Here is a 54,126-nt window from a genome sequence, read left to right on the forward strand (position 1 = left end):
ACTGGTTCCTTGTTCAGAAAGAGTGCTAGCAGAACTGCGTCGTGAATTTTGGATACTTCGGGGCAGAGCAGTCATCCGTAAGCATCAGCGCAAATGTCAAGAATGTCAGTTCTGGCGAGCTTAGCCTGAAGTCCCCCAAATGGCCGATCTTCCATCCTGCAGGCTGTAACTTCACCAACCGCCATTCTATTCTACTGGGGTAGATTGTTTCGGCCCCTTTTCAACCAAAGTTGGTCGTCGCCACGAAAAAAGATGGGGCATCCTCTATAAATGTATGACAACTCGATGTGTGCACCTTGACCTGTTGGAACACCTTAACACTGATGCATTCCTGCTCTCTCTGCGTCGGTTTATAGCACGACGAGGTAAGCCCATGAAATTGCTCTGCGACAATGGTACCAACTACATAGGAGGAGATCTAGAACTACGTGAGACCTTCAATGTCATGGCCCCCAAGCTTCAAGAGCTGCTTGCTCCACAGAAGATCAGATTCCGCTACATTCCACCTAATGCTCCTCATTTCGGAGGAACCTGGGAGCATGAAGTCAAGTCTGTAAAGACTGCACTACGTGTCATTCTGCGAGAGCAAACAGTGCCAGAGCCAGTGCTGCAGACCTTGTTAGTGGAAGTCGAGGGCATTCTAAATGCCAAGCCTCTTGGCTACGTATCTTCTGATGTCGCAGACGTGGACCCAGTGACTCTGAACCTACTCCTTATGGGCCGTCGCGATGCCTCCTTACATCAAGTCTTATTTGACTCTACCAACCTGCTCGGAAGATGTAGATGGAGACACAGCCAGGTGTTGGCGGATCATTTCTGGACTGCCTTCATCCGAGATTACCTCCCAAGTTTGCAGTATCGGCATAAGTGGAGAAAGGATGGCCAAGAGCTGACTTTGGGCCAAGTGGTCCTCATTGTTGACCCGCAACTTCCTCGTGCCCTCTAGCCTGTAGGCACAGTGACTGAGACGTTGGCTGGACCTGATGGAAAAATTTGCACTGCTTGGGTCAGAGTTCATGAGAAATCCTACACTCACCCAGTTGTTAGGTTGATTCCACTTCCTCACTTTGAGGAAGAGCCTTAGGCACTGTAGACAGACTTTCATGATGTTTACAATTATCCAGTCAGATAATTGGGGGCGGCTGTGTACGAAAGCCTGTCCTAGGAACCAGAGTTTGTTATTAACACGGACTGATTTACTGTGTGACACACAAAGGACGGTTTGGTGAACGCTCATCTCTGCACGATTGTTTTGTTCTGTATAATGCGTTTATGCCTTGATGTAAGTACATCTGCATATGTATGTCTATATAATGTATCTTATTGATGTCCCGCGATTGTTCTGCGGTTACCATGGCTGACTTTGAGCGCCGTAGCGGCCGTAATTTGCCGCAAGAGAAATGCCACACTTCTCTCTTCATTATATCTAATGTGACCACGCCCATGCACTGAGCGCGTTATATATTATAATGTTTCACGTGAAGCTCGCAGTGTGTAAACACCCTCACAGTAAACAAAAGCAGCAAGACTGCACCTTCTTTTTGGAGTTACTGTTCTCTTCGTGCTGAGAGGAATAGGACAGAATTCACCTCGCAAAAGACTCACTGTGAAGAATGAAGAAAAAAGAATGAAGAGCCTTGATCCTGCAAAGATCATAAACACGATTAAGTCTTTATTTTATTAATCTACTTCTGTTTTTTCACATACATTTTTTCTATATGACTTTTTCCAGACTATAATCCCTAACTAAATGTGTAATCAAGTAAAACATTATGAAGTTTCATTCACATCATCTAAATGTTTCACAATGCCAGGATGTTTGTTTTTTAAAATGTTCTGTAACATAGACAGCAATACGATATAAAAGTAATAAGAGTTATAATGGTGCTAGTCTAATGTCAGAAAGGATGATTAGACAAAACTTTACAGTGATACTTTACGGCTATTCTCTGTTCACGAATATAGCCAGAAAAGTGTACAGCTAGTTTTTGGGTTGTACAGGCCTACATACAAAGCATGCTTGTGTTTATGCATAGCTGCCAACTCTCACACATTCCGCGTGAGACTCACGCAATTGACCCAATTCTCACGCTCTCACGCCACACCCCCATATTCTCATGCAGACTCGTGCAGCAGTGAGGAAAAAAAAGCGAGGGGGGACCAGTGGGGAACGGTGGTGTGTAGTAGAAATGGAGTCAACACAAGAAGTTGAGAAGAAAATTTAAGCTGCTGTTTACTTGACAAAATCAAAGTAAGGCAAGTCAAACATCTGGAAACAAACAAAATGTGTATTATTTTGAACATTGCCAGAGCATGTGAGAGGATCGGAGTGCTAAAATTTCCTGAAGGGCGCTGAGCGCTTTCTGGAGATTCCGCTCTGCTCGCTTAACCCAGTCAATAATCTATGCATTTTTAAAGTGCATTTTATCTCGTGTGTGCTTTTCACAGGCTTTATAATCTAGGTGTATTTTGTAAAGATCTACGCACATTTAATCTCGTGTGGGTGTGTTTGTTTTAATGAGCCTGTTTTGAATGTTCTTTTGCACAACAACAGCTGCTATTTTCACTGAAATAAACTTAAAGTGAACGAAAATCAAATACACTTCTTCAGCGTTTGCATTTCGGGTAGGCAGTTTGCTAAGGTTTGATTATTATTAGTAAAATACATTTTAATTAGCCTAATACAATTAATAAAATGTTTAAATTCGGTTATTCTGGATGTTAACTTGAACGAATATTTAGTCTGAGTAGCCTACCTATTTGTGTACATTTAAAGTCTGCGGGAAAAGGCGGACCGAAAAACATTGCGGGAGCGGGCGGGCCTGGTCATACATTCAGCGGGAGCGTGCGGGTGCGGGTTTAAGAAAACAGTCCCGCGCAGGGCTCTAAACGCAGGCAGGTCAGTGAGTTACAGGGTGCTCCGTGTCTCCGTCCAGTTTAGGCTAGTAACTAATAGGCATATGCTGTTATATAGTTCATATATGATTAAGTTAGCATTAGCAGAGTTGTTTGTTTTGCAGCACTGAGCAGTTATTTTACATAACTTTATCATAACAGTACAAAAGCATTTGATGAAAAATATCTGGACATGCCTAGTAGTTAATGTTAATTATTGTTTTCTTAAAACAGAATGTCAAGTCAACGGCTATTTATATCAATCACAACTCATCAATCATGTCCAGATATTTGACTGGTGGTGGTGTCAGTATGGGTTAATCCTATTTCTGTAAAATGTTTGAGAAAATTAAATGTAAATCTCCCAAAAAATTCTGTACATATACCAAATACTTTGACAATCAATATATACTTAATACACTTCTGCTAATGCAAGGATTTGGTGTTTGTATTTTTTTTCACACCAAGCCACGCCCCTACACAAGCCCCTCCCCCATAACAAAGCCCCACCCCAAAAATCTCACTCTAAGATGAACTCAAAAGTTGGCAGCCCTGGTTTATGAATGTGACTAAACTAAACCCTTCTGTTCATAAATATCTGCTCTGGTGTAAATATTTGAATGTTTCATTGGTGTTCGCGATCGTCTGAGGTGAAAATGTATCAAGCTGCAAATACCACTGATTATAAATGTGGTATTTGGTAATTATTATTTTTTCCTTCTATAAATTACTACTTATATGAAATAAATGATCAGTGACCATTACAGTAATGTTAACAAACGATGCTGTTCTTCTGATCTTCCCATTAATAAAAAATAAATAATATAATAATAATAATAATATTCTCAGCTCTTTTCAACACTAATGTATATATATATATATATATATATATATGGGTCGCTATGGGGAACACCTCATCGTGATCGAGCGACAACCTCCCGCTCTCTCTAGTGAAGCCAATAAGGAAGTGACTAAAACTGCAATTCATCAACTGGCCGCTTGAGGCTGGCTGCAAAAGAGAGTCAATCCCATAGACTCCCCATGTTAAAATGGCCAACTCTACAGTAGAAAAAAAATCATGTTTACAGCCTGGTTCAAAAATGATTTTGGTCTATATTGCTAATTTTGCCCTTCGTGACAACTGTGAGGGGGGTGAATTTTTTTATAACTCATCCGTTTAAATTATATAAAGCCTTAAAGTTCTGCATAATTAAGGGCATGGCCACTTGAGTTACAGGTGGATTGCCGATGCTGACAATACCGTCATGCTAGGTGGGCGTGGCTTCAGCAATCAGCTCCCGTCTTTTTGCCCATTTTCGATTATCCGGGAGAGTCGCGAGGTGACGCGCTGCCAAGATGGCGACGGCCCGCTCTGCACACTTTAGGCTTCAAAACCGCTATTGAGGAGTCTATGGGTGACGTCACGGACACTACGTCCATATTTTTTTACAGTCTATGGTCGTGACCCGTGTCTGAAACATACATTGAAAAAACAACAACAAGTTGGCCGTCGACAGCCTCTGACGTCACTACCGGCTAGATTATAAACTGGCACCGGGAGAACACACTATTCTCTTCTTCGTCTTCACTGACTGTTCTGTTTGAAGCGTGTATCTGAAAGAACCGGTAAGAGTGATCTTTCTCTGTCTATCATGGCGACTACTAGAAAGGATTTAGACAATGTGTGTATCCGTGATCTGAGGATCAAAGACTGGCACAGCATGCTAGTGTCGCGACTCGCGCCCCTCCCCCACCTGCAGGTAGGATTAAGAGGAATCGAGGGTCACAAGGAGGTAAGCAGAACCTAAGGGGTGTGATCCAAACAAGGCAGCATTCTTTGTCTGAATCAGAGCGATACATAGGTATCTACTTGTTCCCTTTAGGGATTTTTAACTTCTGCTTTTATCCTCCCCTTCCTAGTTCCCCTGTAACCACCAGCTCTCCACCTGATCGAGTTTAGGTGGAAACCTCTTGCATAACATTCTCCTATGCTGGACCTATAATGTTTTTGGCTGGTTCTATGTTCATAGCACCCACCTCACTGATGGTCCGGACTAAAAGGAGGCACCCCTTGAGCGGAGCTCCAGTGCAGGAGGGTGGATGACTATTTAACCCTTTCTGTATATACTTATGTGTATTAAATTGCTGGTGTTTATGTGTCTAATAAACGCTGTGAGTTTCTTTCGCAGTGCTCAGTTACAGTGTTTACTAAACACTCGTCAGCACCAGCCATCTGGCTTCATGTTACATAATTGGGCATCTGAGATCACAGGTTACTGCGGGAGCCTCCTTGATCATCAGGTCTGGTACAGCACCACAGGGAATTTCACGGATGTCTGGTCAGGTCACCCTGAGTGGTCTCCTGGCCGCTTAATTGTGCTGTCGCATCCAGTGGGAAGTGGAGGTGGCAGTTACAGAAGTCTTCTTGTATATGCTGCCTCAGGTGATGCTCCCCTCGCCAGAGGTTTGTAAAATTTGAGCTTGCCTCTCCCATGCGGTTCAGCACCTCTGCGATGCTTAGGAACCTTTAGGTACACACGCTAAGCTCTGACGCTAAGCGAAGTGACGTCAGAGGCTGTCGCCGACCAACTCATTGGTGTCTTTTCAATGTATGCTTCAGACATGGGTCACGACGAGGTGTTCCCCATAGCGACCGCTAGACGACACATTGTCTCGTTCCCTACTCAGGGAACCATGGTTACAGGGAAACAAGATGGTTTTCACATTTTTAAGCAAAAATTCTAGGCTACTAGATCCAGGTTTGACAGTTTTGTGAAGATTGTTCTGTATATTGTTCTGTATGTGTTTTATGACCTTATTCCAGTCACAATCTTTTTGTTTTTCTCTAAATAACACAAAATTTTCTCAAAAACCCAGTAATGTACATACATGCGATTGACATATTATTGTAGCCCAGTTCGTACTGAATACAGCGTTTTCAGATTTTAGCCACATATGTTTATAAGCAAAGGAAAAAAAGCCCAAAAGTCAGGACATGTCAAACTTTCCAGGCTCCCAAAACCCCTGTAGACCTCAAACGGTTAATAAAGACTTAAAGACAAGAAGAAGGGATTTAGGGGTATGATTCTCGCTTGGGGTGCGAGATATCCCGGGTTCAAATCTCAGATGAGCCCCCAAATATTAAGCTCCCAATTAAATGTCTAGGGGCAAAAGGGAAGTAACGTTTTAAAGTACCAGCACTCAGTACAAAGTAAGATGTCAGTAAATTTATTTACAATGAATGTGACATACAGTGTAAAAAGATCTAAGCAATCAATTTCAACATCAGAGAAGCATCTCTTCAGGAGTGGGTAAAACCAAAATAACAAAAAAAAAAGAAAAGAAAAAAGATTACTATCTGCAAGAAAGAACTCTAGCTAGCCTGAATGATGAAGATTAATACAAAATAAACACCACAATTCTTACGTGACTTCCTAACTAGCAAAAACATGTGAAAATGAGGACAAATGAAAATAGCCCCCAAGACTACTCCAGCACTTAAAAAAAGGAAAAGGACTCAACAACTGTGCACTACAGCCAAATCACATTTAAGTTTGGTTTTAAATGTAGGCTTGATACATAAGACTGCACACTACAGCCACAACACTCATTAAGCTTAAAACGCACCAAAAAGCAACACACTGGGACTGGCAACATCACAACACACTCATGCTCTTGGGAAAAGGAAAATCTCACTGGCTCACTCTCTTGATCTTCTTATATACTGGTTCTTTTGACATTGATGAAGAGCAGCTGGTGGTTACAATCTCCTAGATTAGGACAGGACGGAGCATAGAAAATAGGACAAAACATACAATAAAAAACTACAACTCCCATACACTTGAGATGCACAGAGATTTCCAGATACAGGATATTTCTGATTGCACACACTAGACGTGTTCAGAGATTTCCAGTACACCAACCCTCATAAAAAGGGTCTTCTAAAAGCTAAACAAAGTCTTCAGGATTACTAGAAGGATACAGGTGAGTTTGATCAGGGTTGTAGAAAAACTCTGCAGGGCAGTGGCCCTCCAGGACCGAGTCTGCTCATCTATGTGCTAGCGGTTTGTAAACTTATGAGCATAACAGTATTTTCTGTAGCTTTTGAGGCAGAATTAAATGACAAAACATGGCATGGTCCTGATAGTGCCATTAGAGTTGTAGAAGATGTGTGTGTGTGTGTCTGATTGAGAGAGCAGTAATCACTGTCCTGACTTTGCAGGGTCCATTGCAAGTGTTTTCATTATGGTGTTTGTCTTTTGGTTAGTATACATTTATTATTGTTTATTTTCAAATGTATTTTATTTTTAATCAGTTTAATGATTTACTTGAAGTGTCTGTGTTTGAAAATATTTAAGATATTTTCTCAATCTAAATGTTTCTCAATCTATGTTGTCATTTATTTACTGTCCTGTTAAATGTTTGCAAATATAAAAATTGAGTTTTGTTGATGCCTTGCTTTGGCTTTGTTGAGTTTTTTTAAGTACATGATGCATTTTTGTATAGAAGACACATAGCATTTAAAACATATGTGTACAGTAATTTATAGACATTTACAGAGACACGAGTGTCCATTTAACTGCCTGGATTTTGTGGAGAGTATTTTTATGCACAGGGATGTATGTGGATTTACTGGTGAGTGAGTAAACATTTCCATCTGTGTCTGGGAGTTTATCGCATTAATGAGCGACATTGGTATCAACACTTTTTTTTCACTTCACTAAGTACTCGTGTAACAGGAATTATATAACTACATTTTGTAACAACAATATGTATAAGAGTAATAGGGACCATTTGATCCAGGGGCTGGAGATGGGTAGGTTTAGGGGTGGAAATAGGATCCAGGGGGTGGAGAAGGGTATGTTTGGGGTGGGAATGGGATCCAGCGGGTGGAGATGGGTAGGTTTAGCGGTGTAAATGGGATCCAGGGGGTGGAGATGAGTATGTTTGGGGTGGGAATGGGATCCAGTGGGTGGAGATGGGTAGGTTTAGCGGTGTAAATGGGATCCAGGGGGTGGAGATGGGTAGGTTTAGGGCTATGTAAAGTGGAAGGAGTTGGATCTCGAATTGGAGTTGGTGCACCACTGTAATACCAGTGTACTTACATGGTATCTCCTCATGAACTGTCCACTTAATATAAAGTGTAACATTGTGGACACTATCCTCAATTTATGTGTAACATCTAACTTTCTGGCTGCTGTGTAACATCAAAGTAATTACATGATAAATCTAATATAAAAAGTGTAACAATTTTTATTTTTATTTTATTTCATTTTTTTAGTAAAAAGTGCCATTAGTCCAGTTACACATTTGTACTTTCTTTACCAAAAAAGTGTTGTTACATTTGAACTTACACATACCATTCAGTGGGTTGTTACATATGTGTAGTTACATAAACATTAGAGCTGTAGATACTATGTTCACATCTAGTTACTAGGTAAGTACACAGGTATTAGGGACCGTTAATATAAAGAGGGACCCACACGGAGAAGGTATGTCACCCAGTACTATTTCTGGAAATTTTTAAGTAGAAGGATCATAGTTTAAGTGATTGCATGTGTATGATGAAGAATGACAAGACCCTCCAGCATTTTATTTAAACATAAAAGTTGTTTTGGATGGTTGTGACAACCTTTAGACAAGGTAATTTGAGGCAGAAGGCTGCAGAAGTGTCTCCTGGCTAAGGATCTGTTCCTAATGAGGAACTAAGTTTCAGTGTGGTGACAGAAGGAGATGTCAACCTGAAATCCACTGGAGCTATGTGGACAACATCATGTTGAAGAAAATGGCCTTACTATCCTTTAATGCAGAAATCTCTGCAGGTAAAATAGGCTTGTGTTGTGTCAAAAAGCAGTTACAAACATTGACATTTTCTTTGCAAATGATTTCCTACAAAAGCAATTTATAATACAGTGCACATAACCATGTCATTTGTAAATTCCTTGAAAAGTTGCTGCCAAAACATTATGTTTGCTAAGTGGTACATGCTAATTGCCAGAAACTCAGAAAACAATGGCATATAGAAATGGAATTTTACATTTGTATAGCAATATACAAATGGTACCTGTGTGACCAATCACCTCCACAATTTGTGAGTTGTTGCTAGGGCATTTTTATGTGATTGATAAGGTCTTTTAGATTTTTTTTTGCCACTTTTCTGTTTATTTACTATTATTATTTTTAATATTCTGTTTTAAAATATTCTTTTTTTATATTCTGTATTATTTGGGTCTCGCTTTCAGAGTAAGTCTATGGAATAATACTCACCCCTGAAAATCACAAATCTGCACTAATGCACTAATAATCACAATCTACAAAATAAATAAATAAATAAATAAAAAAAAATAATTCATCCAAATTAAACTATATATATATATATATATATATATATATATATATATATATATATATATATATATATATATAAATACACATAATTTTTCAAAACTTTTTTCATTAATCCAAAAAATGTAAAATAAATAAATAAAAATAGGGTAATGCTTCACATTTATATTTATAACTTAAGCCAAATGACAAATAAATAACTTTCCCTAAACAATTTTTTTTTTCTGTCTATGAAAGCAATTTGTATTTTATAAAACCTGGCACAAAGTATATTGTTCTTGTTGAAGATAGTCAATTAATTTACATTGTATTTTTTTATATAAACAAAAATATATAGATGTTAATCAAAACAAAATCACATCATTACCTTATACATTACTTCCACACATGCATAATTTCAGTACTCATTTGATAGATTTTTAACTTCTAAGAGCTGGCAATCATTGATCATACACTGATAAAAAAAAAAAAAAAAAAAAAAAATATATATATATATATATATATACACAGAGGTGAGAGATGTCTCCACGAGAGTCGGCTTATCCTAACTATCTCTCTTGCTTACAGAATGCAGTGTGTGACTGCCAGCCCCACCACACACGGGAGAGCACAATGGACCCACCCCACCATTGCACACAGATCCAAGAGGAAACCGAGCATCCCGCACCAGACCACCTCACCTCACCGCCTTCTGGCTCACCTTTCATTAAAAAAATCCACCCTTCGGGGGAACTCACCTGTACTTACCCGTCGTGTCCTTCTTCACCCTGCCACACTGGTGGAGAATGCGGCCAGGACAGTGAAGAAAACACAGACGACCCTTCCCACGTGGTGTTTCCCCAGCTGGACTGGTTTGATTGTTTTAGTTTTGTTTTTCTTTTGCCACATGCCCTGTTGGCTCACGTGTCTTCTCTGGTTTTCCCAGGTGGCACTCCTCACCCGCCGATGGACGGAACGGGAGCTCGCCACGCTCCGTATGTCTGCCGGCACACGTACTCCGCTGCCTGACCCCCGTGTCCAGGCCACACACGCAGCTGCTGAGGATGACATCCCACAATGACGTTACCACGTACCTCCTGATGTTTGAGACCGTGGCCACCCGGGAGGCGTGGCCCAAGGTGGAGTGGGCCCAGATCATCACCCCAACGGGTTATTTCACGCTTCCCCCAGAGTTGAAAAAGGAAATCCTGGGCCGGATGGGTCTTTCACCGTGACGCGGTGGTTCCTGGTGCTCCAGGACTTCAACTTCACCGTGCAACACTGAGCGGGGACGGGCAACGCCGACGGACTCTCTCGCATTTGGGCAGCTTTCGCAGGTCTGTCAGGGTCCACTCCCCGCCCTCCCCCAGTTTCCCAGCTTCTCCACAGGACTAGGACGACGCTTGTGGGGGAGGGGGGGGGGATGTTGTGACACGTGTCCCGAGCTCTCATCAGCGTCGCCCTGGAAACCGAGCAATCACACCTGCTCCTGCTCATCACAGGCTGAGCGGCCACACCTGCGGATCATCAAGAGCGGCCTATTTAAGTAACGCAAACGAACACAGAGGTGAGAGATGTCTCCACGAGAGTCGGCTTATCCTAACTATCTGTCTTGCTTACAGAAAGCAGTGTGTGACCGCCAGCCCCACCGCACATGGGAGAGCACATCGGACCCACACCGCCACAGCACACAGATCCAAGAGGAAGCCGAGCACCCCACACCGGATCACCTCACCTCACCTTCTTCACACACACACACATATATATATATAAATATATATATAAAGTTAGATATATCGCCCAGCCCTATATATATATATATATATATATATATATATATATATATATATATATATATATATATATATATATATATATAGGGCTGGGCGATATATCTAACTTTAAACATTTGATATGTTATCTATGTTCTATTGTGAATAAAATATAAGTTTATGAAATTTGCTAATTATTCCATTCCTTTTTTACTCACAATTTGTACAGTGTCCCAAAATTTTTGGAACTGGGTTTGTAGAAGCATGTCTGAATCTTGCGAGAATTAGTACGTCACCCAGGTAATTCTTGCCTACAATTTTATGTTTTAAAACTTATATTTTAAAACTTATATTTTATTCACAATATAACATAGATAACATATCAAATGTTTAAAGTGAGACATTTTGAAATGTCATGCCAAATATTGGCACATTTTGGATTTCATGAGACCTACACATTAAAAAAAAATGTTGGGAGAAAAATTGCAAAGAGTTTAAAGTTATAATAATCTACAGTGCATAATATCATCCAAAGATTAAGATAATCGGCAACAATCTCTTTGTGTAAGGCTCAAGGCCAGAAAACCATACTGGCTGCCTGTGATCTTCTTACCCTTAGACAGCCCTGCATCACATACAGGAATCTACTGTAATGGAAAGCAAAACATGGGCTCAGGAATACTTCTAGAAAACAATGTCGGTGAACACAATCCACCGTGCCATTTGCCGTAGCCGGCTAAAACTCTATAGGTCAAAAATGAAGCCATATCTAAATATGATCCAGAGGTGCAGGTGTTTTCTCTGGGCCAAGGCTCATTTAAAATGGACTGTGGCAAAGTGTAAAACTGATCTGTGGTCAGACAAATCAAAATTTGAAGTTCTTTTTGGAAAACTGGGATGTCATGTCATCCAGAATAAAGAGGACAAGGACAACCCAAGTTGTTATCAGTGCTCATTTCAGAAGCCTGCATCTCTGATGGTATGGGGTTGCATGAGTGTGTGTGTGGTATGGGCAGCTTACACATCTGGAAAGGCACCATCAATGCTGAAAGGTATATACAAGTTCTAGAACATATGCTCCCATCCAGACTTCGTCTCTTTCAGGGAAGATCTTGCATTTCCAATATGACAATGCCAGACCACATACTGCATCAATTACAACATCATAGATGCGTAGAAGAAGGATCCGGGTATTGAAATGGCCAGACTGCAGTCCAGATCTTTCACCCATAGAAAACATTTGGCACATCATAAATAGGAAGATTTGTCAAAGAAGACCTAAAACAGTTAAGCAACTAGAAGCCTGTATTAGAGAAGAATGGGACTATGATGGGATAGAATGGGATGCTACACAGTGGTAAACATGGCCTTGTCCCAACTTTTTTGAGATGTGTTGATGCCATGACGTTTAAAATCAACTTATTTTTTTCTTAAAATAATACATTTTCTCGGTTTAAACATTTGATGTCATCTATAAACGAGATGACTCCCCTTTCAAATAAACAAAATGGTTAGCGATCGGACAGGTAGGATCTAAACCATCTTAGAGCCTACCCTTGAATACTCGTATAGGTTTGTAATCGATCTATGAGTATGTCATGATCTATGGTGCCGAACGCAGCACTAAGATCAAGTAAAACTAGCAATGAGATGCAGACTTGATCTGATGCAAGAAGCAGGTCATTTGTAATTTGTGCAGTTTCTGTGCTGTGGTAGGGCCTGAAACCTAACATCTAGTTAGTTACTCCAAGGTAAAGCACTTCAGTGGGCCTCTATTTGGACACAAAATAGCCCTGTTATCCAGTCTTATTCTAGCTTAATCGACCATTTCCGAGAAGTTTTTGGCAGACCTGCTTGGGATTCTTCTATTGGTGAGAAGCTTTATAACTGACTACTGTTTCCTGGGCTGTATTTCTGGATTCCCTGTTCCAGCGAACCCCCAACCCCCGGAACTTGTACCTGTCTGTACCACTTCCATCGAGAGCCCAGTAGAAAAGCAATATATTGCCACTGTGTTCACCAAATTGGACCTCCGCAGCGCTTACAACCTCATCCGGATACGTGAGGGGGACGAGTGGACGACAGCTTTTATCACCCCTACTGGCAATTATGAATACCTGGTGATGCAGTATGGACTAGTTAACGCCCCCTTCATATTCCAGGATTTAATACATGAGGTCCTCCAGGAGTTCCTCCACAAGTTCTTCCTTGTCTACATTGATGACATCCTCATTTACTCCCAGAGCTTAGCGGAACATTGTCGCCACATTGCGAAGGTCCTGCAATGCCTGAGGGCCTTTCATCTATGCCTCAAAGCAAATAGATTCTCTTTCCATCAGCCCTAAGTGCAGTTCCTTGGGTTTAACATCGACAACAGTGGCATCTGGATGGACGAGGGGAAGGTGAATACTGTCAGGAACTGGCCTACTCCTACCACCATCAAAGAACTCCAACTATTCTTTGGCTTTGCGAATTTTACCAGTGTTTCATCCAGGCCTTCAACTCTCTCAAAAAGGCTTTCACTACCGCTCCACTCCTGGTACATCCTGACCCCAATCGGCCCTTTGTCGTCGAAGTAAACGCCTCCACCACCAGAGTGGGAGTGGTCCTGTCCCAGCAGCAGGGGAGTCCCATCCGCCTCCATCCATGTGCCGCCTTCCCTCGGAAACTCAACCCGGCAGAGGTCAACTACGACATCGACAACCAAGAGCTACTGGCCATCAAGTTGGCTCTGGAGGAGTGGAGGCATTGGCTGGAGGGAGCCAAACACCCTTTCCTAGTTCTCATGGACCATAAGAACCTTGATTATCTATGCATGGCCAAAAGGTTTGATCCAAGGCAGGCCTGCTGAGCGCTATTCTTCACCTGCTTCAACTTCTCCATCTCTTACCGCCCAGGGGCCAAAAACCTCAAAGCAGACGCCCTGTCCAGGTGTCACGCCCCTGAGGAAAGCCAGGAAGAACTTTTAACTATACTTCGTGAGAAGGTAATCATCAGTCCGATCACCTGGTCAACCGAGACCCTACCCTCCTCCAATCCCTCCACCAACACTCCACCGGGTTGCCCACCAGGACGGCAATACATCCCCAGGACACGGCCCACTCCACTCATCCACTCTGCACACATGTCTCTTGGTACTGGTCACCCAGGGGTTCAATGAAACCCTCTCGCTGCTAAGGGAATGCTTCTGGTGGCCCAACAAGGCATCGGACATAAGAAGGTACATGCACAGATGTAAAGTCTGCACCATCTCCAAGAGTCCGAGGCCACCTACCATCAGGCAAGCTCCACCCTCTGCCCATCCCGAACCACCCGTGGTCACACCTAAGGGTAGACTTCATCACAGATCTGCATCCCTCTGACAACAACACTTGTATCCTTGTTATAGTTGACCGGTTCTCTAAATCATGTTGTCTTCTCCCCTTGAAATGTCTACTCACGGCCATGGAAATGGCAGAGTTAATGTTCAACCATGTCTTCAGATACTTTGGCATTCCCGAAGACATCGTCTCCGACAGAGGTCCCCAGTTCATCTCCCGGGTTTGGAGAGCCTTCAACTCACTCCTACGTGTGGCCATCAGTCTGTCCTCTGGTTACCATCCCCAGTTTAATGGGCAGACAGAGAGGAAGATTAGGAGATTGGCCGCTTCCTCCGTACCTTCTGCCATTGCCACCAGGACTCTTGGAACCAGTTCCTAGGGTGGACTGAGTACGCAAGAACTCCCTATGACAACCTACCACCGGACTCACTCAATGCCAGTGCGTGCTCAGCTACCAACCACCGCTCTTCCGGTGGTCAGGTGAGCCCTTGGACATCCCATCGATCGACTACTGGTTCTGAGTGAGCGAGAGGGTCTGGGATGCAGCCCACAACCAACTGCAACGAGCCTTGCGTAAGCGCAGGACGACAGACGACCTTCGCCGCTCTGATGCCCCGGAATACCAACCTGGACAGAAGGTCTCCCAGCGGCGTGGTGGACATTTTGAGTACCTAGTGGACTGGGAAGGATATGGTCCAGAGGAATGGTCATGGGTCCCACGCAACGACATCCTGTATCCGAACCTACTAGACACCTTCCACTCCAATCACCTCCGTCCGGTCTCATTTGCAACAAGGTATAACCTGCATACTTACTCTAAGGACTAACAATCTCTCTACTTACCTCTCTCCAGCGAACTCCAGTGTCTCCAATTCTCCATTGTGTGTGTGTCCACCACCTCCAGCGTCTAGTACTCTTCACCAATGGATCCCATCATCACTACCTCCAGCATGATTACCTCACCCTACACTACCTGCTCCTCTGCTTGTGCCTCAATAAACTGTGTTTACCATTCTTTCAGCCTCTTGTCCTGGTTATCTGTAATGCATATCTGAATAAAAGGCTAATTATGCAACTCATTATGCAGGCCTTTGTCTTATAAGGTGTGAGTCACACTATTATTCATGATCATTCATGCCTCTTCTCATACAGCTGTTCCATACAAAAAGTTACTTAGACAATGTAAATTATTATATTGTTTTCTGTGAATGAGTGAACTTATTCAATTGATTTAAAGGGTTCATATGATGCAATTAAATTTTTTTCTTTCTCTTTGGAGTGTTACAAGATCTTTGTGCATAATGAAGTTCTGTAAAGCTGCAAAGACTAAAGTCTAAAATCCAAATAGATATTATTTATCGAAGTCAAGACTCTGCCATGCCTCCATAAAATGGCTCATTCAAACACCTCCACGTCTACGTCACTTTGTGAAAACTTGCCGCCAAATTGTTCACACAAAGAAAGAAGGTGTGGTTTCAGTAACCACAGTTAGTGTTGAACTTGCCATGATAGGGAGATGCTGTGTGTATCTAGGTGAAAGCAAAAGCACTTTATTTGGTCTTCCAAAAGAAGATGCATTTAGGAATCTTTAAGATTACTTACAACAGAACAGCAACGCATTTTATGGACGACCGTTTCATAGGAGAGGTGGTAATTCTGACTTTGCTACGATGAGGTAGGGCATAGTGGACTTACAATAATGTACAGTATTTGAAAAATAATGAGATTTTTGAACATTAAAGCATGTCAACATTTTCTGTTACACCAAATACAAAAAAATAATGATCTTTAAAAAAAAAAAAACATCATATGACCCCTATGATTAAATATAAAACATTTATTTTTTCACTAACCATGCACAAACATTACTTTTTCAAAAACACAGTAATGTACATACATGCTGTTCACATATTACTGTAGCCCAGTTTGTTCTGATTACAGTGTTAACTAGGGGTGCTCCGATCACGATCGTTAATGAAGTGAAAGTGAAGTGAAGTGACATTCAGCCAAGTATGGTGACCCATACTCAGAATTTGTGCTCTGCATTTAACCCATCCGAAATGCACACACACAGAGCAGTGAACACACACACACACTGTGAGCACACACCTGGAGCAGTGGGCAGCCATTTATGCGGCGGCGCCCGGGGAGCAGTTGGGGGTTCGATGCCTTGCTCAAGGGCACCTAAGTCGTGGTATTGAAGGTGGAGAGAGAACTGTACATGCACTCCCCCCACCCACAATTCTGTCCGGCCCGAGACTAGAACCCACAACCCTTCGATTGGGAGTCCAACCCTCTAACCATTAGGCCACGACTTCCCCCAGCCAACATTTGTATGTGGGGCCCATATGGTTGTGAAATGGGCTGAAAAATGGGCCCCATGTAGGATTGTCCGCGGGTTACATAATGGCCCCATGTTAATTGCCCAGATGAATTTCATGTAGGATTGTACTTGGTACTAGTTGGGACCCAAGTGGGCAACATGCACAAATCCCATATTGGTCCCAGCTTTATCCAAGTCAACATTTGTATGTGGGGCCCATGTGGTTTTGAAATGGGCTGAAAAATGGGCTCTGTGTGGGATTGTCCGTGGGTTACATAATGGCCCCATGTTAATTGCCCAGATGGATTTCATGTAGGATTGCACTTGGTACTAGGTGGTACCCAAGTGGGCAACATGCACAAGACCCATCTCGATCCCAGCTTTAACCCAGTTGACATTTGTATGCGGGGCCCCTGTGGTTTTGAAATGGCCTGAAAAATGGGCTCTGTATGGGATTGTCCGTGGGTTCCATAATGGTCCTATGTTTATTTCCCAGGTGGATTTCATGTAGGATTGCACTTTGTACTAGACGGGACCCAAGTGGGCAACATGCACAAAACCCAGCTCGGTCCAAGCTGTCAATATTTGTATGTGGGGCCCATGTTGGTTTGAAATGGGCTGAAAAATGGGCTCTGTATGGGATTTTCTGCAGGTTCAATAATGGCCCCATGCCAACTGCCCACATGGGTTTCATATAGAATGGCACTTATAAACAGTTGGGCTCCTTACTGGGCAAAATGTAATAAGACCCATCGTGGTCCCAGCTTTAGTATTTTTTTTTTGTGGGTACTACAAGGTTACTGCATGGGCTGAAATATGGGCTGAAAGTGCGTTTGTTCACGGGTTCCATGTTGGCCCAAGCAACTTACTCATTTAGGTTTTATGCAGGATTTCACAGGGCTGTAGGTGGGGCCCAACTAGGAATCATATGCATGTGGCCCAACGAGGGGTCATCTGGGTTCCATCTAAATGAGAAGCAACACCACACATACAAGTTTTTAAGCAGTAGAGAACACAGTGAGACTGAAATATGTTCAAAATCCAGCTTTATTTAACTAACCATCATGTCATGTTTATGTCACAATGGCACAAAACTATTTTAGAACCAGCCATGAGTGTTTGGGAAAGCTGCCAACCCACCATATTTGAGAACACGATTGACAGAAAAAAACACAATAACTACAACAGCTAGATGCAGCTACTTATAACCTTATAACCTTTTCAGTCAAATTTAAACTGCAGCCATCTTTTGGTGCATTCTTGATGCCCTTTGTCCTCCTCTGTCTCTTGCTCCAGTAAACCATTTTGACAGTGCCCTCTCAGCTTCTTGCTGGTTGACCTTTGATGTCAGGGGGTTGTTCTTAAGAGCCTCTGCAAAAACAAATTAATTTTTAATACAAACAAATTAATTTTACAAATAGGGATGGTCTGATCAATTTGCCGCGGATCAGTAGCGGCAGATAATCACATTATGGATGACTCAATTCAGACTATTATTTTCATATGTCGGGCTTTACAGGATTAAGTAGGCATGTGGGGAGGAAACTGGAAGGTATGGAATTCAGTAAATAATTATACTGTAACAGCAGACATTCTGTCTGCAGATTTTAAAATGAAATTAGTAACACTTTACAATAACGTTCTATTTTTTGTTAGTTAATTACCTTTATAACAATGACAAATACTTCTAAAGCATTTATTAATCTTAGTTCATGTTAATGAACAACATTTACTAATACATAACCAAAATAAAACATTTTAGCTGTTAATACAGTATAGTTTAATGAACCTGAGTTAATATGAGTTAACAATTGTTAGTTGTGTTTTCATTAAATAATGAACAATACCCTAACAAAAGCATTGCTCACTGTTAGCTGATAGTAGTTAATGCATTAACCAATGTAAACTTATTGTAAATTGTCACCATCAAATTTAAGATCATTATTAACAACTGAAGTTTTTACTTCGTTAATTTACTTACCATACACAACGTTGAAAATACGCAAATCTTTAAACTTTTTTTTCCCATGACGGCCAAACAAATTGTACTCCAATGCCAGCTCATTTGAAAAGACGTATTTCATCATTCTTCTCGTTGCGTCATCTATACTTGTGCCGCCCACATCTGCCACCATGGCAACCTAAGGATGAGAGCCAAAGATAGAAAACAAAGGTTTACATAAACTGCAAAAACAATAAGCTAAGATTAATAAAAGAGATTCCTGAAAGTATACAGAAAATTAGTTGCAATAGATATTTTTATATCAAATGGTAATTTGCAATCTATGTACAAATACTTTAAATTAAACTTTATTTTAGACTTAAAAAGGTATAGCAATAAAAAAAGAAAAAGAAACCACAACAATTTATCAATTAAAATAAAACTGTGAGCCTGTCCTCCAACAAAAAACGACCATATAGGTTGTTTATGCAAGCAAACCAGACTGCAAATCCAAGACTGCAAATACAAGAGTACAAAACATTATTATGAAAACGATCTTTTGCCGATAGGGGTGCAATTGTAGTATACGCTCTGATGGGTCGTATTTCAAGGATTTGGACAAACAACCTATCCGAGCGTATTGGTTGAAGGACAGGTTGAAAATTGTAGGCCTTATAACATAATGTAAACTTACAACAGCAGACATGACACTACGATCCCCCAGCTTCTGATCAAGAGCCTCAAGGTCAGCCTGGGTTTTCAGAGGTAAGACAACTCCTTCAGGAACCTCTACCATTGATCCGTCTTGCTTTTTCAGCAGGGCATTCAACATCTTTCCATGAACACGTTGTGTCTCCTTCACTTCTTCTAAAACTGTTAGAATTTTAGTGAACATGGCTTCACAAGTTGGTCTGGCAACTCCTCGGGCCGTCGGGCTGGTAACTGTAGCTGGGGAGCTGGCAACTCCTTGGGCTGTGGGGCTGGACACTCCTCGGGCCGTCGGGCTGGTAACTGTAGCTGGGGAGCTGGCAACTCCTCGGGCCGTCGAGCTGGTAACCGTAGCTGGGGAGCTGGCAACTCCTCGGGCTGCGGGCCTGGACACTCCTCTGGCCGTCGGGCTGGTAACTGTAGCTGGGGAGCTGGCAACTCCTCGGGCTGTGGGGCTGGTAATTGTAGCTGTGGGGCTGGTGCCTCGTTGGGCAGTGGGGTTTTGGAAGTAATTGCTCACTTCTCTCACTGCTGGCCAAATGAGTTGGTTTGGTGGAGTGGGTGGAAGCTCCTCTGAAGAATCTGAATTCTCACTTGATTGCAGTTGGGTGCTCAGTTGACTCTGGAGGATTTTTGCACTTGGCCTAGAGAAGTTAACACAAACATATAAGACACACTTCACCTACTACCTTCATATTATTTCTAGAGTGCATGGAATTTGACCTGAATTGCTCCAAATAACACCTACCTTTTTTTTCTTGAGATATTTTCTGTGTCTGTCAAGTCTGATGAATACTCAGCTTGGTGGAGTTTAACCCTAGCTTCGGCATAAGATGCTATAAAACACAATGATACACAAAAGGAGTGAGGCAGATTTTGAAATTCACATTAGCGTTTAGTACCACGAATGCAACATTTGTTCCAGAATATATGCAAATAACTATAAATCAGATTTCACATCTTATTTGCAAAGTGCTATTGTGGTTGCAGGTTTTCTTTGCTATCTATCAAGAGCACATCTGATTTAATTAATAAACTGTATCAAGCCGGTGTGATCCTCTAGGAGTGAAAACCTATAGTTATATCAGCCCTTTATGTATTACTTTGGGAAACAAAGGGTGTACTCACACTAGGCACGGTTGCCATGAACCGGGCCCGAGTACGATTGTCCCCCCTCCCCACTCCCCCTCTGGCCTGCACTCACATATAGGGTTTCAGCATTCGTGCCGGAGCACGCTTACGTCATTATGATGCGACGGTTTCGGGATAAACAGGAAGAGCGGCGCTCTCTGAACACAATGGAGTGCATCGCTCTGTTTTCTTTGTGGATAATTTTGTGTTGTTTGGTCCACAGCGCTCTCACAGCCTGTTGTTAAACAGATGTGTTGCCTTAGTGGCGCGAACATTTTCACGTAATTGTGCTGTTCGTATGAGGATGTTTGCAAGGTACCAGCTGAAGTGCAGCAAGGACTTTGAAGTTTTTAGTTTTTATGCGTTTTGCACCTCTGCCGTAGACCAAAGCGACCCTTTCCCTGCCATGTTGGTTTTGGAGCGTCGCAAAACCGTGATGCAAAGCGTCCTTTTCCGTGCTCCGGCACGGTTAGCGCTCACACTGCATGCGAACCGCGCCCGAGTCCAACTGAACCATGCCCTGGCCCACCTCTTCCAAGCGGGCCAGGGCCGGCTAATCGAGCCGCGCCCGGGCACGGTTCGGAGCACTCACACTAGTCAAACGAACCGCGCTTTTCTGGTCAAACACACTCGGGCATGGTTCAAACTGGCTAGTGTGAGTACACCCAAAGATGTAAAGAAATTAACACAAACATAAAGAGTTCAAGGGTCAAATAACTAATTAATAGAAGCAAAGTATAGCAGTATTTATTCTACTATATTTAATAAAGGAGGAAAATCAGTTACCTGCGTTTCCCATTACACGAACGTTACACGCTATCCAGTTGCTGGCTGGTGGTGTGTGCTCTTTTACAGCCTTCGTTACATTGGATAGTGAGACTGGTGGCCACCAGCATACTTTTCTCTCTGTGCCCTTGAACCACTCGAATGGAATTATGTCCATTTTCTTGCAGCCATCGGAGTCAACCTCATCCACAAACTCCACAACACTGAACGAGGACACCCTGCAGAGTTCAATAAATCATGTACTGTGTAGCTGAGGCAAAGCCACAAACATATGATTAAGAGGCAATAAAAGCAGCGGTTTAGTGAAGTCTGTCACTGGAGCACTGGAAAGCTGACCAGATAGTTTTGATAGCAGACAGACTCCAAGTGATGTAGAATCAAGGGGGTAGTTGAAAAAACATGTCCCTGTCTGAAAAAGTTCATACACCACATGTGTTCCTCCAGTCACAGTGGAATGCACAATGTTCCGCACAATCCCAACTCTTCCCTCAAGTTCAAAACAATTGGTACCAATGGAGCTTGAAATCATTGTGTCTTTGTGTTTGAACATTTTGTATTGAACATACTGATGCAGTGGAAATTCTGTCAGCATTGGTCCAAATTCATGAGGCTGTGTCAGTTTAACATTTTCAGGCATTTCTTCGGACATGTGAGCAAATAATTGCCTTTCATAAACACGCCTGACAATTTGTTGCACAGGATTCTGTGGTCTTCTCACCATTTTTTTCAACTGTCCCAAATAATTTTCAAATGGAAAACATGAAACTGAATCCAGAGGGCCATACTTTTTAGCATCATCTGCTAAATGTAGAAGACTGTGTGTATTGTTTACCAGATATTTTGTCCCATATATCTTCTCAAAGTTGGTAACAAAACATCTTAATAATTTTTGGGCATACCCATAGAATTCTCTACACATAGGAGACAAAAGTATTCTCATAGCAGATGACAACAAAAGAAAGTTTTTGTACTGTTGATGTGGTAATCTTTGAAAAAGCACAACAGGCCCTGTATATAATAAAAACTGCCTGAATTCTGTAGCCTTCCATTGGCTGTACTCAGTCAAAGAACGTGGCTTTCTGGAGAAGCTTCGAGGTAAGCTTGGTCTACACAGTTTCAAGTGATCAGAGATAGCAGATAGAGTAGAAGATGAAACCCGACACTGCAATGGTCCCTTGAACCACAGAGCAATTAATTTACGGACAATGCCCAAGCAAACTAAATGCATATAGTCCAAAGGAAAACTGGAAACCATGCCAATGCCTAGGCCCTGGAGAGGTGATTTAGAGTGGTGGTGCTCTTCATCAAACATTTGATCAAACTGAGTGTCTGTTCTTAGGCTTGAATCCATGTCAGGAAACACAACTTTACCATCAAGATAAATGCCATACTGCGTGCAACGCTCACAAGAACTGTAGCCACCATGTCCTTTGACACATTTTAAAAAGGCTCTTGCTGGAGTGTCACAGATAAACGCATCTGGCAGTGGTACATTGTAGTGTTTACCATTAAAGGTTACACCAACTCTTGTGACAACTTTTAAATCTTCTATAAAATCATGCATGAAGTCGTTTACAGATTCAGGTTTACAGGGACCTGCATAGACACCAATTATAAACACATTTGCCTTTGGTAATTCAACTATTTGACCTAATATAGGCCACAACTGCATATTAGAGCTCCTAGAAAGAGGTAATCCATCAACATTCACACGAACAGTCAATGTATCTGTTGTCAGTTCACTCTCGCTTGTAATTTTCAATTCTGAAATTATTGCACTTGTAAGGCCAAAATGATAGTAGCTACCCTGACCCATCTTTTTCACATCACATTCTTTCACTGTACTGAGGAGAGTTCTGGGGTCCTTTGGTAAATCTAAACCTAGCTCCAAAAGAATACCTAATAGTTCTGAAAGTGCAGAATGAGATACATTTCGGTTAGCTGCCCATTCAGCCAGTTTCTTTTTTGCATCACTATGGGGTTCCTCTTCCGGATTATCAGAGCAAGAATCTTCATCAGGATCACTTGCCATGTACAAGTCATCAACGTCAGTATCAACATCAAAATCCAGATTTACAGTTTCATCAGCATTGTCCTCAATATTTTGCACTGCCTGGTCCACAGCCTGATCTGCCTGCTCCAAAGCCTCCATTGCAATATTCATTAAATGCTGCTGCACTCTGACTTTGATTCTTCTCCTCCTCGTCCGTGAATTGCCATTAAGGTAATCCATTTCACTACAACACACAGAGACCAGGGGCAGAAAGCGATATGTACTGTATGCTGCGTCTTCCAGAGGTCGCATTTGAAGGCTGATTATGTCATCAAGGATGTCTTATTTAAGAAAAGCAAACTTAATAAAAATGTAGTTATTTTTAGTGAGGTGTCAAATATTGTAACTTCTTAATTTGCAATCTAAGGGTTACTTTTCTTAAATGAGATCATCTCAATGACGTATGCATCCTTAAAATAAGACCCCCGAGGATGCAACTATTGGAGCAGTTAAGTCGAGTCATCATTTACCTATTATATTTAGTTTTGAGATCAAAAATATGCATAATGGAAGAGAGTTTAGAATTTCAGCATTTAATTCTTGATATTTATATGCGTAGGAGTTGGGGCTGTGTGATTAATCGGAATTGATTTCCAATTTTCCAACGATTATGAAAACAAGTTAATCGATGCAAAACGATTAATGTGCAGCTGCTGCATTCTGTCCCATGCACCTTCCTTTCATTCACAGCGGTGCACTTTCATTCCTCCCTAAAAGCCCAAACCAAATCAGCCAAATAAGTGAGTGTTGTTGTCACAATCCCTGTACTGTCTTGTGTTTGGTAGGACTTTTATGTAGAAATAAATTCTTAGTTCCCCATCGTTTCTGTGTTCACTTCCTGTGTTTGGTTCCGGTTTCTCCTTATGCCTTGTTTGTCACCATAGTTACCCTTATTAGTTCCCATGACATCAATCACCAACACCTGTCCCATGTCAGCCCCTTGTTAACCAGTCTATTTAAACCTCTGGGCTTCAGTTGTTCGTTGGTCGTTGTTGCTGTTTGGGTATCAACGTTGTTCCCCTGCCTCTGCTTTGTAGCTGTTACCCCTGTTTTTGGATTATCTTGCATTTATGTTCGTCTATTAAACTTGTGTTGCTTAGGGATCCTTATGGAGGCAGGGAACAATGACAGGAATACACAAACAGCAACAACAACTGAAGCCCAGAGGTTTTAATAGACTGGTTAACAAGGGGCTGACGAGGGACAGGTGTTGGTGATTGATGTCATGGGAACTAATAAGGGTAACTATGTGACAAACAAGGCATAAGGCAAAACACGAAATAAACACAAAAAACAATGGGGAAATAAGAATATACTTCAACATAAAAGTCCACCAAACACAAGACAGTACAGGGACCGTGACAGTTGTAGAATGCAGTCTGTTGTTGCTAAACTGCGGGACGTGCTTGATACTAAACAGTGTTATTAAAAGCGTATTATGCCAAGAAAGAGATACTGTTCTCTAGGTAGCCTCCAGTGATGCGCGGGTCAATGTATAAACAACCCGCACCTGACCGATGTTTTCAAATAACCCGCCCGCAACTCGGACTGCAAAAAAAGAAAAAGAAAATATTGTACCCGACCTGCTTCCTAACCTGCATTTTTTTAAAGTAGTAAATGTGTCGCCCCTTTATATTCATTTAATTACTTAAATAGACTATAGCCTACAGCATAATAAGCGTTATGACAGCACACATAAAGCTTGCCACAAAGAACCAGTTAAAGTAATGATTGTGAATGTGTTTAAATTAGCAAGGAATCATTTAATTGTTTAGTAATAAACTGGTGTTTACGGAAGTTCTAAGTGGCCATGCATTATAATATTTTTTCTTCTTGTTTTCTCGTTATAACGACTTAATTTTCTCGTTATCTTGATATAACGAAGTTCGTTTTCTCGTTATAACGACTTCATTTTCTCGTTTTCTCAACATAACGAAGTTCGTTTTCTCGTTATAACGAATTAATTTTCTCTAAGAAGTTACAAAACTGCGCCAGCAGGTGGCACTATAGACCTGAATATAACTGATGGGGAGTTGTACACTATCCACTTTACTGTAAGCGGACCTTCCTCGTGATCGCTATAATTTGTGCAGTCTTCATTACTGACATTTAATTAATTCATAAATGTTAAATGCTTGAATCAATATGAATATTTTGTGTATTAAGTTCCTGCTAGATACATGAGTTTCACCAACGCGTTCTGTGTCATAAAATAACTGCTTATCAAAACCAAGGTTGACATCACTGTATTCTGTTTATCTACAGTAGGACGGGATTTAACGATGTAGGCTGATGTGCTTCTTTTCCTTATTACTAATCTTTATTGTTAACCATATTGATGAGAAATGTGATAACAAAAAGCTCTCTGCTTTGCCATCTATAGGTCTTAACCAAGAGTAGCCATAGCGGTCCATTCGCTATTAAAAGTGCATCTTCTCTTTTTCGTGGCCACACTGGCCATGGCTGCTTAACCTTACTGAACAGCGCGCATGCTGTCCAATTTGAGATTCTTGATAAGGCGTTCATGCACCACTCAACAGTTTGATTGATGTACGACTCAGCCTCTCGACTAACGATTTTATTGCTCTCCTCTGAACTATTGGACCTAGTTAACAGTGCGCCTGGACGTATCCGTGTATTTTCAGGGTCGAATGAAAAAGTGGGACAGATGCTCAATTTGAATGAGGCGGGACAAAGGGTAAAATTTCTGCACAGTACAACAAAGCGGGACAGGTGGTCACTCTATTCGCGCCATTTATTCAGCCAATAAAGTGTAGGCCTATGTTTTTCTCAACTGTGTATAGTACTATATAAATTACAAGGGTATTTCAAATGCCCCGACCGACCGCGACCTGAATATCATTAAAAATATTTTTGGATGACTCATAACCGCGGGCAACTGCGGGTGACCGCAGGCACCCGCTCATTTTGGATCAAGCCGCGCATCAATGGTAGCCTCCTGTGCGTGTGTTCCGAAATGACCGTATACAGCAGAGTTATTTTACATTTGATTACTTTATTAATTTTCTGTTGTAGGCTATTGCATGTAGGTAACACCACTGTTGGTGCATCTTCCTGAAAAACCTAAAACACTATTTATTTAGGGCGTTCACACTTGGCGTCTTTTTTGACAAGTAAAAGTTGACGGGGTGCTTTTTTAGTAAAAAAAAAAAAAAGAGAAAAAAAAAGCTGGCAGCAACTGATTCCAAATAGCTGCCAAGGGTGTCTTTTGAGTGAGTGAGTGACGTGACATACAGCCAAGTATGGTGACCCATACTCGGAATTCGGAATACTTTTGTCGCTATAACAACAGCTGCTACAGTAGTCTATGCCTGCCAAGTTCCGGTAAAAGGTAGGTAACATTTTGTTATCAGCTGGTTATGGAATTTATAACTTTTGCTGAGCGAACCTTAATGTTAGCTATCGTTAGCAGATAGTTTTGTTAACGACAAGTAGTAGATGATACACTTATCTTTACATTAAGGATCTGTCCAATCTTTTCCCAAACAGGGTCTTTATGGTGTATATTATAGTACAGTTTTGTGCTCATGTAATATAACTCCTTGTGCTACGACATTAGTACAATAAGTCCATATACCAGCACCTTCACCATTTTTTCTTGTTGTTATGAAAAGGACAGGTCTCGTTAAGATGCTTTGAGCTGCAGAAAAAGACATTGGCGGTGGCGTTTGAAAACAAGGTTTACTTAATAGAATATTATAATGTAAAAAAAAAAGACAGTGTGAACAACACACACTAAATTTGAATTTTTGTTTTGTTTTATTTTTGTTGGTTTTGTTTCTTTGTTCTTATTGTATTGGTGACTGTTTACTTTTTTCTTTTTTTTTTTAATTGTGAAATTTCACTAACATTTCAAATTACTCATATCATGAAATAAGACTATAATCACCCACCTATAATCGTGCTAAATAACCATGATTTCAATATTGACCAAAATAATCGTGATTATGATTTTTGCCATAATCAAGAATCTTAGTTAAACTACATTAAAACACAGCACTTTTTGTATTATAGTATGTTGTATAAAGTCAATTTAGCTAAACTATTGGGACATCTGTCTACAATGTTTTTAATAGCTAGGTGAGTTTTTGATAGCTATGTGAGTACTGTTACATGTATTGCTTAATAAATGCCCCTGGATGGTATTAGCCCTGTGTTGCAGTTGTGAAGAATTTACTGTTAAAAAGCATAAGCCAACATCAATTGTGGGGGGAAAATTGAGCAATTCTAAAGTTGAGAGAATATGAAAATTCAATGAGGCATTGTAAAAACATTGTCCATAACCGATATAACAATTTTTATAAATACAAGGTATATCCTTAGTGAAACTATATTTGAATATAGAAAAATAATAAATTCAAATTACTTACATGGTATATAGAAGAACACCTGCCAGCTATTCAGTATCTGAAAAAGAAATTAAATAAATCAAAAGTATGATGATGCTCCTAGTAGAAAAGGCTGTTATTCTAATGTTTGATTAGAGGTTATGGTAGCCACCTTCAATGTAGAAAAATAAGGGTCAACCATTCATGCCGGTCAAAAAGAAAAAAGAATGATAAATAGAATAAGAATCTAACTGATTATTGCAACACATGACAACTTGACAGCTCAACAATAAAACATGAGAACATTGTAAACAATGTGAAGTGTACTTGATATTATCATTTTATTTCTTTATCACTTTTTAAACAATTCTGAATGGGGTGAATATTGAATCTTTAATTATTTTAATTAAATCAGGACTAAATATAATTAAGTGTCCCACTTTTAACTATAAATTAACACTTTTTAAAAACTTTTTAATGCAATATATTGTATATGACAGGATTAGCTTGATCATAAATTATTAAACATTATTTATAATATTAATAACATTCTAATAATAAAACATTTAAAATCATTATACCAACCGATATAAAAATATATTTATAATATCAATTACCGGTAATAATCTGTCTAATAATGTCTAAAAATAACAGGTTAGGGCTCTGATAACGTATGAAATATTATATTAATACGTAATAATATTTATCCACCGTGACTGGGATTTTTGACAAACTGTGGAGTTCGGCTTACAGACCCACTGATAACTTTATATTTGGATTGGTTCCTCTTCTGTTTAACGAGCGGACATGAGCTCAAAGTGTTTAAAAAATGCGCGGGTTTACGGCGCACCGAGCACATGAAATGTGTAAATGGGCTTCTCTAATACTTATTCTTTGATTATTTATTTTTATTTGATACAGTTAAATTAAAGATGCATGGAATTTAATCTCAAAAAGACTAGAAGAATGATAAAAAAATATATATAATATATATATTCTGCTGATAAACAAACGTTTGTGTGTTTAAACTTCGAACTATTTGACCTTACTGGTTCTATGCCCCATTAAATGACTTCATTATTTTTATTTTACATTTCACGAGTTCCAATCTCGCATTGTTAAATCAATTATAGCAAATTGACCACTTCCCCCTCTTACAGCTAAATGAACTTCTCTATGAAATGTGTTATATTCTATTGAATTATACAGTTTATTAAAACACATTTACAACATCATCATAATAATCAAAGATGTACTACTCACCGCAGTAACCGGCAGCTCAATCCTAGACCGCCAACAGATTGCAAAATGGCGCAATTGGCTAGTGATTGGTCGATCATGAGCGATTCGTTATGACACGTGACAAAAGAAAGACTCGGAGGTCAAATTAATCATTTATGTTTCTCATAAAGTATCTTTGGCTGCATTGTATGATTTCCTAATTTAGAATATGATTAAGATTGCGCAGGTGGGTGTGTTTGGGGAATTTGGGTGTTAAAAATATAACAACGCGACTCAAATGAACAAAATGACTTGAATAAAGATTCGTTCAGTTTGATGAACGAGATCGAACAAGAGAGTCAGTAAAATGATCCGGACTCCTGCAGTTTATATAAATATATATAAAGAAAATAAAAAATAAATATATATATATATATATATATATATATATATATATATATATATATATATATATATATATATATATATAATAGCTATACATTTATAACACTTTTTATTATATAACTTTTGCATAAAATTGCAAAAAACATATTTAACGGTGCAGTGAGGGTTTCAAGCTTTAGGCACACACACAAAATTGTAAGAAAATCACACAAAACAAAAAAAGTTTCTGCTGCTCTTATCCGTACTACAGAGATTGAAATTATATCCATTATTATTATTATTGTTAATAATATGATTATATTTTAACATAAATTTCGATTTTTGAAGTGGTGTTTTAATCAAAATATCATACAATGCTAAAATGATAACAAAATAATCACTAGAAATAATAATGATTAAAAAGTTATGTATATCTTGAATTGATTAAACATACAAAATAATAATAATTATTAAAAAATATATATTTTTACACTTTTCAACTGTTTTGTTATAGGCCTATTAAACGTTACATTGTGTCAACGTTAAAACAACAACTGACATTATTTCAACCATATTTCAACTTAGTGGGTCAGTTATGTGCCAACTACGACTGTAAAGGAAAGTCTGTACTGTTGGCCTCAAAAGAAAACTCAACACAAAACACAATATGCTAAATGCTAAATGAATGACACTGCACTTTTTTCTGTACTCCTAATGCTGCAAATATGATTTCTGAATTTACAATGGATTTTCCCTTCAAACCATGAATTTCCATTCTATTTCATCATCTTAACTGATGTGCCCCTTTCAATAATCAAAACCCTAATCCCAATTTCAAAATCTCTAGAATTACATTGTCACTCACTGACTGACCAGTAAACTCTGGAGTATCTCCATTGAATATAAGGGCATATGGCTGTTGTTAGGGGTTTGACTTCTACCGATCTCTAAGCCATTATAATTCCATTATTTTGATAGATAATTACACATTCTTCATATTATACAGTGACCATTTTCTGGATATTTTGAACCAGTTGTATAGATTTTAAAATAACTATATGGAGATAAGCATTTTGCAGTAACTCACAAACTCAGACAACTAAAAGTTGACACTTTGAATATGTAATGTCAATGATTAGGGTTGGAACTAATGTCTGCTGAACACCCACACCCACAGAACTGGATTTGAAGAGCCATGGCCTGTACCCACATACACTATATTGCCAAAAGTATTTGGACAAATCATTGAATTTGGCTGTTTCAATCACTTCCATGGCCACAGTTGTATAAAATCAAGCACCTAGGCATGCAGACTGCTTCTACAAACATTTGTGAAAGAATAGGTTGCTCTCAGGAGCTCAGTGAATTCAAGCATGGTACCAGATTTCCACCTGTTAAGTCAATTTGTGAAATTTCCTCACTACTTAATATTCCACTGTCAACTGTTAGTGGTATTAAAAGTCAATTCAAGTCAAGTCACCTTTATTTATATAGCGCTTTAAACAAAATACATTGCGTCAAAAAAAAAGAACAACATTCATTAGGAAAACAGTGTGTCAATAATGCAAAATTACAGTTAAAGGCAGTTCATTGTTGAATTCAGTGATGTCATCTCTGTTCAGTTTAAATAGTGTCTGTGAATTTTTTTGCAATCAAGTCAACGATATCGCTGTAGATGAAGTGACCCCAACTAAGCAAGCCAGAGGCAACGGCGGCAAGGAACCGAAACTCCATCGGTGACAGAATGGAGAAAAAAAACTTGGGAGAAACCAGGCTCAGTTGGGGGCCAGTTCTCCTCTGACCAGACGAAACCAGCAGTTCAGTTCTAGACTGCAGCAAAGTCAGATTGTGCAGAAGAATCATCTGTTTCCTGTGGTCTTGTCCTGGTGCTCCTCTGAGACAAGGTCTTTACAGGGGATCTGTATCTGGGGCTCTAGTTGTCCTGGTCTCCGCTGTCTTTCAGGGCAGTAGAGGTCCTTTCTAGGTGCTGATCCACCATCTGGTCTGGATACGTACTGGATCCGGGTGACTGCAGTGATCCTCTGATCTGGATACAGACTGGATCTGGTGGCTACGGTGACCTCGGAATAAGAGAGAAACAGACAAATATTAGCGTAGATGCCATTCTTCTAAAGATGTAAGTACATTGGGTGCTATGGGAAGTGTTTCCGGTTCCGGTTTACCTAATTAATGCAGCCTAAAAATCCTTTAACGGATTTGGATATTAAAAGCATATTAGTATGTTATGTGTATGCCAGGTTAAAGAGATGGGTCTTTAATCTAGATTTAAACTTCAAGAGTGTGTCTGCCTCCCGAACAATGTTAGGTAGGTTATTCCAGAGTTTAGGCGCCAAATAGGAAAAGGATCTGCCACCTGCAGTTGATTTTGATATTCTAGGTATTATCAAATTGCCTGAGTTTTCAGAATGTAGCGGACGTAGAGGAGTATAATGTAAAAGGAGCTCATTCAAATACTGAGGTGCTAAACCATTCAGGGCTTTATAAGTAATAAGCAATATTTTAAAATCTATACAATGTTTGATAGGGAGCCAGTGCAGTGTTGACAGGACTGGGCTAATATGGTCATACTTCCTGGTTCTAGTAAGAACTCTAGCTGCTGCATTTTGGACTAGCTGTAGTTTGTTTACTAAGATTGCAGAACAACCACCCAATAAAGCATTACAATAATCTAACCTTGAGGTCATAAATGCATGGATTATAATTTCCTCGTTTGACATTGAGAGCATAGGCCATAATTTAAATATATATTTTGAAGTTGAAAAATGCAGTTTTAACAAAGATTATAAATTATAAATGTACTGTATATAATTGTTTTAATGATTGTACAGATATATTTACAGGTGTATAGTTTATGATGTAATTTACAGATGCACAATTTATATTAATTACATAATTCATTATATTCACAATAATACTTGTATGTAATTACCCATTCAAAACCCATATAGAGATTACCAATGTGGGTACTACCTTGGGCTCATGTAGGAAACCTATATGGGACTGATTGTGTTTGCCCATGTCTGACCCATACGGTTTATCAAAGTGGGCCCTATATGTTTGTCCCATTCATTACCAATATAGAGATGACTTATCTGGGTCCTACCTTGGGCCCATGTAGGCAGCCTATATTGGACTGTTTTCGTTTGGCCATGTCTGACCCATATGGTTTGGCCAAGAGGGCCCCATATGTATTTACCCATTCAAAACCCATCTAGAGATAACCTATGTGGGTACTACCTTGGGCTCATGTAGGAAGCGTATATGGGACTAATTGTGTATGCCCATGTCTGACCAATAAGGTTTATCAAAGTGGGCCCCGTATGTTTTCCCATTCATAACCCATATAACCCATAAGAGCATAGGCCATAATTTAAATATATTTTTGAGGTGGAAAAATGCAGTTTTAATAAAGATTATAAATGATAAATGTACTGTATATAATTGTTTTAATGATTGTACAGATATATTTACAAGTGTATAGTTTATGATGTAATTTACAGATGCACAATTTATATTTATTACATAATTCATTATATTCACAATAATACTTGTATGTATTTCCCAGTTCATAACTCATATAGAGATTACCAATGTGGGTACTACCTTGGGCTCATGTAGGAAACCTATATGGGACTGATTGTGTTTGCCCATGTCTGACCCATACGGTTTATCAAAGTGGGCCCTATATGTTTTTCCCATTTATTACCAATAAAGAGATTACCTATGTGGGTAATACCTTGGGCCCATGTAGGGAGCCTATATGGGACTGTTTGTGTTTGCCCATGTTTGACCCATATGGTTTGGTTAAGCGGGCCCCAAATGTATTTACCCATTCATAGTCCATATAGAGATTACCTATGTGGGTATTACCTTGGGCCCATGTAGGCAGCCATATGGGACTGATTGTGTTTGCCAATGTCTGACCCATATGGTTTATCAAAGTGGGCCCTATATGTTTTCCCCATCCATAACCCATATAGAGATTACATATGTGGGTACTACCTTGGGCCCATGTAGGCAGCCTATATGGGACTGTTTTTGTTTGCCCATGTCTGACCCATATGGTTTGGCCAAGAGGGCCCCATATGTATTTCCCCATTCAGAACCCATCTAGAGATTGCCTATGTGGGTACTAACTTGTTCTCATGTAGGAAGCCTATATGGGACTGATTGTGTTTGCCCATGTCTGACCCATAAGGTTTATCAAAGTGGGCCCCATATGTTTTCCCATTCGGAACCCATCTAGAGATTACCTTTGCGGGTACTACCTTGGGCCCATGTAGGCAGCCTATATGGGACTGATTGTGTTTGCCCATGTCTGACCCATATGGTTTTGTCAAGCAGGCCCCATGTGTTTTTCCCATTCATTACTCATTTAGAGATTACCTATGTGGGAACTACCTTGGGCCCATGTAGGCAGCCTATCTGGGACTGATTGTGTTTGCCCATGTATGACCCATATGGTTTGGCCAAGCGGGCCCCATATGTATTTACCTATTGAGATCCTATCTAGAGATTACTTATGTGGGTACCACCTTGGGCTCATGTAGGAAGCGTATATGGGACTAATTGTGTTTGCCCATGTCTGACCCAAATGGTTTATCAAAGTGGGCCCCATATGTCTTCCCATTAATAACCAATATAGAGATTACCTATGTGGGGACTACCTTGGGCCCATGTAGGCAGCCTACATGGGACTGATTGTGTTTGCCAATGTCTAACCCATTTGAAAAACCCAAATGGGCCCCATTTGTGTTGCCCATTCTGGGCCTATGCACTCATTTACCATTAGTGACCCAAATAGGACCCACATAGGGAGCCCACCTGTTTTTGCCCATGTCGGACCTACTTAGCTGACCCAAGTGGGCCCCAGCTAAGATGCCCATTTTGGGACCATGCCCACTTGGTACCCGTGTAGCCCAGGCATAAACCATGTGGGGCCCACATATACATGTTGGCTGGGCCCACAAAAATGTGCATCTCGTCAGTAAAGCCGGTTTTCTAGTCAGCGGTTAATACCATCAGGTGCGTGATACCATCAGAGCCGTTGTTAATAGAGAAGATGCGCAAATGCACTTCATTTTCAGCGTTTATTGGCGCATCTTCTCAGTTAACAATGGCTCTGTGTAGTAACAGCTGCTCTATGTGAAATCACACACCTGATGGAATTAACCGCTGATTAGAGAACCGGCTTTACTGACAAGATGCGCATTAACGATCGGCCGATCGTGATCGGAGCACCCCTAGTGTTAACCATTAATTGAGCACAGCGTTAGTTCAGTCAGGCCACGGAGGCATAGACTGTGACCAGCTGATGCGGTCAGCTGTCAAATAGCTCCAATCACTACCATTATCCTATTAGACATAGGAACTAATCAGACGGCTCCATAGGGAGCGTTAAATCCTTTTTTATTGGACAGGATTCCCACAGAGTATCCTACCAGATTTCAAGTCATGAACTTAAACAAATTCACCAGGTTGTTTGTCAAGTGGTGGGCTGGAAGTGATCTGAGCGATCGAGGCTCCTCTCAATCGATATAGACACTTTGCCATTCATTGCCAAAATTGTACTAATTCGACTGATCCAACAACTTTACACAAGATCTGCTTCCCCGCAGGAAGAAGCAATATATTCTAGATGAATCAAAGCATCCACGAACAACTGGCCATTTCACCTTTAATTCATCTCTGGACATCTTCACGAAGCTAAGCAAAGTTTCTTTTATTTTTATTGCCTAGTGCTAATTTGGCTAACATGCTTCAGACATTGCTCATTTTCAAAGGATAATTGTTCAGTTATGTTTGCTAGGCCTGCTATAGTATTACCACACCAGTAACACTACCAGTTAAATTTACCAGCGAGCCTTGTTAATCTGTTGTCAAGGCTGTCGATATGAACAGGCTGCTGCTTCAAGCTCATCTATTGGGGATGCTTTCATTAAACTTATCCCACTATTTCCGACACACTGTTTAAATCAGTGATATGCTGTTGCTCAAGCTAACTAGTGTATCGATAAAGTGCTTGATACTTAAATGTACATATTGTACATTTTGCCCATATCAATGCTAAGCGTTATCTGGACAAGTGCTTATGCTGTTGCCTAAATTTGATTATTGACCATATGCCATACTGCTTTATAGGGGCATGCTGATCTTTTTAGCTGTTATAAAAGAACCCCATTCGCTACCTCCATTCTTCTGTAAGGGAATGCTGCCCACTCTATGCACTTCAGAAGGTCTTTACTTAAAGCTATCAGGGTATTGAGACTGCTTGCTTGTTGAGGCTTAACTAGTGTCATATTGTGCTAGACCTGCCATTGCATAAAGCGGGATTTATGCTTTCACCTGGCTCCACTTGCGAACCTCCGCTGACCGTGCACACACCTTCCCAAACTTTATACTTGTCACGTTTGCCGGACTGAATTTAGATGAAGTGCCTGAAAATGCAGTGCATTGGTTCATAATCTTTTTCTTCTTACTGAATGGTTAATCATTGTTTTTCATAAATTAAGCAGCTCCGCTCGAGTCTGCGCGTGTGGCTGTAGTGTGCTCTTTATTAATGCACGCCCTCCGATAGAAGAGGAGAAAAAAAAAGCTTCAGTCAATAATTGCTCGAAAATAACAAATCATAGTAAACCGAGAACTAAATACTCGAGTAGCACCCTGTTAAGTCTGCTTGGTTTTGTTTCCATGGGAGAGTGTGTGCTTTGAGCATACAAAGGTAAACAAAATTTCCCCTGCTCAGTTAAACTAAATCTTAAGACTGCCGCGATTAAAGTGAAAATGAATGAAAGTGTATTGTAGTATACATTGTGGATTGGCTTACAATGCACAGAATCTTTTTGCCACATTCCCCAGCAATAGGGTTGGTATTATTGGCATTATAATTAATCACACATGGCGTTGAACGCTACAGTTGTTTTCAGATCATGCACTCACTTGACTGGACTCTCTCGAATATCGTCATCATAAACAGCGGAAACGATGTAATTAATCATTAATCAGGAATGTTTGTTGCTCGGTTCTGTATGTTTAATTCCCAAATTTAATAGCCATCTTGTTTCATGCTACTAAAATTTCTTATTAAAGGATATATGAATATGATGTGTCATTCCCCCACCAAAAATATTATCGACATTGTTACTTAAATCTAAGGACATTCAAATGTAAGAACAGTCATGCAAACTGTTTGTACTGGTCCAAATGCGCCGCCTGCTGGCAATTTTGTTTAGAACAATGCAAATTGCTAATGTGCCTTCAAAAATCCAAATGATTTACAAAGTAAGGTGTGTCTGTTTGTATCTATGTGTGTGCTTTAACTAAGATAAGAGTGTGTATGTAAACAGGTAATTTATCACACATGTAAAGTGCTGGAAAAGATAAATGTCCTTGGAAGTGCTTGAATTTTACTTTGGAAGGTATAAGAACCCTGGTGTACTATTATCTCAAAGGGACACTTCACCTAAAAATCATAATTATGTCATTAATAACTGACCCTCGTGTCGTCCCAAACCAGTAAGACCTCCATTTATCTTCGGAGCACAGTTTACGATATTTTAGATTTAGTCCGAGAGAGAGCTTTCAGTCCCTCCATTGAAACTGTGTGTACAGTTCATCATCAAAGTAGTCCATGTGACATCAGAGGGTCAGTTAGAATATTTTGAAGCATCGAAAATACATTTTGGTCCAAAATTAGCAAAAACTATGACTTTATTCAGCATTGTCTTCTCTTCCGTGTCTGTTGTGAGAGAGTTCAAATCAAAGCAGTTTGAAATATCCGAACAAAATACTTGTGAATGAATCATTCGATGTAACCGGATCTTTTTGAACTAGTTCACCAAATCGAACTGAAACGTTTTAAATGGTTCTCATCTCCAGTACTCATTAATCCATAAATTACTTGAGTTGTTAACTTTTTACATTTAGCTGACACTCCCTCTGAGTTAAAACAAACCAGTATCCCGGAGTAATTTATGTCCTCAAACAGTACACTGACTGAACTGATGTGAAGAGAGAGATGAACACCAAACCAAGCCAGAAAATGACTCGTTCACGACAAATCGTTTTAAGAAAACGGTTCACCGGTTCTTTTGTGCTAGACGTAATAGTCATTGCCAATGATTGCCCTTGATTCAAGCCTTCAGTTTACATGGGCTCATAATATTAGCACAGAATCAGTTCAGAATCAGTCAAAAAGAAAAAGAATCAGTTCAGTTCAGACGCTCTGTGTGTCGGTCTGCTTAATGCTGAATCACACATGCACAGTATCATCAGCTCCTCAGTTCTCGAATCGGACACGTCTGACAGAAACGGTTCTTGACTCGTGAACGAGTCATTATCTGGCTCGGCTCTGGGTTCATCTTCAGTTCTCTCTTCACAGCAGTTCAGTCATTGTACTGTTTTGAGTAAATGAATTACTCTGGGATATTGGTTTGTTTTAACTCAGAGGGAGCGTCAGCCATATTAAAAAAGATAACAGCTTAAGTCATCTGTGGATTAGTGAGTATTGGAGTTGCAAACCGTTTAAAATGATTCAGTTCGATTTGGTGAACTGGTTCAAAAAGATACGGTTACATCGAATGATTCGTTCGTGAACCAGATATGACAAACTGCTTTGTTTTGAACTCACAACAGACACAGAAGAGAAGACAATGCTGAATAAAGTCGTAGTTTTTTTACTATTTTTGGACAAAAATGTACCCTCTGATGTCACATGGACACCTTTGATGATGTTTTTCTTATGTTTCTGGACATGGACAGTATACCATGCACACAGTTTCAATGGAGGGACTGAGAGCTCTCTGACTAAATCTAAAATATCTTTAACTGTGTTCCGAAGATAAATGGAGGTCTTACTGGAACAACATGAGGGTGAGTTATTAAAAGCATAATTATGATATTTGGGTGAATTATCCCTTTAACAAAAGTGAGCGACGAGGAGTAATCATCCTCTAAAACCATATATGCTAAATCCGAAACTTTAGATGACCCGCTGCTTATGACTTGCAGGCAGCGTTTTTTGCACAAAGTTACCTCATTAACTTATTTTGGACAGGCTTCTGAGGCAGAGTAATGGTCTACAGCATGATCTACAGCTAAATATAGAAGTTTGGTGATTACTAAGTGGATATTTCATATAAATCGTACATTTACAAAAAAAAAAGAAAAAAAAAAAAGAAACACCAACCGCAATTTAAGATGGCATTTTTATTGTTGGCTTAACTGTCAGAGAATTGAATGCACAGGATTGTGGGATATCAAAGGCAGCGAGGACACATCTATGCTGCCTTCGAAAAATCAGCCAGTTGAAGGCATCTCAGGAGACAGGATCTGAAACATTGAATTTGGAAGTGCCTTGATGCCTTCCATCTTTGGGATGCATCCTCCAAAGGCAGCTTTTTTCAGTTTTCCCACACTGCATCTCTCGGCTTTTAGAACCGCTTCATCTCACAACATGTGGTATGGACCCTGTACTTTATACTAGCCATTCATGCCGCATAGGTCCAGCAACCACGGCAGCTTAAACATCCATACCCATGCTCAAAGCAATGGGTCGATGGTCATCATCAGCGTATCAATGATGCATTAGGCCTACAACTCAACTTAAACTTATATAAGTGCAAAAACTTGAGCAGCTGCAAAACAACTGAATGTATTTGTAAATAAATCCACGTACATCCATGTGCATGACAATAGTCCCAGCAAAATCCAGGCAGCTAAATTTCCGTAAACGGACACTTGTGTCTCAGTAAACGTCTATAAATTACTGTACACATAATATGTTTGAAATGTTATGGGCCTTCTACACAAAGATGCGTCATATGTGCTAATAAAAACTGTCAACAACACCACAAACACAGCAAGGTATCAACAAAATGTCTAAGGTTACGTATGTAACCTTGGTTACTCAAAGGAACGAGACGCCCGCTTTGAGAACGAATGGGGAACGCGTCCAGTGTGATGTCTCTGAATAACGTGTATAATCAGTCCAATGGAAGGGCGAGACGTCATAGACCAGGAAGCATAAAAGCATGAGTGGCGAAGCCAGTAATCAGCCTGAAAGGATGAAGCAAGCGCCGGCCAGAGATGCAAGAAGTGTGGCACTGCGACGCAGCGTCTCACTCCTTCGAGGAACCAGGGTTACATACGTAACCTTAGATGTTCCTCTTCAGCAACTCGAGCTGCGTCGAGAACGAATGGGGAATGAGAATGCCCACGCCGCCAGACTTTCAAATCTCTGCCTAGTGTGGAAGAGCACAGCTAAAGCAAGAGAAGGAGAAGGAGAAGGAGCCTGACAGAAATCTGGGACAACCTGTCCAATGGCCAAACTTCAGAAGGAGTGAGTCTTGACTACCAGGAGAGGGGAGATCAGAGGACTCGAGGCTTGGGATAGCATCCTGATCACCGCTTAGCATAAGCTTCTTCTGGTCAGTGGCCTCAGCCTCAGCGCACCATGGAGGAAACATGTAACCAGAGGGTTTCTGCCCACTGACTGGCCACCGAGAGGAGCACAGTAGGCCACCATGGCCGCCACGTAGACCACGTAGACCTTCAGGGTGGAGTGGGTCAACCCTGTGGAGAGCCTGCAGGAACTCTAGCACTGTACCATCCGAACAGTTAACTGGGTCAAGCTGGCGGTCTCTGCACCAAGAAGTGAAAAGCTTCTACTTCAAGGAATACAGTTTCCTCGCAGAGGGAGCTCTAGATTGGAGAATGGTCTTACAACCTCGGTTGAGAGACCGGAAGCTGAGAGTTGTGCCTCCTAGAGATGACAACTACAGCCTCTAAGCTCCATGGTGGGGCGCACCCTCCACCTGCGAGAAGAGATCTCTCCTGATGGGAACCTCCCATGGAGTGCCGTCAAAAAGAGAAATCAGGCCCAGGAACCATTCCCGGCCAGAACGGGGCTACTAACAGCAGCCAGACTCTGTCCTGGTGCACACTTTCCAGAACTCCCGAGAGCAGAGCAATTGGGAAAAATTTTTAAAGATGAAGCCTCGGCCACGTCTGTACCATGGCATCCAGTCCCAGTGGAGCTGGATGAGTCAGAGGAAGCCAGAGGGGACAGTGCGATGTCTCTCGAGTCGCAAACAGATCCACCTGAGTCTGGCCTACCTCTCCAACTCTGCTTCATCACCTCGCTGTGAAACCACCAGTCACCTGGTCTCGGCCCCTGCCTCAACAGGATGTCTGCTCCCATATTAAGATGCCCAGGAATGTAAACTGCTCTGAGCGAGAGGAATTCGTCCTTGGCCCATACAAGGATCTGGTACGCTATTTTTATAAACACATGTTGACCTCTTAGGTCTGGGTTAAAATAACTAAGTGCAGGAAGCACGGCCAGCATCTCCAAGCAGTTGATGTGCCATGTCAGATGGTGACCACTCCATAGACCATGGGCAGGGTGGTCACTCATGACCGCACCCCAGATGGTGAGGGACGCATCTGTCGCTAGTATCACGCAGCGACAAGGAGCTCCCAGCACTGGGCCCTCAGACAAGAACCAAGGCTTCCTCCACATATCCAAGGCACGTAGGCAGCACCTCGTGACGTTTAGCATGCAAAGTGGGTTTCCCCTCAGGGAGAACTCCTTGGTCTTGAGACACCACTGTAGGGGTCTCATGTTCAGCAGGTCAATAGTATTCACATTGGATGTAGCTGTCATCAGACCCAGCAATCTCTGTGACTGCTTTACAGTGAGTGACCTGCCTTCTCTCACTCTAGCGACTGCAGTGAGGATTGACTCGATCCGAGCAGGTGACATACGTGCCTGCATCGTGGTCGAATCCCACACCATGCCCAGATAAGTGGTTCTCTGTACTGGAGAAAGCACACTTTTCTTAACCCCAGCTCTTTCACACCTCGGTGCCGAATCGTCATCTGCTCAGATTGAGCTGATATCAACCAATCGTCAATGTGGTTGAGTAGTGAAAGTGTTGGGTAAGAGTGCAAGGCAAGTGGAAGATCCGTATTGGTAGGCTTATGCCCCCAAAAGCAAACCTCAGGATCTTCCGATGAAGAAGGATGTGGAGACAAGTGCATATTTTCGATAGATCGTGACACACCAGTCCTTGGACTTGGCCCGTGCAGGCGTCCTTTCTTCAGCAGGACAGCAATTTCATTGTGCAAGACAGAGGCATCCCGGATTGCCACCGAAGTCTTGAGAACAGCATTTTGGAGGTCGTTGGGTGAACTGAATCACGTAATCAGGGTAAGCCACACTCCCAAACTCTGTACAAGTGGCACCAAAGGGACAGTAGACATACCAGCAGTGGTGAAGCGATGGGGAGTGACACGCCATCGAGGACAAGGCACAGAAGATGCTGAGGTCAGGGGTAATTGAACCATCGCGCAGCCCATGGTCCAGCCCCATTGTCATGGTTCCGAAGCCGACGACACCCTCCGCTTTTGTAACAACTTCCGCCGCCTAAACGAAGTCGATTTTGATTGTTTGATTGTTACCCAATGCCCCGCATCGACGAGTTGTTGGACCGTTTGGGAAGGGCCCGGTTCATCTCCACTCTCGACCTTACCAAAGGCTACTGGCAGGTCCCCTCAACAGAACAGGCCAAACCGAAGACGGCCTTCCCTACCCCAAGTGGCCACGGGCATTACCGGGTCCTTTCATTCGGCCTACACAGGGCCTTGGCCACCTTCCAGTGGTTAATGGACGTCTTCCTCCGGCCCCATCAGGCCTATGAGGCGGCCTACCTCAACAATGTCATCATCCATTCAGAGACTTGTGAGGACCATCTGGAGCGGACGAGCCCTGAGCTCTCATCAGCATCGCCCTGGAAACTGAGCAGGCACACCTGCACCTGCTTATCATGGGCTGAGCGGCCACACCTGCGTCCCATCAAGCGCTGCTCACTTCAACCCCGCAAGCGAACACAGAGGTAATAGAGCACTCAATGTTTAGTTGGGGCTCCTTTTGCCTTAATTACTGCAGCAATGCAGCATGGCATGGAATCGATCACTCTGTGGCACTGCTCAGGAGTTATTAGAGCCCAGGTTGCTCTGATAATGGCCTTCAGCTCTTCTGCATTGTTGGGTCTGGCATATCACATCTTCCTCTTCACAATACCTCATAGAATTTCTATGGTGTAAAGGTCAGGCAAGTTTGCTGGACAATTAAGAACAGGGACCTTGGTCCTTAAACCATGTACAGGTTACTTTGGCACTGTGTGCAGGTGCCAAATCCTGTTGGAAAATGAAATCTGCATCTCCATAAAGTTGGTCAGCAGGAAGCATTAAGTGCTCTAAAACTTCCTGGTATATGGCTGCGTTGACCTTGGATCTCAGAAAACACAGTGGACCAACACCAGTAGATGACATGGCACCCCAAACCATCAGTGAGCAGAGATGTATAGTAACGAAGTAGAACTACTTCACTACTGTACTTAAGTACTAAAAGGCAGTATCTGTACTTATTGATTGTTTGCAGTATTGTTTTTTTCTCCTACTTCCACTTTTACTTCACTACATATTTTCGATGAGTTTAATACTTCTACTCCGATATATTTTTTATGTGCTGCATCGTTACTCGTTACAATTATAAAAATGTTACGAATCATTCCATTACAAACCCACATTACCACTGCCAGAACTGTAGATGGCAGGTTTGATGAAGCTGGCACATCATTGAGCGAATCAAGCGAGTACACTACACTGACCGAACTGCTGTGAAGAGAGAACTGAAGATGAACACAGAGCCGAGCCAGATAACAAACGAAAGATTGTTTTCGGATTACCAGTAGTGATGGGAAGTTAGGTTCTTTTCCGCTAACCGGTTCTTTCAGACAGTTCAATTTAATAAACTGGTTGAAGAAAACGGTTCACTGGTACTTTTGTGCTCGATGTAATAACTTAATTGGCAATGATTGCCCTTGATTCAAGCCTTCAGTTTACGTGCGCACATAGCATTAGCACAGAATCAGTTCAGAATCAGTCACCAAAAGAACCAGTTCGGTTCAGACGCACTGTGTGTCAGTCTGCTTCACACTGAATCACACATGCGCAGTATCAGCTCCTTGATTCTCGAATCGAACACATCCGACAGAAAAGTTTCTTGACTCGAGAACGAGTCAATCCCATTATCTGGCTCGGCTTGGTGTTCATCTTCAGTTCTCTCTTCACAGCAGTTCAGTCAGTGTACTGTTTGAGTAAATGAATTACTCCGGGATATTGGTTTGTTTTAACTTAGAGGGAGTGTCAGCCACATTAAAAAAGTTAACAGCTTAAGTCATTTGTGGATTAATGCTTATTGGAGATGCGAACAGTTTCAAACGATTCAGTTCGATTTGTTGAACTGGTTTAAGAAGATCCGGTTACATCAAGTGATTAATTTGCGAACCGGATATCACTAAACTGCAGTGCAGTGAACGCGCTCACAACAAACCCGGAAGAGAAGACAATTCTGAATAAAGTCTTAGTTTTTGCTATTTTTGGACCAAAATGTATTTTCAATGCTTCAAAAAATTCTAACTTACACTCTGATGTCACAAGGACAACTTTGAATATGTTTTTATTTCCTTTCTGGACATGGACAGTATACCGTACATACATTTTCAATGGAGGGACAGAAAGCTCTCGGACTAAATCTAAAATATCTTAAACTGTGTTCCAAAGATGAATGGAGGTCTTACAGGTTTGGAATGACATGAGGGTGAATCATTAATGACATAATTTTAATATTTGGGTGAACTAACCCTTTAACATTTAATAGCAAATACTTGAACTAACAACAAAACAGAAGCACCAGGTTGTCATAGCAAAGTCAGAATTGCCTCCTCATATTCATGAAACGGTAGTCCATAAAATGTGTTGCTGTTCTGTTGTAAGTAATCTTAAAGATTCCTAAAAGCATCTACTTTCGGATGGCCAAATAAAGAGCTTTTGCTTTCGCCTAGATACACACAGCATCTCCCTTACATAGCTGCTTTAACACTAACTGTGGATACTGAAACACCTTCATTCTTTGCATTAACATTTGGGCAGCATTACGCAAATATGTCCACATAGTGATGTAGACATGTTGGGGCATGTTTGAATGAGCCGTTTTGGGGTGGGGGGGCTTGTTACACTCACAATAAAAAGTAATTTGCATAATATGACCACTTTTTAGAGCTTTTAAAACTATACAGCCTCAGCATTTTACTAAAAGTTTAATTTTGATTCTAGGAGGCAATCTATTAGACTGTGGCTGACAAATATGACTTTACCGAGCTCAATGGCTCTAGCTAGAGCAGATATAAACAAAACAATATTGGTTATTTAAAAAAGGGGCTGGGCTGCTAGATATTTCAAGGCACTTGCTGCGTGTTTTAAGGTACTTCAGCGGAACTTTTATACTAATTTTATACTAAAATTTATACATATTTTTTAAGATACTTTTATTACTTGTTGTGTTATAAACTAAACTGCATGTATTGCTGTCTCAAAAACATTAAACACTGGTTTAATGTTAATTGCAAACACACTGTAAGATTAAAAATAAATGTACTTACCTACATTGGCTTCGAGAACAAAATTCTTGGCACTCTTGTATCTTTCAATACAAAATGTTGATGTCTGTTGTGTAATGTGAAGAACAAACAAAAATATTTATGGTTCATTCGCTCAGGAAGGATTATTAAAATTAAACTTCAGTCTTAATTGACAGGCTTAGTCTACATCTTTGTTCAGCTTTTTTGATTGATGTACAGACATTGAATTGTTCAGAAAACACATCCTTGATTACATCTGATAATAACACATTTTAACGCAGTACAAACTTCATATTCACTGGAAGAAGGAGGCGGGAACCGGCGGACAATCAAACAATACTTTAATAATCAAATAAACACAAAAACGGCACGGCAGCCCCTTGCGGATGACTGCCACGCACAAATGAAAACCAAACACAAACTAAACTCCAGGCCTGGTCGTCGCTCCTGTTTTATATCCTTCTATCTCCTCCGTGGGACTCGAGACCGGTGGGTCGAGCAGGTGTCGCTCATTTCCAATCACTCCACCGGCCTCGCTCCGTTCCCACGGCTCCCGTCCCCGCCCTACTCGTCATACACATGTTAAGGGGTACAGTATGTCAAGAATTATCATGATGTCATGATTCTCCCAATTATAAATCTGGGCATTTCAGAATTTTTTTTTCCTTTTTTTCTTTTGTTGTCTCTTATATGTGTGAATATCAAGAACATTTTCATTTTCCATTTCATGATTCTTTTAATTTAGTTACACAACCACTTAAACAGAACATACAATAAGATCACTAAGTGGGACTGAAGACTTACAGAGCCATTTCATAGTGCATTCTGCTCTTGAACCACCAGCAGAGACTTTGGACACACACACACACACACACACACACACACACACACACACACACACACACACACACACTCCTGCTGTTGTGTTATCACTGAAGTGTGACAGACAGCACTTGGCAATTGACACGCACACATGATGTTATCTGGCCAGGGAGCGTGGCAGCGCCTTGATTGATGAGAGAGTGTCACTCATGCTTTGTTTATCTGCGCTGGTGGGAACTGTAGTGGCTAAAGATAGCTTTCTCTTTCATAATATACCAGCCCATCTACTAAATAGTGTCTGTAGCTGGATTGCAAGACAGAACATGACAGGAAGAGAGTAACCAGAGAACTACTAATTATTGCATGTCACATTGGGGTTTACTGAAAAGTAATGCAGCCTACAGTCACAATAACACTTTTGTGATGAATGACGGAGGTTGTTGGAAGGAGAAATAAGCATAAAGCAGTGATTAGTTCTATTCGCTTTGAAGTATAACAGTGGGAAGATCAGCTCATTTTAGTGACCTAACTCATTCAGGATGTGCAGTTCCTCTGTGAGGAATTTAAGTATACATTAACATATTTAATTAATTCTACACTGTATCAATTTTGGCCCTCTGGTATTTAAAAAAAAAAAAAAAAAACTGTGCCTTGCTCCTCTGCATGGATGAATGTGGACTAGCTGATAATTTGATTTGACTTTGTTAGTGATTTTACAAATTGATCACGCCTTATATAATTATATAATTAAATAACTAATTTAATGTGTCCTCTTGTAAAGCAACTTATTTTACAAATACATTAATCTCTTTCTTGCTACACAAAAATAAGCTTTTAATAAATTTTTCTTAAGTCTGATAACCTTCACACAGTCATTAACCAACAGGATGAAGGCTGTGATTAACTGCACAATGGCACAGCCACATTCCTAGCTTTCCAAGGTTCACTTGGTTATATAAATGTATGCCTGGCTGACTCAGATTAACTACCTGGTTATAGCTTTCCTCTATAGCATGGTCTTTTGCAGTAAATGGACAATGATTTGATGGGGGTGGTGCTCCAAACCTCCGTGTCCAGCAGATTTTTGCCTGTCTGCTTCATTGGGTCCTGTCCATTGCAGAAGGTGTCTATATGTGTTTGTTTTGTCATCGAGTCTAATGGACCATTTCTAGTTGTGATGAGCCAAGGTCAAAGATGAAGGTTTTTGTATAAAATTGTGATATGCAAGACTGATGTTCTCATTTGTTGAGGTTAAGGAAGATGTGTGTGTTTATGACAGAAGGTATTTATTAAAAAAAAAAAAAAAAAGTTGAGTTGGCCCTCTGCAGGTGGCAGTAGCTGAAATTCACATATGTACTAAGCTTAGAAAATGGCCACCATGAAAGCACAAGACTGTTTTTTTTTTTTTACTAAATGTTGGATGTGTTTCAATAGTGACATTTGTTTCTCCCAGAACAAAATGTTTTTCCAAAAACATTGTCCTAAGCCTTTCCATGTCCCTTAAATCTGATTAAAAGGTCACGACTAACAAGGCTCCTGACCCAGGAATACATTGTTCTTGGCAAGATAATGGTCATCATAACTAATCATAACTTAATGTAGTGCATTTGAGTGCAATATACATATATATACTTTTGTTACAGTATTATTCAAAATAATAGCAGTACAATGTGACCAACCAGAATAATCAAGGTTTTTAGTATATTTTTTATTTCCTCTTTCAACTAATTTTCAACTAATTGCCCAATTGCACAGCCTTAAGAGCGTGCATATCATGAATGCTGGGTCTTGTTTGTTTTCTGACAATCTACTGAACCTACTGGTAACTTGTTTGCCACGTAGCAATAAAAAAAATACGAAAAACCTTGATTTTTCTGGTTAGTCACATTGTACTGCTATTATTTTGAACAATACTGTATATATATATATATATATATATATATATATTTTTTTTTTTTTTTTTTTTTTTCCAGTCATTGGCTAATTTAGTAAAACACCACATCATCTATAAAAAGTATCTTGTTACAATAATTATTTATTAAACAAATTATTAGAGGCATATTTTAAAAACGTTCCATTTATATTTGTCATCATCATAACCAACCATTCTCCCAATAAAAATGAACAAATAACTAAAATGATATAAATAAAATAAGAACAATATTAAGAAGAAGAAACAAGAAACGTGACATGTTTTCATTTCATTAATGAAAGATATCAGGCATAGTTATGATTGAGGCAATGCACATTCTCAAGCCCATCCAAAAACCTCTTCATGAAGATTATGCAATGAAAACATTTTCAATTATCAATATTTTAATAAAAATCCTCACATACTGTGTTCGGATATTGGAAAATAATCTGTTGGGACAAATTTCCATTCTTATTTTTTTGTGTGTCTCATATCTCAGCTTTCTTATGATATAAAAATGTAACTGAACTGGCTACAGCTATAATATTTGTTCACACCATTTTAAGGAGCATTTTAAAATATTGCTTCAATTTGGTAGTAAAACTGACATAGTTTGAGCTCAGATTTTGTTTAATCAGAGATAATATAAACACAAAGCAGTCCAAGGTTGTTAAGATTGATATCAAATTTAACCACATAAACCACAAATTGCAACTTCTAAACCAAAATGATGGGATGTGTCACAAATGTTGTTATGCGTTTTAGGGAATACTGGCTCCTTGAAGACCTCCAAATTTCCAATCACCAGGAGAATAACAAGCAGACCTGAGATTTGTTTGCCTCAACCTCAAAGCCTCAATTTACATCATTAGACAGAATACAGCTTAACCAGGTAATTTAAACAGATAAAACACTCATTGAGTCATTTTACAATACATGAAAAAAAAAAAAAAAAAAAAAGTCTAATTTACCCTAAAAGCAAAGACTCCCTCTTCCACATAGTTATTCCTAATTCTGTTTTAAATGTTTTCCCCATACATGCCATTTCAGATTTTTGGATGAATTACAAAAAAGTACCTGAACAAATAGCTAATGTATCAACATGCATAGTTGGGTCATAGTCATACAATTATTTACAAATACCTGCCGGAAAGTTTTTTTTTTTTTTTTTATATATTCAGCTTTGCTTTGCTTCTTTGTTTGGCTTTTGCTTTTTGTTGCAAAGGTGGAAAGGTTGCTTGATGCATTTCAAAGGATACACAGGACATGCATGTTAAAGAGAGTGTATGAAACCTTTAGACCAAAAAATAAATAAAAATAATAACAAACCCGAAGAGTACTGACAGAGGACTATGCCTCCTTCTCTGAAACACTTCAACCAAAACATCACTCATACCGTTAATCATGGATACATATCAACAAGGGCTTTCTTTCTGTGATCCATCATGGCATCTGCTAAACCCTGGATAGTAAGTTATTGCTCTAACTTGTATTAGCACAAAAAGTATACTCAAAAAGGACGGTATGGCTCTCTGTGTCCAAAAGTAGGATAAACGAAGATGTCGTAGAGATACAGTTGACCACATGTCCCAGAGAACAACAAATAGTCTAGAAGATTGCATTAGAGTTCAGCACATTTGTACTGTATATGGAAGACATTGATTAACAAACCCTTGAGATAACATTAGTCAGAAGCAGATTCCACAAGGGGTTTAATTATTGCAAAAAGCAAAGACAATGTTTTGCTTTTTTATTGATTGGCTTTATGATGAACATGCTAATAATTCACCCTAACCTTTTTTATTTTTTCAACATTTTCCCAGTCTTTCCTTACCCATTGTACAATATTTTGTCAGTCTCCTTGGGATAATCCATTTTTGTCAAGAGGCATGTGATAAACTATAAACCTTTCAAGTGGTGAAGGGATTCCAGCATCCTTTCTATTAATGTATTCCAAACCAATGACAAAATATGCCAACATACATTGCCCTCAGGATATGACCTGCAGCCACCAAAGCCAGGCTACAGACCTCTTATATATAAATTTGAACACTAAATTGGTATAATGGGAAAACACTAATTAACCTTGGCTGAAAGAGTGAGCCCCTGGAGAGACAGCTTTATAACAGGAGCAATACTTTTGAATTGTGCCCAAGTGGCAGTACTTGAAAAAAATGAACATTATAGTTTGACCTCTTGTGGCTGAAAGTATAGTAAATTTCATTAGTTTCTCTATGATCAGATAGGTCTCAGTAGTGGGTAGAATTCGAAAAGATGCACAGTGACACGATAATCTTGACCAGCTGTGCTGTGCTTCACATTTTCACATGTGTCATTTGGAAAAAGGAATAGTAAACATTTTTTTTTTTTTATTGTGCCTTTTCCTTTGGCATAAAGAGTAGGACAACTTATGCACAGCAGCTTTACAGCACAAGACATCCTCCTTTTTATGCCAAAGTAAGAAGGCATTGGTGCACACTGAATAAATTAAGGATTCAGACTGCTTACTGAAATGGCACAAGCTGAAATATACCTGCCTCAAGTCCCCAGATAATTTATCACTCCCTTCAGTTTACTTCTGTAACACAGGATCTTGGAATTTTTTAGAAGAACCCCCTCTATCCCATTATACTTTGCGAAGAAATCTCAGATACCTTTTTTGGGCAGTTACAGAAGGATGAGCATTCACATTATGCACCACATGCACACCTAGTCAGAGGCCTGGGAACTTAGTTGATTTCTGGACGGTTGTACAAGTACGAAAAAAAAAAAAAAAAGACATTGGTGGTTTTAATAAAGGTTTAACTTTTTCCTGCAGAAAGCTGTGCAGATCATTCACAAAAAGGGAATAAGTTAGCAATTCTTGGGCCTGGCAAAAAAAAAAAAAAACTGTCACCACAGGTCCATACCTCGGGCCGCGGAAGAAAATGGTTAAAGTTTATCCTTATTGGGGGGCTCTGTTCACAAAATTCTACACATCACTCACCTCCTGAGTGTCAATTTACTTTATACAAATGTATGTACTTTGTTTCATTTAAAACAAATGATCATATTCAAATCCACTTAAATCCAGATTTAGCCTAAAATAAAAAGTCGTCCATGGCATTTAAATGATATGTGGAGATGTCTACATGCACAGATAGAGGTTTTGAGGGTGTTGATTTAGAGAGGAGATTGAGAAGGATCTGGCACCATGGAGGGGTTGAAATTACAGATCGGTCTGCATGATTAATCCCTTTGACCCCCTGAACCTGCACCCTAAAACACGTCTGGATCTGAGCAGCCCCTAATCTTTTAAAACATAAAAAGGGTTATCCCACTAAATCCACTTCTCGGAGAAACAAGACCTGGGCACATATATGTCTGCTTGAGACATGCACAATTCGATTTTAAAAACATCAGATCAAATTCCCACAGTCCGAAACTTATCTCTAACAACAAAACAGATTAGGCTGACAATATCTGTTAATCACTTCATAGCTCACACTTGAACAGAATAAGAGGATAACCAAAGTTTACAATCTCATATTAATCCAAAATGCTAGACAATTTTGTACAATATTGTATTGGTTAGCCCCACCACTGACTCTGATAAACAATAGTGGATTTGATGGTTAAACAGTCAAGTCTGTATGTGATGGACCAATTTTATGTAAGCTGCGGTTAAACTGGTCAGGTGGTAAGAGCTGAAATCCTGATAGAAATGTGACAAAATAGGTATTTTCCACCTAGCATTGACACAATCCAGAAGGGTGGGGGAAACTAATCTTCAAAACAAAATGACACAATGCCTAATTTAACAAGCTTACATCCTAGCAAGTAATAAGTGGAATCACAGTTTGTTATTTTACCTGCAAAGAATCAGCTTTATAATTGCTCATCTGCATCTTCCTATAATAACAAAGTACATGCTAATGACCTGTTGGGAACAGTTTTTTAAATTTTAATTAAATTAAATTTATTTATTTATTTATTTTTGTGATTGACCAAAGCCTTAAAGCCTATTATCTATACAGCACAAATATTTAACAAATGATTAACAGATAAGGAGAGAGGAATGTGTAGAACTTTTGAATTCTGAGAAAATCTGCAGGGCTGTCTCATTTCTTGTACTCTGGTATATGTAAAACATTTGTTAGTTTTCTTTTCTACTTTCTGAAGAGAGAGAGAGAGAGAGAGAGGGAGAGAGAGAGAGAGAGAGAGAGAAAGAAAGAAAGAAAGAAAGAAAGAAAGAAAGAAAGAAAGAAAGAAAGAAAGAAAAATAAAAACTGGTTCAAATTTGGAGAATCTCATAATATATTTGAAGTCTTGCCTGGCATTGGGAAAACCCTTATCATCTTGACCCCTCTTTTCTAAAAAACAAAACAAAAAAACAAACACCTCTCAAGCCATTTCCCCCACTCGCTCTTCCTTTCCCGACTGGAGATTAATGAGCTGCTCTGGCCTGACAGCTTGCATGTTTGTGAAGGAGAGAGGAGTGGCCGATGCTAGATTAAATGGAGGTGCCGTGAATGTTTGTGTATGAGTTTACAAACAGATGATCTGGCCTTGTGCATGTAAAGTGGGGACGTAAATCTGAATTGGGACAACACACCTACAGTAGAATTCCCTCCCTGCCATCAGGATATCCATCATTTTAATCTACTTAAGCTTGGGATATAGGGGTAATATTTTTTGACCTTTGATTACACTAACAGCCTATTGTTTGCACAGTGAACAATACCATTATGTAAATTATCTGTTTACGTGATGTTTAGCTACAGCTGCAGGCTATATATTTAGATAGCAATCTCTGAAACCAATACTAAATATTATTATTTATTATAATTTATTTAATTTTTTTTTATTTGTAAGAGCATGTTTTGTTTTATTTATTTATTTTTTATTGTTTGCTCTACTTGATATTTTAATAGAAAGCCTATTATTATACAATTCAAGAGTACACTACTTATGATGCCATAGAGTTGTAGCTAATATAGATTAACCTAATAAAACATAATAAAAGGCATATAAAAATAAAAATCAGTATAAATTATTTGGTTAAATTTCATAATAAAATCGATAAGTTGGATCAATTTGATTACATTTTTCATGTCAAACGAACAATAAAGGTATGTGTTCTTCCAATGATCTGATCAGTTACCAATTATTGTTGCAATCAACATAGAATTATGTCATAGGAATATGGATTTTGAATATTTTAGACATCAAAAATTGGGCACTATTAAATTCCCATCTGGTTCAAGTCTGCTATAGTAAGGTACAAGTGTGAATCATAGATGTTGTTGTGATGTAGATAATGGTCAAAGCTGTAAATCAGAACACCTCCAATCTGTTGATTCTCTGCAGTCCAGTGTGAAGCTGAGCTAGTTCACTCTCAAAGCAAACTAGCTGGCACTAGCAAGTGACTCACTGAGATATATAAATCCCTTGTGACACCAGAAAGATAGATGGCTTTTGGCAAACTGCCCCTCACCATTTTTGTGTGCTACTGGTTAATTGGACTGTCGTACTTTTAACATTTTCCCCATGTGCTGCTAAGAGAGGCTACATGAAATCTACAATGTAGCTTTTGTCTTTGACCAAATCTTTCAGTACTCTTTCAGTTATGCATCAGCATGCAGATTGCAATTGTAAATAGTTTACATTATTTACATAACCAAAACTCTCAGTTTCCACTCTTTCTAGTAAGCTGTGGTTCCAGCCAAAGCATTATCAGTTCATAGCGTGTGTGGACTCATGCTAGTGGATTGGTTGGGGTGGTCTTTGAAATATATGCACTTTACAAAAATGAAAAAGAAGGTGTTGGAGATGATGAAGGTCCTCAGAAAGTTGTCTATGTGTTTGCGTGCACTTCATGCATCTTCAAACACACCATGTCTGCAGAACCAGCCAAGTGTTTTTCCTTTTTTTTTCTTTTTTTTATGCTTGTGCATACTCCAATCTAATCCTATACAAAATTGCATTGGTTAAACTCAGAAAGTCAACGATGCTAATCCATTCACCAGCTCAGCATTGGTCACTGTCCCAGAGATGAGTGAATTCAGATTGTTTTTGAAGGTTTTTCCTCCAGGATGTCCAAAATCATCCACATCCATAATGGGTCAGCCATAGGGTCATAGAGGGTCACACCTCCAGCCCCCCCCCCATATATACATATATATAAACATTTTACATGCATGAAGATTAGAGTATCATGAAGACAGGAGGAAGTGGGGAAAAACACTCCAGAATGGAAGTAGCCGTATTGTAATCCTATAATAAATTCAGCTGAACCAACACATTCTCACTTCCAATGTGTCACATATTGACACTTGATCAGGACCACTTGGCGTCACTTTTTAAAACACTGGGTACCCCTTTAGTGTAATTTTCCATTGTGCAGAGTTCAACTGCTTTCAGTTAGAAACCTTTGGAATCAAAACAGAGATGCTAATGGCACAGGAATTTTATTGTCATACACCTGTAGGCCTATATTGGGTTATAATTCTGTCATTATGACATATTTTGAGATATGATTTTCAAGAGCCACAATAATTTTATTTTTTATCTTGCACTATTTAGATATTTTTGACCATCTAACCCAACCCCTACTTCTAAACCTAACCATTTCTCAATATATAAAAAAGAAAGAAAATGATTGAAAGCAATATTATATGTTGAAAATTGATGCAAAAT

At 40.0% G+C, this 54,126-nt stretch overlaps 1 long non-coding RNA gene across 1 annotated transcript; it reads right to left on the reverse strand.

The window, feature by feature from the left end:
• Positions 1-20,039: 20,039 nt before the first annotated feature.
• LOC127933968 (uncharacterized) lies at positions 20,040-27,754 on the reverse strand. The gene is made up of 3 exons (XR_008147648.1): positions 27,646-27,754; positions 21,202-21,419; positions 20,040-20,120 (listed from the first exon to the last, which is right to left on the reverse strand). It is a non-coding gene; the product is annotated as an uncharacterized LOC127933968 (long non-coding RNA).
• Between the last annotated feature and the right edge of the window lie 26,372 nt (positions 27,755-54,126).

Source organism: Carassius gibelio, chromosome A18 (genome assembly GCF_023724105.1).
Source record: "Carassius gibelio isolate Cgi1373 ecotype wild population from Czech Republic chromosome A18, carGib1.2-hapl.c, whole genome shotgun sequence".
In the NCBI taxonomy this organism is placed as follows: domain Eukaryota; kingdom Metazoa; phylum Chordata; class Actinopteri; order Cypriniformes; family Cyprinidae; genus Carassius; species Carassius gibelio.